Source organism: Prionailurus viverrinus, chromosome D2 (genome assembly GCF_022837055.1).
Source record: "Prionailurus viverrinus isolate Anna chromosome D2, UM_Priviv_1.0, whole genome shotgun sequence".
NCBI classification, from domain to species: domain Eukaryota; kingdom Metazoa; phylum Chordata; class Mammalia; order Carnivora; family Felidae; genus Prionailurus; species Prionailurus viverrinus.
In genome coordinates, this window is record NC_062571.1 from 75,424,177 (window position 1) to 75,496,265 (window position 72,089).

At 41.2% G+C, this 72,089-nt stretch overlaps 1 protein-coding gene across 3 annotated transcripts; it reads right to left on the reverse strand.

The window, feature by feature from the left end:
- Positions 1–13,050: 13,050 nt before the first annotated feature.
- FAM204A (family with sequence similarity 204 member A) lies at positions 13,051–44,250 on the reverse strand. 3 transcript variants are annotated; one of them, XM_047825691.1, is made up of 8 exons: positions 44,178–44,250; positions 39,188–39,429; positions 38,556–38,643; positions 38,385–38,415; positions 38,124–38,223; positions 28,098–28,187; positions 13,574–13,680; positions 13,051–13,278 (listed from the first exon to the last, which is right to left on the reverse strand). In XM_047825691.1, exons 1-8 carry the CDS (start codon positions 44,248–44,250, stop codon positions 13,227–13,229), a joined length of 783 nt encoding a protein of 260 aa, XP_047681647.1. In that variant the 3' UTR covers positions 13,051–13,226. The 3 variants fall into 3 exon arrangements, with proteins under 3 accessions (XP_047681647.1, XP_047681648.1, XP_047681649.1); XM_047825692.1 differs by lacking the exon at positions 44,178–44,250 and adding an exon at positions 43,662–43,679; XM_047825693.1 differs by lacking the exons at positions 13,051–13,278; positions 13,574–13,680 and adding an exon at positions 14,394–21,667 and having other exon boundaries at positions 44,178–44,249.
- Positions 44,251–72,089: the final 27,839 nt, after the last annotated feature.

Consider the following 72,089-nt stretch of genomic DNA (forward strand, 5'->3'; position numbering starts at 1 on the left):
TAGCTTGGGGTAGGTCAAAAACTGGATCAATATAACAATTTTTGGTCTTCAGTTTTACAATGTTCTGAGATGATCATTATGTCTCCAGTGTTGCTATTTTGGCATCAGGAAACATGAGGTCAAACAGTGGAATTTGAGGGGAAAGAGCTTTCAGTCCACTGTCACTATCTTTAACATCTCACCCAAGAGTGATCTAATCTTTGCAAAGCCTTCACCTCAAAGGCACTTTTATTGTTAGGTCACACTGGTAATTCTCTATTGCATTACCTTTCTGTTTAAAAAATAAATTAAAACAATCTAAGAAGGCAGATGATGTTTAATGGAAAAGGGCAGCGATGGGCTAATGGTTGCCTAGCAACCACTAGACATTGTTTTGCTGCTTCACTCTAGAGAAGCCAAAATGGCGGCTATAATCCTTCTATAGCCCCCTGGACAGTGTATATGTGAGTGACAGTTCCCTCTGGGCCCAAATCATTTTCTTCTTTGTCTTGGGCAGCAGATCATTCCTTTTTTAGCTTCCAAATGGGGAAAACTCTCTGCCTAATTCTTGAATACGCTAATACCTATACTTTCATCTTCTCAGAAAATCTATGGCTGAACTTTTCAGGTTCTTCCTTTGGGCAGTTCTACTTAAGTGTTTTCATACATTCCCCATTTTCCCCTTTGAATTCCCCTGTCAATCAATTACCAACCCTGGTTAAGTATTTTTCTGAGGTCAAGCAAGGCACTTGACATGATTTAGTTTGAGAAAGTCTTGCCTTATCCTCCTTTCTGCTTCCAGAAGGGTCTTGACTGCTCAGTTCCCTAAGGGCCAAGAGAAGCTTGGTTATTCTTTGACCATTGGATGCAGAGAATCCACAACTGAGAATGCAGGGGGAGAAGAAATATGGTTATAGAAAGTATGTTTAGAATTTTCAGGATTATAAGCATGGTCAGTAAGACTGAATTACTTATTTTTAGAAAATAACATTTCCATTAGCTTAGCTCAAAAACCACAAGTCTATTGTAAGAAACCCAAATGACCTGAATCGCTTTAACTCTTTGCAACCCCTAAATCACAAGTAGATTGGAAGTCAGTCTTCTGTGGCCTTGACAAGAGAGAGGAAATGGCCACTGTGATGTACACTGTCCATGATAGCTTGCTGATTTGGGACAGGATGTGATTTCATAGCCACCTTAGTGGGCTGGGTACCCTAGCACAGGAGTGTTTAAGCAGGGTCCTCTAGATGGGAAGAGTTTAAGAGGGCCGTGAACCATTGGAACCATGTCAAAATGCAGTGTGTATGTTTACATGTATATCCGTTCAGAGAGAGGGTCTGTCTATAAGTCTAGAAGGTTAAAAACCAGCGGCAGAGGAGAAAATGAGAGAATAAGGAGATTTGTCAAGAATCCTGTGGTTTCAGACAAATATAGCGATGGCCCATTAAAGAAGAAATGTTTCCAAAGGAGATAAAAGAAAATAATAATTTGTTAACTCGTTAGTAGTTTTGCTCATGAATTCAGTCAACAAATATTTATCGAACACCTGCTGTGTACCTGGCGTTGTGAAAGGTCCTAGGGATACAGTCATGAAAGGAGAACAGTCCATTAAAGCATGGTGTTGAGGCCTAGGGGACTAACATTAGTTGAACACGTATTATGTGCTAAGAGATTTTTGCACATTAACATAATCTTCACAACCAACCATACAAACTTCAAATTATTATATTATCATATTAAGTCTTAAATTATAAATACAAACTGAGAGTCTTTTGACTCCAAAGCCAGTTCTTTGTCCAACTCACCTATAGGAACTTAGCTTTGGGGATTTCTTTGGACAGAATCCAGAGATACACCGAGTTGGGGTTTGGTTAGTTCCACATAAAGCAGCTTCTGCCTGCATTACAGAACAGAATAGGGGTCTTATCTCCCTAAAGATCCAGGGAAAGCACAGAAAATGCCCTGATCGTATTCTATCCACAAAATAAATACAGTAGTACCAGCTAATGGTGTTTACTGCATGCCAGGTCTTCTGCTAAATTCTCTACATGCATGATCTTAGTGTCCCTAGCTTCACAAGGTAAGCATTCTGATTAACATCACCTTCCAAATAAGATATCGAGGCTTAGAGAGTTCCCATATCTAGTCAGAATCCAGAGCCTACATTCAAACCCAAGCTTCACTGTCCTTCATGTCAACTTTATGTAAATATTTAAATTAAAAAAAATTTTTTTAATGTTTATTCATATTTTAGAGACCGAGAGAGACAGAGCATGAGCAGGGGAGGGGCAGAGAGTGGGAGGCACAGAATCCAAAGCAGGCTGCAGGCTCCGAGCTGTCAGCACAGAGCCCGACGTGGGGCTCGAACTCACGAACTGAAATCATGACCTGAGCCGGAGTCGGACGCTCAACCGACTGAGCCACCCAGGCGCCCCTAGGTAAATATTTAACCTCTTTGGGTCACTGGGAAACTCTTTGAAGTCTGGAGTCACCAGTCACATTTCTATTTCTTCCAGAAAATTGGCACACAGTGGGGAGTAATAACAGTAAGAGCAACACACACTTACAGAAGCCTGGACACAACATCATCAAGAACTGTGTGGGAGCAGAGATTTCACCCTCCTTCAAGGTAGCAAGTTAGCCTGACACTGTTTTGTGGCTGTTGGTGGGAGACATTACATTCCTGGACATTAGAAGTGGCTAGATTCAGAGACAAAGGGACAATTTGTTTCTCACGAGCAGCAGCCATGGTCTCAGCATTGTTTGTCCCGCTTTCCACAATGTGATGCGGAGAGGCCCAAATGCCACCTGCTCGCCGCATGCCTCTCATTAAAGGAGAGGAACTCTGAGCTCAGGCAACTGACTCTCTTACAATGGGAGTAAGCATGGCTGCCTTAGCTCCAGAGGGAGATGTTTGCTTTATTATACTGGACAGTAAACACGGCTGCTCTTTGCCCCAGAGGGAGGCACTATCTCAATCTTCCAAGGCTGTTTATATACAAACACCCTTGCAAAGATAGTTTGGAACAAAGGGCAGCCCACTGCCTTGCTTGCAAGATGTGCAGAAATGCAAGAGACCCTGGAGAACTGTCCCCCCACATGGCTATGATTTGCCACGTGTCGGGATCTCGGTACTTTCATATTCATTAATTCCTTTAATCCTCGCTGCCCTATCAGATGGGTACTATTATCTCCATTTTTCAGAAGGAGAACCCAAGATGCAGAGAGATTAAGTAAGCCGCTTGAGGTTACACAATTCATCGTGGCAGAACTGGAATGTGAATCTGGGTTGCTCCAGAGCCCAGTGTAGGACCCCTTCACTCTTTGAACATTTGCGGGGATCAGCGTGACCCTCTCTGGACGCTCTTTTATGGACGCTCTCCATAGCTTCTCACCATTTGAGAGCACAGAGGCTCTCAGATGTGAGTGTGCATCAGAATCACCTGGAGGGTTTGTTAAAACAGTTTCTGGCTCGGGTCTGACCTGGGATTTGAGAACTTGCCATTTCTACATTTCCCAGGTGCTCCTGGTCAGGGACCCCACTCTGGGGACCATTGTGATGTTATACAATTAAATTACTATCTGCCCTTCCCTCTAGAATGTGAGATCCATGAACTTCAGAATTGTTTGTTTGTGTGTTTGTTTGTTTCAGGGCCATAGCCTCAGAGCTTACGTTAGTGCCTGGAACATCCCAAGTCCTCAATACATATTTATTGGAAGAATCGGGAAAGAAAATGGGGGGGAGGGGCATCTATTTCTTCCAGGTTCTGTTACATGCCCTTAACTTTGGAGAACACTCTAGTGCCAGCAGCCCTGAGTGGTCCTTACAGCCACGAGGCTAGAGGTAAGGAACCAGGACACTGAATCCAGATGAAGGCAGCTTGTTCCTGATGGAGCTGCCCAATTTGCACAGCTTTCGACCTCAAGAATTGTTGGAGCCACTTCTGGTAATTTGTGGATTTCATAAAAATGCCTTCCAAGGTGCAGAGAAACATCTGAGGACTTTAATTAAGCCCTCCACCATGGGGAATGGAACTTTTATGTTCAGGGACTTTGGATTTTCGTTTTCTTTTTTATTTTTGAGCATTGTTGGCAAGGAGGCAAGTACCAAGCAAGGATTCCAATTGAGTTCTTTGACACGGAACCTTTTCTTCCAGTACCTTTTTTTTTTTTTTTTTTTTTTTTTAAATGAAAGTGGTTTACTGAGTAGAGCCAGCCAAGTGGGGGGATATGGCCACTTATATTAATGGAATTAGACTCAGTATTTAAACTACATAGTACACCTCCCCTCCCTACGGTTTGTGATAAGGCGTGTGCAAGTTTCAGTGGCTTGTTTTCCTTTCCCGTTCCTGCTTCCCTGTGGAGCAAGGAGGTGCTACTCCAAGACGATGATCCTTCAGTGTTAGTATGCATTAATCACAGGCAGCTTATTAAAATGCAGCATCCCAGGCCCCAACTCCAGAGCAGGACCTTGGAATTTGCATGTTTAACAAGCGATGCTTCTGCCTGCAGATGGTGCATGGCTCACACTTTGAGAAACACTGGAAGAGGGAGACAGAGCAAAGGCCTGGCCTGGGTCTCATCCTGACCTTTTTTTATGCTGCCGGTATGGTTTTAGTGTTCTCTCTTAAAGCTCCCGGCATCTCAATTTCCTTGTCTATAACACAAGTATAATGTGTGTTTGGTTTCCAACAGCACTGTATGTAATGAGAACATGTTAGCTTCTCAACCTGCTAGACTTGCCTGTGATATATGATTAAGGCATTTCTCTAAGGCAGAGCAATACAACCCTGCATTCTCAAAGAGTTTTTAAAAACAGTCAGTAGATGAGTTCCTTGGAACAACGGTTCCAAGGTTTATGTTCTCAATCAGTCATGAATATTTAAGGAGACAGGATTTCGAATGGTTCAACTGGAAGGACGAGGTATGTAATATTCACCCAACCACCCATCCTTTCATCCACATAAAATGTTGGCCTGCAGTCCTGTACCCAGCTAGCTGCATGAGAATCACCTGAGAGCTTTAAAACAAAAGATCCAAACCACACGCTCATTCGGTAGGTCTGGATTGGACTCAGAAATCTACACGAGGGTTCCAAGGATGTGATTTCCATGCCTTGGAGGGAGATGTCAAGGAAAACTTGGGAGTATGAGAATTTAAGGTGAGCCTCAAATAAAGGATGGGTCCTACTAGATGGGGACAGGAGTTCAGTACAAACACAGAATGGAAAATACAGCCTCTTCCCAAAGTTTCCAGAGCAAGAGACCTGTGGGTCTAAAATGTTACTATTCCATAGTTATTGTACAGTTAGAGTATGTTTCCCAGAGTGTTGCAACTAAATATGTGAATTGTTAACAAATGGTAACTGACAAAAAAAAAAAAAATCCGTATTTTAAAACAAATTTAATAAGCATTGTGATAAGAGCCTTTGATATGCTGATGATGGGCGCTTTCAGGGTCACAGTGATAGCATGCAAAGTTTCCCAAACATATTTGACCACAGAAACCCCTATTGGACCACAGAAACCTGTTTTTTTAATCGGTTGAGGTTCCAGAGAACTTGTTTTGGAAGTTACTCCTCTCTCGGTTTATATATTTATTTATCTATCTGTAGTTATCGATTTATCTACACATTTAAGCACATATAGTAGGTGGTTTCCATTTTTACTCCTCTTCCACTGTCCAAACCCCTGCTCTATGCACGGTTGTGGGTGATCATGAGGTGGTGGTGTTTTTTTTTTTTTTTTTAATCTTTAAACAGCTCACTAATTTACATAGTATCTCAGAGACGGTTATTAAAGGGTTTAACTTATTCTTGGAATCAATACTCCCAACACTTAGTGCTACATGGAAGCCTGCTGGATTTGAAATCCTATCAGTCCTATCAGCACCATCAATTCTCATTTACTCAGGTCAAGGGCAAGGTGTGGATTATTAACATCCTCTGACCTCAAGTCCAACACCCCACACTGCTTGTCCAAGGAGTCTCCCTTGGACAGACCTGGGCCGAAAGCCCCGCCCACGATGGTCTGTGCACATACCCACACACATATTCACATTCCTCGTATCTCCCCTTTACTGGGTCAGTGTGTCCATCCCCAGCTGCTGTTTCGGCTGCTAACAGGTCCCCCTTTCTGGAGAATTGCCCACCACTGAGGGAGGCCACCTAGCCCCGGGAAGTAATGCCCTCTGCCCCATAGAGCCTGATTGACCGACATGAGGGCAGGAGAGGCCAGCTCCTTTGCTGCAAGGGCGGGGTGGGGGTGGTTCACAGAGCCAAGGCTCTACTGGCTCTTTCCCTTCCATGCCAATGTCACTCCCTCCCTTATAGTTTTTTTCCAGAAGCACACACCTTTAAAAAGAACTTCCATAAGACATAGGAGACATCACTGCTAGGAAAACTGGAACAAAGTCACCGTCTATTGTGATCATGCCTTGATCTTGGATTTGGCCACGATACCCGGGGCCCTCTGATGTTGACTCTAACAGCCCGCCCCGCACTGGGTCCTTGCTGATGGCTCAGAGGTATCCACAGGCACCCCGACACAGTGAAATTCCACCATCTACGCCGCTGAAGGTGACTTACTACCAGATGTCAGATTTGGCAAGACTAAATGGGAGTAAGTTGCTAAAAATGACCTACATTACTTCCTCACGCCACACGGCCATCCAGAGGCACCCACCCCTCCCCACGCCCCGCCCACCCCACGTGGTCACCCTGTCTTATCAAGTCTGCTGCCCGAACACCTCCGGGACTCACGCTGTCCATTCCCACAGCCCTGGGTTAGGTTCTCATCTCTTCCCCGGGCTACAGAGACCACCTAACCGGCCTACCTTGTTTGACCTTCCAACCCACCATTTCCTCATAGGTGAGTTGGCCTATTTCTCGCTCGCTTAGTACGTGTGCGTGTCCCCTCGCTCCTGAGACTCAGTCCAAACTTTCTAGCGTGTCTCACAAGCTGGGCAAGCGCGTTCCAGCCACCCTCTCTAGTGTCGTCACACAGCTGCTTGACCTCCAAACTCCACGCTACCCGCTACTCCCCACCCCCTGCTCAACTCCCCGGGGAGCCTCCGGTGTGCCTCGCAGCTCCTCCTGCCCGGGGTGCTCACGCTTCAACGGTATCTCCCGGGTACGGTCCCAGGTACCCTTTACGACTTCCGCTGCACATCGCCTCGGCCACGAAGCCTCGACTGACTCTCCGCAGGTGGCAACATCCTCGTGTGAGCCTCGCCGAGCACATAATTCTACTCCAGCACTTCTACATCATGGTCCATCCTTGGGACCTCTGCCACGCACATCACCTGGTAGCTGACTGGCTATTTTGATCAGCTCTGTCAACACATCCAAGTGAAAATGCCTACCTGGAATCACAAAGAGCAGTTGGTGCTAGTCAATGTCACGCCTCGGCGGAACTTAGTTACCACGCCAAGTCAGGGTCATCTGTGACTGAGGCAACGTGGCAGACGCTGCTGAGTATTTACTAAAAGAGGTTTCCTCTTCTCGTGAAACGGCGGTCTGCATGTCACTGCCTCCCTTGCAGTTGGGCGTGGTGGCTTAAGGAAGCTGCAGCCAGTGCAGACTGAGAAGTGACGTGTTCCGCTTCCAGGCCAGGCCCCAAACTCCCCGCGAGTGCCCACTCTCCCCCACTCGTTTCCCTTCCAGCTTGAGACGGGGACACCAGGGTTACTAGGCTGAGAAGGTGGCAGAGCTGCCGTCAGCCTGGCTCTCTCAAGGCCTACGTGGGCCAGAGGCCTCCTTTGTCCCGCGAGCAAGAAATAAACCTCTACTGTGCTGAGTCATCTTATTTGGGGGGCGTATTCGTTGCAGTAGTTGACGTCGCCCTAACGCGGGCAGACACTAGGGCGCAGCCATTCTAACGTAAAGGACGTGTTGATGCGATTTCAGAAAAACATAAAGCTTAAAATTACCAAGTACTGGGCAAAAACAGTTGCACGCGTTCCCGAGCCTGACTCCGTCGATGACCCTCACCTTTGTAGCGAGTCTAGGAAGCCGTGAAACTCAGGGGTCAACACCACTCGCCGTGAGGTGGGCACGTGTGGATCAGTCACTAGGCTGGCGAGAGAGCCCTAGCTAGCTGCCCTCCAGGAAACTCCTTCCTAGAGGCAAAGCGTGCCCACCCATGGGACCAAACTTCTAAGTTCAGGTTACGTATCACATGTAGATCATTCCTTTGCATTTGGCAAAGAAAAGGCCACAGACAGGTAAAAGTCAAGTTGTCTAAAACATGGGTTACAAATACTTCCCATCAGACTGTGCTTATTCCTCTTTGCAGCCACAAGAGGTAGCGTGCTATCTGGCATACGGTAGGTATTCAGTAAATGTTTCTTAGATATTATGTAGGGAGGAATTCACAGCAATGGAAGGCTTCATTGTTTCACTACTCCTGTGACATTCATAATTACTTCTTCTAGTATTACCACGTTACAAATGAAAACTTTGTATTCTGGGCAGTCATAATTATACACTATCCGTCAAACCATAAAATGTTTATAGCTGAGGCACATTCAGCCTGAAGATGAAGTGATATATTAACTTCTTGATCAGATGCCAGGGCTTACAGATGAATATGAAACAGACATCAATAATTACAGCTTGTACTGGAGCTGTTGGTTTCCAAACCTTTCAGTTCAATGAACAAGTAATAACTGGACAGACACACCCTTCAGAAATTAGAGGTGGGAAAAGATTACCTCATTCCATACCTGTCACACAGCAGGCCCCCTGCAGCAATTCAGCAAGAGGCAGCCCATGGCCCCTGGAGGAGGTTCGGGCCGGGGCTTCTAGAGCAATGCCAGGGAGTGGGCACCACGCAAACCGGGCCTAGGAGCACCCAGGAGCCAAGGTTTTTCTTGGGCACTACCCTCTGCTCTCCTTCCATCCCCTTTCATTCTGCACCTCCTTAAGAAACCTGTTCTGGGTATAAAAGGCAGGTACCTAAATTCAGTGTTTTAAAAACGTCATCTCAATAAGGAACATTTTTATACCTTTTCTAACAAATCTAAAAAGTGGCTACTAACACTAATAAAAAGAGAAGTACCCCTCAGCTAATTCTTCATTTTACAAGCACGTCTGAAAACACTGCAGACTGCGTGGCATTTAACGGAGAGTCTCCCCGAAGGCCTGTAGTTGTGTTCTGGGGATCAAGACCGCAGGGGCCGGTGTGGCAGGAAGCTACTCTGATGGCACCACTGTATTTGAAGAAACGCTAGCAAAACGAACACTTATCTCCTTCTACTCAGAAGGAGAAACTGTTGAAGAAGCAACACGCTTCGTTTTAACACTGGCGCACAATGGGTTGGGGGCTCCTTTCCCAGTCTCCCCATGGCCGTCTAGATTGGCTATATACTGACTGCCACGTTCTCGACGGGAGTCACAAATCCCTTTCACGCCGAGTCTCGATGCGGAGGACAGCTCGACACTGAGAGTGCGTGCGTGTGTGCGTGTTTCTTTCAAGGTGAGTAGTATGGAAGGAGGATAAAATAATAAAGACTAAAGAATGCAGTTCTGCTCATTTTATCAAAATCTATAGAGAACATCACAACCTCAAAAATGGAAAATGGGTCTTACTGTCTCAGTATGCTACAGAGGTCATGAACAGATACATGCTGATAAAGCAATCGTTTGATAGTTCGTTGAAATTTACTCTAACATATATTCCACTTTCTGGCAGAAAGCCTCTCACTAATTTAAATCTGAAAACCTAGCAAGATGCTCTGATTACTTCATAATAAAAATTAATTCCTTGAAATTCATTGCCCTGGGTTTCTAATGCTTTAGACTTTCAAAGTGCTTTCAGATCCATTACCATGTTAAAAGGCCCTGATGCCACAAATACCAATCTACATTTGGTTTTGGAAAAAGATTTTCGTGTACATATTTTGTCCAAATATTACTATTTGTTTCATGAAAGTCAGGACTAAGACTTTTAGTAGAGTGTAAATTTTAAGCCAATGAATAAACAGTTGGCTTGAAAAAATATTAAATTGACATGCAAAGCATTTGTTGCTCTGCCAGATACTAAAAATAAAAGCAACTTCTGCCAACATGGAAAAACTTGAATTGTTTCAGTTGGTTCTGAATTTGACTACTGGGTTTCACGAAGCTAATTTTCCAAAATGAGGTCTGACATAACATTACCTTGTTTCCCCCAAGCCTTATCTCATAAAAAAACACACACACAATTGGCATCTTACTCAAATATCAACCTCATACGGTACTTTTTATAGGTTAGCAGGACATAAGCATTTCTAAAACAGTGGTATCTTTACCTAACAAACAGAAATTTGGACATTTTGAAAATTAACTTTCATATTTTAAGAATTAAACTCAAACTTGTCTTAGCGTAAACAATAAGCTATGTTATTAAAATACTGAAAAGAGAGCATTTTAGACCAAAGGTCTCAGGGAAATCAGTAGATTTTAAATGTGAGGTTCTAGGCTGTTACTCAAAGTTCAGATAACATTTTATTCCCACCCCTGGCCTGCCCCTCCCATAGCTGTCTCTCTAAAAAAAAACAAAAAAAAAACAAAAAAAAACAAGTGTGCTTAAAATATGGAGTTTGAGATTTATGATCAGTTGCAGAAACCTGTTTAACTAGTGATTTACAGTTTTGGCCAAGGTATTTAACTCTGTCATCAGAACTAATTATAGCAAACCTGAGATTATACATCCAAACTCTCCTTTTGGTGAAAGAAATAGAATGTTCTGCTGAAAATCAGAAACATCCTGAGGGCTCCCAACCAACTTTACTTCTCAGAACCAGCGCTATAAAACTCAAAATTACTGTTCCTTAGTAAGTTGTTTTAGCCTGAAGTACTTAAACAGTAAATCATAGTTACGTTAATGCCATACCAACGACTTGAAACATATTAATCTCGGTTAACAATAACTGACGTTTACACCCCTCATCTAATTCAGGCACTCGAGCAGTAGTAAACGCACATGCTGAAGCTTCAGGAACTGAAGTTATTACTGATCCAAAAAGAATCCTCATTTCACTGTGGACAGATGGAGAAGACAAATGACTATGCTTTTTGGGCAACATGGGTGCTCTAAGAATAATGTTCCCATTTTATTGCTTTACTGAGCAAAATGTCTAATTCAAATTAAAGCTGGTAAAATAAAACCGGTCCCAAATGACATGTCAGCAGGGTCAATCAAAGACACCCAGCCCCTTCCTCTCCCCCGAACCCCTCTCTTACCCCCACTCCACCTGCTGTACCACATTTTAGAGCTTTTCACAAACCAGGTCCCCCCAGAAATGGAGACTTATGAGATGCGGCTCCCCTCATCGAATGAGTCCGCTGCTACATCCGATTCCACCAAGGCGCCTTCACCGGGTTCAAATGCTCCGTGTGTGTCCGAGCCCGCCCCGGGGCAGGGCGGGGCAGGGCAATTGTCAGCGAGGGACAGGCTGAAGAAGGGCTTCAATGGCTGGACTTCGGGCCACAGGCTCCCTGATCGGCCCCCAGAGAGGCCACTCTGGCAAGGCCTCAGCATGAGCAGAGGTAAAAACATGCCTGCAAGGGTCACTAAATGCTCTCAAGAAGGGGACACAGGAGAAGGAAAATGAGGCAGAGGCTGCAGGGAGGTGCTGTCTCCGGGCCCGGTGTGCCCAGACGTCTACGCCACCCGCCTGCCCAACAGCTTCTTCCTGTTTCAGACAAAACACCGAACCGTGTAACGGCACATCCCCCATGATGGATTTTTTTAGGGAAAAGATTCCCATACTGTCAGTCTGTATTCACCTATTAGGAGTTTGAAAGGTAATGTCGTGGGTAAATGCAACAGGAGATATTAAATCATAAAACGTGAGATCTTCCAGTATTTGGCCTGGACACCTTTTCGTGATGAATTCTGTAAGCAAAACACAACCTCCTAAAATCTTGCTTTTTCCATACTGGCTTTTCTCACCGAAGCGGAAGCAAGACAGGATTTTTATTCTCTTAAATACCAACTGGTTATTGACTTATTCCAGAACACAGAAAAAACATTAAACACGCTACCATAAGTTATGAAAATTTTGTTGCTACTGTAAGTCTAAAAATAACAAAGTAATAATATTGAAACGATCATCATGACTCATTTTCTGTGTTCCTGAATTTATATTCTCAACCCCGAGGAAGTTTACACCAGACAGCTAGAAACCCTCTGGCGGAGGCTGAGGAAGGCAGGTGAACGGCCGAAAGCTGTGATGGGCAATTCTTCCCTCTTCTAAGCACTGGGCAGGGAGGGGCCAAACCAGCCAACGTCCAGGCCTATTTGCCAGCTTCTTACGGGATTTCTCAAAGCCCCTCTAGGAAGGCCTATGAAACACACATCTAAGAACAACTACTTCCCCCGGCACCGATCCACCACACCCTCATTAACACATCGAACCTTTTAAGAAGGAACGGGGAAGAGGAGTAAAAGTAATCAAACTATGTTCCTGGAAGGTTCTAAGTTATACTGTCTGGAGGTAGTCGTAACTGGCTAGTACGGTTGTGCCATTTTCTCTAAGAGCCGTATCACAATTTAAGGAACAACAAGGCTGAGAGAGATATTTAGGAGGACATTTCCAGGCCGAGCTAAAGTTAAATCCTCCTCCAAATACTACTTTCTGCCCTTCTTAAAATTATGGTATTTTATCTCAAGGTATACAAAAATTAATCAATTGCTTTCATCATTTGATTGGGAAATATCAACTCTATTCCCTCCAATAAAGAACCAATAATTACTTTTATGACATTAAGATAATTCAAGTCATCTGTAAAAGTATCGGTTGAGACGTTCTCGCACTTACGACTAATCCTTCGTAAACAAACACCAATCTTACAAACACAACTGCAGACGAAGTACAGGTACGCTGGGGACAGATAAGGAAGTACGAGGAGCTCACTGACTATGCTACACCGAACAGACGAAAAGTAAAATTGACTTCATGCTGGAGGGTTACATAAATAAATAATTAACAAAATCCTATCTTTCTTCCTGGTACGTATACTTCGATCTCGTGCACAAATAACAGAATGCTCCACTTCATTCGTGTCAACAGAATGAACTCTCTAGAAAAAGACTAAAAAGGTTTAATAACCAAACCCCACATTTTACGCTTATGTTTCTGGCTTCTGGCAGTTCCCTGACACAGTTAACATCGGCAGGAGTATCTTCTCAGTCAACTGAGCAGCTGAAGACTCAAAGAAAAGCCCAAGTGAAGACTCAAATGCCTTGAGGAACGCTGGCACGCTACATATATCCCATGTTGCTCTTGGTTTCCCATCTCTTCTTTGCTTCAAACCTAAAATAGAAAACATAAAAATCTCAATTTATTTCTAAACACTTTCCTAAACACGCTCACTCGGTGCCAAAGTAAAATAAACCGAAACATTTTTGCATACTCCACTGATGACAAACTAAATATGAAAAGGGATGAAGAAATGCCCCCGTGTTTATAATCTGATAAACGTGCAGCAAAGACACAAGGACTAAAATGAGTGAACAATCACACACAAACCGGATTCACACAACGGATCCCGGGATTTCTGTAATTCCTATGAAGTTATTAGAATTGCTAGTAAAAATCTTAAACTCACCCCCATGCAAGCTTCTTCTTTTTTCGAGCAACCTGTGAATTTTCAGCATCCCGTTTGGCTTTTACAAAGTTGTGGCAGGCAACCGCTTTAGCAATTTTCACACCAAGCTAAGAATTACAAAGGAGAAAACCAAACAAACAAAAAGGTGAAAATAAATATTCCAGCTGATACAAGAATTACAGTAATACAAACACTTGAGAACTTGCGGCTAAGCCAGCCATACCTGCAAATCAGAAATTCTTATGCTCAGGCCCCCGTGAACAAGCAAAGTAAACAAATGCACTCCGTGTGGCCCATACTTCCCTCACCTCCCACAGGCCCCAGACCCCGGTTGTGCCAGTCTCCTGGATGGAAATCCTTCCCAAACAGAGCCCCTCGAGGGTCCACAAGCATATGATGAAGATCTTCAAGCTATTCCAGCATTTCAGTAGGCCAAACAGGAATTTACCCCTGATAAGGCTGCGCAGACTGACAGAGACATCAAGTTTCTTTGCTCTGGGCTAGAATTACAGCAACTCAGTATGGTCACATCAGCTATCTCCTGCTGATCAGAAGCTCTGATTGGCAGTCATAGATGTGATTAATAAAACATGGGAAAGCTAATTACTGCTTCATAAACGCACTTTGCATGATGGGCAACAGCTTTTAATTCACCAAGAGAGAAGAGAATATAAGGGGTGCTAAGAGGTGAAAAGGCTGGGCACGTGGACCACAGTACCTAAGTGCTTCCTCTGCAGGCCCCTCTACTCCTGCTCCACCTGACGCCTATCTGCCCCGGGCCGGTAAGGTCAATGAAAACCAAGCCTCCTACCCACCCCACCCCACCCCACCTCTACCTCCTAAGTTTTCTCTAAGCCAGCCTAAAACAGTCTCTGTGTCTGTATTTCTCCGGCCCTTCAGCCTCTACGCCATCATCTTCGGTTCCCACACACGGGCCTACACACGGCTCTCTGGCTGCAGAACTGTTCCTCAGAGAGTATCTCCAGGACAGGATGGCCATCTTCTAGTTCTAGCGGCTCTGATGTTAAAAACACCTGCCTATATGAACAGCTCAGAGATATCTGTGAAGAACCCAGGTTGAACAACAAAGGCTAAATACACATCTCCTTCTGGGGTCTCTTTCCCTTTCTTTCCCTGGAGTCACCCTAATGAACGTTACCGGACAACAGACTTGCGGAAGAGAAGGAAGGACCTGGAAGCCGCTGTCGAATCAACGCGTTAAAGCCCGAGTTTTAGGGATCTGCTGGCCAACGGTGAGGCATCATGGGTGGCTAAGACCACACGCATGAGAAGTTGATTTAGGAAAATGAGGCTTCACATGCTTGACATTTCTTTCAGCTCGTTTCGGAGAAGAGTTTCCTTTAGGATGAAACGAACATGCAGGAATCAAGCACTGCTCGGGGCTTATAAATGAGGGCATAGAGTGGTTTGAGTTTCCAGTCCAGGTAAGAATACGCACCAAGAATGGAAGCAACCCAACAATCAAGCCAGAGGGCTGAACTGGTCAACACCAACAGCACAGGCACCGATGAAAGAATGATCAGCTGTGACTCGAGGGCCCACCTGGGGAGGCAGACCAACCTCAGAGTCTCAAAATTCGTACCAACGCGAGCAGCACTTATCTTTTTCACAGGACAGTATTCACTCAACAAATATCAGGAGGGCGCAAACGCATGGCTTTGCCAGGCACTGTTCTAGGCACCGGAGACACAGCACTGAACAAAACCAGGCTTCTTTTCACACTGGGGGCTGGGAAGAAGGGGTCGCCACTTGCACTGCTTCAAAACTGGCCTTCTCTTGGTTGTCTCTTGGTTTCCGGTTGTTCATCACAGAAAAGTTCAGATACGTCAGCTAAGAAAGGGCTAAGAATCAAAGGGCTACAGCATCATCATCTCCAGGGAAAATGAAACGGGACGGGAGCCAAGTGGCCTATTTATCATTAAGATGGATTCCCCCGAAAACCTTCCCATCTGCCATAAACGTGAAAATCAGGTCAGCACCTGTCGCGTGAGGCCAGCCGCAAGTACACTTATCAGACAAATCCCCGAATCCCACTGGCTGCCCTTGGACTTTTTGTTCCGCTTCTGGTCGGCTGTGGCATGGCTGGGCTCTCTTCCGTCTCGTGGTGCCGGCCTCTCAGCGTGTGACTTTCGGGTTCGCGGCGGCAGAGGAAGGGGGCGGCCGGAGGGTCTCACACTGGCTCTCAAACGCTTTGGCACGGAAGTGACACACGTCATGTCTGCGCACTGCCCTCTGGTCGCGACTACCCACGCAGTTCCCCCTGAAGCCGGGCAGCCGGGGACGTCGGGTGCTGCGGGCGAGCAGGGGAACAGCGAGTGCACCTATTGAACGGCCTACTGTCGTAAAACCCAGCTGGCTACCTGTGCACGTAGAACATTCAGTATCTTCCCTGCCCCTCACCCTCCAAAAGGTAAAACGTGGAACTCTGCGTTTTCTACTTCACCATATTCCTATGTGTTACGTATCAAATGCCAACTTGGTACGGGAGAGTTTTGCCAAGCCCACCTCCCAACAGAAGTCCCAGTCGCCTAGTTCATCTCCTATTGAAACCGAGCCTGTGCAAGGAGGATAAAACAAAAATGGTCCAAACCATATCCGCCATGTACCGTCAACCACGTGAAAACATTATTTCCTAAAACCGCTGTAAATTAAGAGGTAGTTTACATGTTTAACTTACTGAGATTTTCCAACGTGGGTTTTCTGGATTGGGGATTGATAAACCAAAGAGTATCTCAGCGTGTTCGACTTAAATGGGACTCTTCATCTCAACGCGGTCATGCGCTCTAAGAACGTAAACGCTTTTCATTTTCTGGCAACGTTCAGGCCAAGCCAGCGCACTCAGCACCGCAGTAAGGATTTAGAGCATACATTCCACAAGACATGGTATGAATCTGTTAACAGTAATTCATTAAAGTGCATGAAACATGTATTTACATGAGAGGGCTCCAGCATTTCTGTGGACTAAGTACATATAATAAATGACTGGGTACGTAGGCAATACTTTCAAACAGACCTCTTCGGGTACAAAGTGTATTTTCTAACTGTATTTTGCCTTGGGTTAGGTTAAATGGAATGTTCTTCGACTGATAAACATTCAACAAGCCTGGTCTATGTATTTACAGAAAGAATCTTTTAGCTTGTAATGATGATGAAAAGTCATATCAATTTTGTGTCCTTCACACGCTTAAAATGTGTCTCACTTATTCCTGTGGGGAAAGAAAAAAAGAACGGAAGTATTTGGAAATATGAAAGGATAATAAGATCTTCTATGGAAGAGACAGTTGAGAAGAAACTCATTTTCCCAGGCAAGATGACGAAGCCAAGTTCCCGGAGATAAAAGAATATCGTGCTATGTTTCAGTATTACAAATAACACAGGCCAACGAGAATCCTTTCACTCCTGTAAGAAGAAAAATGCATCCTCATGCCCAAAGTAAACATCACAAAAGCTTGGCCGATGGTTTTTATATTAAAAAAAAAAAAAAAATGTTTTGGGTCATCAGATAACTATAGCAACACAATGTGGCAAGAAAAATTTTTAAATGAATAAAAATATATACAGAATTTCTTGTATGTGTAGCCAAAGTATCAGCATTTTCCATATAGAACATCCAATATTTTGCTGCATTTTAATTAAGGTGTCTAAACATTATCACAAAGAACTGCAAATTGGTCAGAGCAAGCGGTAAGGAAAATTAAGCTCTAAAGGCTTTTTATCACCATATTTCAGGAACCAAGGGTGTAAAATGTTCTAATTTGGGATATATTAAAAGCCATAAAAGGTCTTTCAAAAAGATTAATGGTACTTTGCTTGGATTTAAGATAAGGGCTTTAGCTGGTTGGAAAAGCAGGGCCCTGGCTGGACCCTTGGGGCATTCATCTTTACAGACACTTGGAAGATTTGTAAAAGCGTCTGCATAACCTCAAGCAAGTGCACGGCGACATTTTTTTAATTCCTTTCAATTTTACAGGTTTCGCATGTGTAAATCATATTGGGTTGTAAAAGAGATATAATGGCGCATCTTGTAACACGGTAGAGATTTTTAAAAGACAAACTTTCAAAATAAAGTTGGTTTTTCTTGCTAAGCCTTTGCCATTCTGAAGTTTGCTGATAATCATCTGAAGCATCTGATTCAAACAGCTTAATCTAGCATAACTGTAAACTTCTTATCCATTTCATAAAATATTTTACTCATCTCAAAATTACTAGCTTGTAGCAGATTTATGAAGTTTTCCTCCCTTTTGAACACTTTCAAGGCACTTATTTAAAAATACCAATTATCATACTTTAACTTTTTATGGAATAATAGGTCTCTATGAAAAATATTTATGCCATTCTCTTTTGTTCTTTAATTAAATGAAAACAGATGTTTTCTGAAGTAAAGCGGAACCATTACTGGAGTACTTAAAGTGTTAAGGTCTTTAATTTTTATATCAGTTTGGTCGACAATTCCTGATTGTCTTTACTCAAGCTCAACATTAATGTCAAGCGAGTTACCTAGGAGACGAAAGAGATCAAAGAGACAAAAACCCCTCCAATGTCTGATTAATCAAGCCTGCAAACAGCTTATTTCTTTTAGCCTGCATGCAAGTATGAAAATGAGATTCTGGGAGCCGAACATTGTGCAGATTTGTTCATTCTTATCAGAACAAAGCCAGCGGCAGCTTATTTCATGGATCATTGGCACTGTCATCAGTGCTACACAGAACGGGTGACAGCTCCTCATTTTGAGGCTTGAACAAAATTAGCAAAAAGTCGGCACAAATTAGCCTCTCATCTTTTTGGTAATATGACATTATTCATTTACTTTTTATCCAATTTTTAATTTTTTCCTCGTCAGCTATCCCCTTCTAGTGTCTCTTGCATGGCATCATAAAACGCCTTCTTAAAAACAAGCAAAGAAATAGCCAAAGTTGAAATAACATGGGAAGTTCAAAAAGCAAATAAGAAAAAGCTCTTCCAGGAACTGATAATGCTTTGTGTTTTCTACAACTTTCAGAACTTTGCACTCATATGGATAAATAGCTCAGGACACCGTGCAGTTCAGGAGTTTCGTGGAATCTGTAGCATATTTCGATACAGAGTATGATGTGGCTAATGTGTTTCACTCAAACCACAATTCAGTGTGGTGTGTGCTATAAAGTACACTCGGGGCGTCTGCGTTTGGACCGGTACCCCTCCGCGGCCCCACCTGAGATGCCAAGGCTGTGACGGCTGCAAACAGGCTATGCTCCGCCCAATCATTTAAACTCCGACCTGACTTCCAGTCGTCCTCTCTCTGTTACAGTCAACGGCCTAACCTCACTCACTGTCATCTCCAAAAGCACACGCACACACTTACACATCTGTGTGATGGTACAAGCACCTATCATTTATTTTATACCTACAACTGCCTATCAGTTAAAGCCAGGTAGTTTTTACTTTCAAAGCATAACCCAACAAGTTCTGTTTTAAAAAACACGTAAGTGTATGTGTGTGTGTGTGTGTGTGTGTGTGTGTGTGTGTGTGTGTGTGTGTGTATATACACACACACATGCGCGCGTGTGTATATACATATACATATATATACGTATATATTATTAACCCTGCAATTTATAAAAGTAGTATGTATTCGGTCTGTAAAGTGTAAGAAGATATACTTTGATTCATATACTCAACTTTGATTTCATAGTGAAATAGTTTATATAACACCTGTTTTAATGATGACTATTAAGGCTTCAAATTATATGTAGATTACTGTATTCCAAAGGAGGGTGAAAAGACGTTATACTGTTGAAATTACTCCTGGATATAGATGATTTATATTCAAGCAACTTATCCCATTCATAAGGGAAAAAAAAGCATTAAAAAATTAACCATAAGCTGTTAGATGCTTTACACAGTCCCCATAAGAAAGACAGTTTTTTTTTTTAAAGAACTGTAGTACTGTTTTCAGCAATTTCTTTATCTCTGTTCTTCTAAGTAAGAAAGCTTATTAACAAGCTTTGAACTTAAAATCACATTTACAATAATGTGCCATCAACAGTTTTATAAGCTAATTAGAAAAAGATTAATTAATGACTGGCTGCTAATAAAATGGCAATCATGAAGAAAGAAACCAAGGGTGCTAAGCTTCAACTACCACCAATTAAGAGCTAATTACAAACAAATTATATATGTGTTTTGCTGTGGGCTTTAATTTACTAAAATGGTTTTAATTAAAAGAGAAAACATGCTGATTAATTGAACTGCAGAAAAAATCTACAGTATAAACTGTGCTTTGTCTGTCTCTTTAATTAGACTTGTAACATCTGAAATCTTTTCTTAAGGTTTGTTAAAAGCACAGATAAACATAATTAAAAGAGAGCATAAGGAACACCATTCTAGGTGATCACCCAATCATACCCCAAAGGTTAAAAGAAAATATCCTCAATGCAAGGAGATAGGAGTAAGCACCCCTAAAAACCGGAGAGAAAAACCCATCACTCAGTACCATTTTTATTTTTCCCATATTAAAATGCTCTGACTTCAAGCCTATACACAATTTTTATGAGGATGAATAGATCTTTAGCCTCAATGTAAAGGAATTCGAACAGCTGGACCTTCCCTTACCTGGACAGGCAGGGCTTATTTTCCATACATTGTGCTAACTGTTCATCTGTATGAGACTACTGAAATTACTTCTAAGGACTGAGGAGAACAAGGCTTCAAAGAATTAAAATCACCATTTAAAAGTCCCCTGGACTACGTTCAGACTACAAAATGACACACAGAAGAACATTTAAATTACAAAACCACTGAGAAATGACCAAAGTTAATGAAAGTAAGTCAGTTCTAGATGAGCCTTAGCAGACACACGTCGCCCCGCCACAGCAGAGAACACCCAACCTCCCCAGGTGGCTGAGCACGCTGTGACAGCAGTAGGCTGCCCTGGGAGGGCTTTTCCCTCCCCAGTGTCCTAGGTTCCTTTCCACTGCCAAGCAGAGAAATATACCACAAAGAAAACGGTCCTAAACTCTCCTGACTGGAAAGAGGAAAAAATAAAAAATAAAAATAAAAAAAACAAAAAAGAAGGAAGAAAAAATAAGGGACAGAAGGCAGAGCAGTAAAATTTCAAAGACAGACATAAAATACACTTTGCCAGAGAGTTCGCAGGCATTAGATGACTTGTATGTAATAACGTATCCTTCATACACACCTCCTGGTCCTAGCAACAAAAATAATAACCCTGCTGTAAAAATGAAATGTTGAAATGAAGATATTTTAGAGTCTATATATTTGTAATACTTAATGCACTTTACTTTGTTTACCCGATCTTCAGTGGCAAGAGATCACAGTAATTAAGAAAATACAAAGTACCTGCCATCCTTCTTAGGGTCACATATCCCAGTGGTGAATTCTTGTAACAGCTAAAGGGAAAATACATTCAGCCTCGTATCTGAAGGAACCGTTTTACCTTTGGAAACACGGTTGTTAAGATATTTCTACCCAAGAAAAGTATCCACAAAAATGAAAAGAAAATAATTTTGCCCTCCAGATTATAAAATAAACGAGCTTAGAACGACAAGATTTGCTTCACTGTAATAGGTCTTTCAATTCAGCTTTTATTTATTTATTTTTTGGTATGTAATGCAAACACATTGGCTTTGAAAACAGCACTGCTCAAGAGTAACTTTAAGCTTCCCAAGTTTGACAGAATCTCTATTTCAAAAATTTAAACAAATATTTCAATTCTGAATTCTATATAAGATAATGTTCCAGGTATTCTGATAGGTAAATCTGACAAAATTGTATTATCTGGGGAGGGTGGGGTCATTGAAGCTCTTATTCCATTAAGATGACAGTGCATGTACGTCAACAGAAAACTAAAAACCAAAATGAAGAGACTGAATTGTAGCCAGAGTCCCCTCTGAGAAACCAAAGCCTAACGATGAAGCGCACCGGAAAAATTCTGAATGCCAGAGCAAGTGCCGTAGCACCCGAGCATTTCTGAGAAAGGACGTCTTAGATGTGAACATAAAATGCAGAAACTATCTCAAATGTATATATACCCTTCTTCAATGAGAATGCCTTCAGAGTTTTGAGGAAATTGCTCTAGAAATAAAGCATAGGCGACAAATTAATAATCTCCCCAAATTAAGAGAGCATTTATTTAACTAGGAAAGAACACAACCCCATCAATTCAAACATCAGGTTTTTCAAAAGGCCATTCCTACCTTTATTTAAATATTAACAAACTATCTATATTTCAGCATTATTAACTTTACCTATGTTTCGGAATCCAAAACTTTAAGTAGCCTTAATTTAACAAAGTTAAAATTTAATTCTCAGTTTAATTCATACTGCCAATGTAATATCCTTTCTAGGTTACACAAAATAATTACAATCTTACAACACGAAGCACTGACGTTTTCAAAGAATTGAGTTTAGTTGTTGCTGTCAAAGGCCGTCCTATTGGGAGTCATTTACAGAAAAAGTATTCTTTCAGGGTGTAAGCTATACAAAGTTCAAACGAAATTCACAGGCAACCTCTACTCCCCATTCATTCCTACTCGGACACTGCACACTTGTAACTGAAACCAACCTGAGCTATGTATCCAGTTCATGCAGATGTCATTCATTCCCTGGTAGGAACCCACTGGTGCCAAACCAAGGGGCTTTTATTTATCTGTGTCAGGCTAACAGGAAGATGCCTAGAGAAAAATCCCCTTTCCAAAATGTGACATCCAACCTAAGCGCTGCCTACTTAAGTAAACCGAGGCTTTAGCATTTAATCTTAGCCTGTTTGTTTCTACTGATTTCTATAAAATTTGGTATCATTTGGATTGTAAAAAAGATAACGTGTCAGAAAAGACCAGTACCAAAAGATGGAATTTGTTCAGGATCACTATTGATGAATGAATGGAATGTACTTCCAATTCAGGCCTGAGGTTAACAAGTCACAAATATGCTCAAATACTTTGTGTGTATGTGTAAATGATACTTTTTGTAAAAAAACTTTTTTTTTTCAAATTAGAACAGTTTCATCAGTATGACACAAACCCAAGTATATTTCTCCTCTCTATCTCCTCCAAGATTGTTAATGGAAAACAAGTATTTAATCAACAGGAGGGACAGTCCCAAAGCAACTACATTACAACATGGCAAAACCAAAGATGTTAGCACAGTCAAGACTTCAAACATGTGAATTTGAGCCTTCCCCTAAAACCAGATAATATATATCTTTGATGTCATCATAAATTTAAGGGAATATGATTCTGGGAAAAGTATGCATTTGCTTTGTCACAAGGACAGCGCATGGACAACTGGCAGACCGTTGTTTCGTTTTGTTGTTGGGGAACTATGTTCAAGGCCCATTCTCAGGCATGGTTCTACTTTGGGCTTCATTTTTTTTTCAATACTCATGCTGCCCTATTAGTTTCACAGGCTTATAAATGTTAAACATCAAAAATTAGTTTCACTTATTATGGTTGGAAAAGGCTTTAAGAACTCTGGGGTCTGTGCCTCTGAGCAAAGGCTTTATCAGTAGGTCCCAGTCACTGCTTCTTGAAAAAAGAAAACGGGACTGATTAAAAACCAATATACCTGATTTCCAAAAGGACACCTACCATGCACGTATACATTTAATTCATAAAGGGTTTCTGCCCCAAACTCACAATTACTTATTTCTCAAAATCCCATCTCTCATATCCATGGTGATTAGCACCAAGGGGATAAATATGAAAAATTAAATCCCAAACTAAACTATTTATTCAAGAATTCCATCTTGATTACTTTAGTCATTCTTCACGGGTGTTTAATTAACACGACATCAGTATCTTTCCAATGTCTGTGCCTGAACAGCAAACACTTTCCAGATGTTTTGCCACTCACTTATACAAGGAAAATAAGAGAATTTTATTTTTTCTTGTAATCAGAATTCTGTAACACCACACTAAATAAGTTAATTTATTTTACTAAAACAAGGCATTATATTTATATGGAAGCAAGAAAAGAAAAAAAAAACACTTGAGGAAAACATTTCATCCTTACAAGTGATGAAAATATCCTGTATTTCTGAAGCAATCTCACTTGTCATAAAGGTAACAGGAAATCACACCCTTAAAATGGAAAATACCTAGTCAGTGCCATGCAATTCCCATTTCTAAAACAGCAGCATAACAACACAAAGCACAAAAAAAAGAAACCTAATATCCTCAAAGAAAACACACGTCTCTGCAGCTGGGAAGGCACATCTTCCGTGCTTTCTGACATGCGCCTTCAAACGGCAGAGAAAGGGAAGCTCACAAGCGATCACTGCTAGCGGGGAAGGCATCCCTCCCAAGTGCGTCATTTAAAAAAACTATATCCAATTCTCGACTGTCCAGGTTTTTCTGCGAGATTCAACATATACATAGAAGATTACATAATCCACTATCTCATTCAAGACAAATTTTGGGTTTAGTTTGCCAGGTAAAGATGAAAAGTTCAATCACATAATGTTTTAAAGATCTGGTTTGGCAACCACCATAATAATAACCGTCCCAAAGATGAAAAGAATTAGCAGTAGATGCTAAACCTACTGGGTAAAGTATAATGAGAAATAGAATATTTACATAGTCTCAAATTCTCTCCCATCTCTCCATGAGATATGTATTAATTACATAAGGGACAACAGTCACGTTACAATAATGTGGAGAAACCTGGTGACACCACCTTAACCAAAAACTCAAAGTGACATCAAAAATTGGGACAGACAGATATCATGTGCCTCCTGATATCTTGCATTGAGAAGAACACAGAATCATTTCTGCAACACCCCTGCCAAAAATGCATGAGGAAACATCAGACAAACCAAAATTGAAGGACATCCTAGAAAATAACTGGCCTCTACTCTTCAAAAATGCTAATGTCCTAAGAAATACAGACTGAGGAACTTTCCAGATTAAAGAAGAATAAAGAGACATGACAACAAAATGCAATGTCCTAGACCAGGAAAAAGAAACTGTTCTTTTAGCTATAAAGGAAATCTGTGAGACATTTGGCAAATCTAAATGAGGTATATAAATTAGAATGAATGGCAAAGCAAATGTTAAACGTTAACATCTTGGGTATCTGGGTGAAGGTAAATAGAAAATCTTTTCATAAACTTCGCAACTTTCTGAAAGTCTAAAATTATTTCAAAATAAAACTTTTTTTTAAAAAAAATCAAATGTATTCAACTCTTAAAATTTTAGCATTACTAACTTTACCTATGAAAAACATAGAGCCTGCAGTAAAGTGAATGCTTCTCTCCGAATCACCCTTGCCTCAGGTGGGGGTGCTAATGAACTGAAAAAGCCAAAAACCAGAAAAACAGCCAGCCACGGATGGGTCACGTGGAGCCCACATTTTAATGCTGTAGACGAGGCCTTGCATTCTTCTTTCTTCTGTTAATAAGCAAGGACCTGAGAAAACCTACTGACCTGGGGCCACTGGATGAGTCACAGCCAACTTGTTATTTGGTAGAGATCACAAAATAAACAACTCCTGGGTCTTCCGAAAGGAAGAATGGACAAGCACCAACCAGGGTACACCAGTCCGTCCCATGATCTTTGGGACAGACGTAAAGATAAAGAAGTCTACAGCGTTTCTGAAAACAATCAGGAAGCCACACCCTAAGGCCCTGCTTGTTTTTATTAGGCTTCTATCCTTGGCTTTACTGGAACTATACAGTCATCTCGGCGATCAGCCACACGCTGATGGTATAGCATTCGCTGGAGAGCAAACAGGAACAAACACCCACAATTTTTAAAGGGCTTCAAGAGACACGTGCTCAAGCACGTGTCACAAAATGCACTTTAGTGGTATATGTTAAGTACCGGTTCTCTAGGGAGCCTTGCTTCTGACCCAAATGAGAGATTCAGAAAAAGCTGCCAAAAGCTTCCATACCTACCTATTTACAGGTGACCAAGACCAGTGATTGGTGTTGCCGCCCTAAACACCTGCAGTCTCTGAAAGTCTCTGCCACTTATGTCTTCAGCCACTCCTCCCTACCTCCATCATGTGTCCCTACCTCCTACTGTGTCCACCCCTCCCTACCCTTACAGCCATACTACTTTACTCTCTTCCAGCCCCATATGCATGTCCCTCCCCACCCTCCTCTGACATTTCATGGTGGACTCCCCCAAATTTGGAGATGATATAAACTACTGATATAATTTGCTACATTGTGTATATTTGCAGGCTACCCAAGACGCTTACCTACTACTTCTGACAACAGCTCTATGGAAAACTAAGTGCCAAGTGCCAAAACAGAACCAACAAACACTAAGTGCTCTCCTGCTGAACAGAATTTTAAAGATGGGTCTTTTGACACACAGCTGATTGTAGAGATAAGTGCCAAGTACCTATCAAATTGAAGAAGCCACTCTACTAACTGCCAGCTAACACTTAAGTCCAACTGAGGTTGCAGGACCATTCAACACACTATCAAATTCATTTCGTTAAAAGGTTATCCCTGAATCTTTCTATTTGAAAACAGAGTGATAAAATGCTATTCTATCCAATGAAGGCTATAATCAATAAAATCAAAACACGGCTACTCTAAAGATGAAAGAGAGCAAATGTCAAACTTACAGCACAAGAAACATAAGCTGGGAAGGGAAGAATGAATTTTAACAGAAAAAAAGGAAACTGATTTTTTTTAAATGTCGCTTTTTTTTCCCTAAAGTTTTTCTTTCTTTCTTTCTTTCTTCCTTTCTTCTTTCCTTCCTTCCTTCCTTTCTTTTTTTAATGTTTGTTTATTTTTGAGATCAGGACCTGGGCCAAAGCTGGCCATTCAATCGACTGAGCCACCCAGATGCCCCAAAATGTCACTTTTTGAAAGGCTGCATAACTGCCATTTATGCTGCTTCTTACCTATGTCCCAAACTCAAGCTCAGAACTTCATAATTTCCTTTAGATTAGCCGTTAATAAATACACAGACACATTATAAACAGAACTATTTAACGTGACAACTGATTTTAAAGGCCTATGAGAAAAAAAGGTAACTTCTGAATCCCTGAGCCTCACTTCTGAACTTGTTCATTTCCCTACATAAAAACCCCAGATACTTATGGCCTGTAGCCAAGAACAGAAAACAAACCAGCAAACAGCCATCAACAGATTGTCTGACACTGGAAGACAGAAGGGTGAGATGGTGTTTCCACAGAAGAATTTACCGAAATAGTAATTCCATCGTTAATCTCAGTGTAGAACAAATGTTCACCTGCAGGCAAGTAAGAAAGAATAGCACATGTGGCCAACAGTTTACACAGATGACCTATGATGCTGCCTATGTAATTAAACACCAGGGAGTAGAGTTTAAGAATAAGGTGAAGTTGGGACGCCTGGGCAACTCAGTCAGCTAAGTATCCAATTCTTTCAACGTTTATTTATTTTTGGGACAGAGAGAGACAGAGCATGAACGGGGGAGGGGCAGAGAGAGAAGGAGACACAGAATCGGAAACAGGCTCCAGGCTCTGAGCCATCAGCCCAGAGCCCGACGCGGGGCTCGAACTCACGGACTGCGAGATCGTGACCCGGCTGAAGTCGGACGCTTAACCGACTGCGCCACCCAGGCGCCCCTAAGTATCCAATTCTTGATTTCAGCTCAGGTCGTGATCTCATGGTTTGTCTGATCGAGCCCTGAGTCGGGTTCTGTGCTGAGCGTCGAACCTACTTGAGAGTCTCTCTCTCCCTCTTCCCCTCCCCTGCTCATGCGCTCGCTCTCTCAAAATAAATAAACCCTAAAATTAAAAAAAAAAAAAAAAAAAAAAAAAAAGGCAAAAGCAAAGAAAAACAAAAAGAAGTAAGTAGGCAGCTTACCCAAAATGGGAAAGCTATGGTCGATCTTTTTTCCCAAAGAGGACAAAAAAGAACCACAAAACAACACTAACAACAATAAAACATACGCCAGTATGAGCTCTTAGCTCTTGCTTAGTGACACCTGACAGCAATTCCCAATTGGAGAAATATTCCCCCCAAAAGGTGCAGGCCGGAATCTTCTGGAAGCCTTGTGTACTTGGAAAAAGAATATGCGATATATCTACTAGTTTTATACTATAGACTATAAGTTTTAAAAAGCTGAAAATTATTTAGGGCTGAGGGAGAAATTCAGAAATGCAGTAAGAAAGCGTGTGGGGGAGCGAGGGCCAGGAGAACGTTGAGAGATGTGGCACACAGCTGCCCTCAGGGAGAGTTAAACTGAATTAAAGATGCAAATGGAAAAAGAAAGCCAGTCTTTTCATCATAACTGGCAAAAAGCTCTCTGAAACCTAGGTGAAATCTAGGGTTGAATATCAATCATGGATTATTTCCACCACAAGTTTCAAACCAGAATGACTTAAAAACATTAAAGACAAAAGTAAAAGCCAGCATTTCAGCATAAGTGGCAGAATAAGAGGGAAGAAAATGGGCGGAAAAGAAAATCTAAGATCAAATATTTGAATACTGAACTTACTCATGATCACAAAAAGAATGCACATTTATTTTAGAAAATCTGCAAATACCAGTTTGACTCACCTCTCGCGTGGCCAGCTGGTTGCTGAGTTCCTCTGCCTTCTCGATGTCCCACTCTTCCACAGCCTGGTCGATGCTCTTTTCAAGGCCGGACTAGAAAGTAAAGAAACCTAAAACTTAAAGGCAGGAATGAAAGGCAAACATTTGCCAGCAAAGACTATGTCACAGGATTACGCCGAACACGTTGCATACTTAGGTCATTTAATTTTCACAATGAGCCCTGTGGCAGTCTGTACCATTCCCATTTACTGAGGAGAAGGCCACGCAGAGAGATCATAGGGCTTTTTCGAGGTCCGATAACTTCTTGAACTAAGAAAGAGGAGATGCCAATCCAGACTTCTGTGACTTCAAGGACTACTCTTTCCCTTACTAACCATACAATGTTAATGATAATAATGGTTAAATCGATGGCATGCTTATTATTATTACTGGCTTAGTACTATAAGAAAGCTCATTTACCCTCATAACAACTCCACAAAACAACACTGCTATCCTGTTTTGAACACGAGGAAACAGAGAGGCCTCAGACTAAGTAGGCCAAGGTCACAGAGTCTGTAAGTAGTAAGGCTATCACTTGAACCTGGGTGTGCCCAGAGCCTGTGTTCTCAACCACCCCTTTCCTCTGCCTCTTTTCTCTACTGCCCCCTCCTGTAGCCTAAGGCCCTCCTTCAACAGCCCGTCTAGTCTCTGACTAGAGGGATTAAGCTGGATATTAAATACAGGAGGAAAGTTACATACCAGAATGATTTTACTTTCCTATGGAAACGTATTTATTTACCAGCTGAAGATGCTTTAGGAAACGATAATTAAAATTTTCATGGGATTACCAAACAGACAAGGTAGGATTCATCACACATTTATGGAAAGACGCTTAGACTTACATAATTGAGTTTTAGCTCGTGGAAATAGTTACTACGGAAAATTAAAAAATTTTTAAATGGTCTAAGACGTTTCTCACAAGAACGTTTTGCCCTAACAATGGCTTAGCGCATGTGTCTTCCACATTTTCAGTTCCCGACTTCTCCCTCATCTCATAAAGGGGACCCAGGAATGCCTCCTCCCGTCAGCCAACTGCTTGATTATACCCATCAACGAGGAGAAATTTCGTTCCTGTGCAGCCTCTGCTGAAACAAGACTTAAAAATGCCCACACATAATCTGCGTAAAAAGATTACAGAACACAGACCCGGGAGGTTATCACCAGGGTCCCTGCTGAGTGAGGATCGTTCTTCCACACAATCCCTCATCCCACCTAAGGAAGGACCTGAGAGGATGACAGCCTTTTCTCTTCCTTGCTCCCAACTGCAGCCCGAGACCATCATTCAATAGCCCTAGTCCCTGAACCCAGGCCAGGTGGCTCTCCTGTCCTTTTCCCATGAGGGTCCTACGATCACTGATCGGTCACCAGCTACTCTTTTTTGTATTTCTGCAGAAACAGTCTCCCATAGTCCTTCTCCTCATAGTCCAAAAAACATGCTGGACTCATTTTTCCAACGTCCTTCATCCTCAGGGACCTCTAACTAATGTCCCACCCCAGAGTCCATACTCTAGGCCGGGGACACTTCAAGTGTGGTCTGTGCACCAGTTCAGGTCTGTGAATGGTGCCAGTCCATGAACTGAGCTTGTGCCAGGATGCAAATCAACTACATGCCTATACAGTTCTGACTTTTTTTTTTTTTTTTTTTTTTTTTTTTAGGGGAAAGGGGTAAGGGAGGAGGACAGCAGGACTTTCTCAAAAAAGAAAGCAGTACACGGAGTTATATTCAGACACAAGCTCTGTATCTCCTGGAAGACCAATACTCTGAATAGGTTTGCTCTGGGCCACGTACTACACATCACCTGAAAGCTCCAGTTCCAAAGCTTTACAATCTGGAATTCTCTCTGAACTCAAGATTCTGTCCTTCCACTTATCCCAAGTCTTTGCAGCCAGTGAACCTGCCTTGTCTTCGTTTGTAACCCTAATCCTGGCACCACTGTATTTATTCCCGCCGTCCTCCAGCCCCTTTCTGGATTCTCCTATCCTCCCTCTCTGACCTACAACCCATGATTAACCTTTTCAAACTCTAAGCCAGCGGTTGTCAAAGTCTAAGTCTGGACCAACAGCATCAGTATTACCCAGGAACCTGTTAGAAATACAAATGCTCTGAATCAGAAACTGGGATCGGGACCCAGAAGTCCACTGATGCTAACTAGGCCCAAGTTTGAGAACCACCGACCTAAGCAATATTTTTCATTTCCTCCAACATCTTACTTTGTTTTGGCCATTCCCAAGCACTTGTTTCTACCACTTTAACACCTAGGTGTCTCAGCAGTGGCAGAGAAAACCCAGTAACTCAATTCACTGGCTTCCACTAAAAGTTGTTTTTCAAACTTAGCTGAGTGGCCGCTGAATTCTGCCCTTGAGAATTCCCACATTCCTCTAAGAAATTGTTACTTTTTTTATTTTTTTAAATCCCCTCAACCCTACCTCCTTCCTTCTCAGATTACAACCCCACCCTCTGCTTCATGGGAGGCTGAGGCAAGGAGAGAAGGGGAAGAGAAGAACCAAAGGTACTGGATGTTCTGTGTCCTTTCTACAACCTTCCCCTCATCCAACCTCACAAGGTGAATCTTCACCCGCACTGTCCCTCTGCCCCTATGGCCTCCGAGAAAGAATCATCTCTTTCCAAAACTAACCCCACCACCTGCGCTCATCACAGTCCTACCTGCTTACCTGTCATGCAGAAGCCTGTGTTTACATGTTCTCCTCTCTCTTTTGTTCATCTTTCTCACCCTACAAACACACCTGTCCACCCCATTCTGGACCTGGGGGTGGACGGCATGACACAGCTTGCTTTCCTTAAACTGATTTCTTCTTAGGCTGGTACTTCATTTCTCTCTTGTAAAACAATGTATCGGTTGCCTCATGTCACCCCCCCCCCCCACAAATTCCATCCTCCATTCGTCTGGTCCACATCCTTCCCTGAAACTTGCTCCCTCTACAGTCACAAATGGCATTTTGTCCTCCTCCTATTTGATCATCTACTGTGTCAACTATACCCTTATTCTTAAAATATCTCCCCAAATACCGACCTTCAATTTCCTTGGAGGCCCTTCATCTTCTCTTGTTGAATTATAACTCTAATTATAACGGTCCTCAAGGTTCTGCGATTGGCCCCCTTTTCTTCTTACTCTTCCCTCTTCTCAGTAACGTACTCAGTCCCAGGGCTTCAATTACTTCTTATAAGCTGCTCTCTGTATCTCTATGTAACTCAAACCATCTGAGCTCTCAGCTATACCAAGATCTACACCTCCAGCTACTTCCTAGTTACCTTCATATTGAAGCCTTGCAAAGGTAGGGTCTCCAACTTTTTGTTATGCCTAAAACCAAGTTCATCACTTCCTTCCCTGCTTCCCCCTTAGAGGTGACCACCCACTGAGTCACCCCTACTAGAATCCTCACTAGTCTTCAGTGCCTCCAATCCTTCCCTTATTTTAACTCTTTTTGTAGGGTATCTCATGCCACCTTCCTGGGCTTCTTCAGGGCCTCGTCATCTCCTGTTTGGAAGATGAGAACCCTCTCCAATCTAGTCTTCTATTTTTCTAAAGTAGAGATACCATGTCATTAGTCAGCTTGAAAACATGATCACTTCTTTATTCCTCTTTATTGCACTGAAATCCCTTCACAATAGGGTCCCCAAATGCTTTCTTAACCCCATCTCAGGCAATGCTATACTTCCCAATCTCTGGTCACATTTACTATTCTTATATGTCCCCTGTGCCTCTGATGTGTTTCTACTGGAAAAATCTTAACCGTCCTTGTACAGCTCATGGCGAATGTTATCGTCTCCACCTTTGCAGGTTCCCTCACCAGTACACACCCACCGATTCTGCTTCACTCTGCCCCGTGGCCAGTACCTAACTGCCTTCCACACTGCTCTCGCCACTCTCTTCAGCACTTGTGGGTCCAACACACTACAGTGAGTTGTGGGTCTGTCTCTCCAGCTGGGTTCCAGGCTGACTAAGGACAGACATGTGTGTCACTGGCGTGGTGTGTCCCAGCACCCGGCCTGGTCTTCTTACATGTTACTGGGTTAGTGATCACAGTGCAATAATCCACGGTTGCATTAATACTGAAAGGACGCCCACCCAAGGGAGGAACATTTATCCACCACTTGGACAAGAAAATTCCACAACAGTAATATTGGGGTATTAATACCCCAATGGTTTAAAAAAGAGTCATATTTTATTGTACTTATTTATATATAAATCTTTCCATTACTAGAATATTCGTTCCTTTAGGGCGTGGAGAATACCTTCTCCATCTTGGACTCCCAGAGCTTAGCACAGTACCTGCCTCTGGACCTTTTTGTTAACTATTTTTACAGTATAAGTAAAGCATTTTATTTAAGAAATGCTAACACAATGGCCTAATGGGCACTCCTTCCTGAACAGAATATTAAGTATCTCCTCAAACAAGTAAGAAAAGAAAATACTAACAGCAAACTCCAGTTTTCCCTGTTCCACAAATTCTGGGGGAGCCAGTGATCTCAACCTTTTATTTCAACAACCTGGTCACTAATAGCATCCATTCTTGGGCCTGTCTGGCTTATTCCACTTATTAGCTCTATGTATTTCCCTCCAATTCCGTAGGCTTCCTAAGATTAGGTAAGTCCTGGCTGCTGCACTCTTTTCCTCCAGAACCTGAGTAACCATACATCCGTGAATAAAAAGGAACCCATTCTACTTCTTACCACCAATACCTTGAATAAACCAATGATCCGCTTGTCAAGTCATTTCGCTGCATCAACTTGCTAACTTAAGTCCTTTGGTTTTTACAGAACCACCATTTCCAGTTAACATCACAAGGGCAGAAAACAAGGATATTCCACTCCTCTAGAAACTTACATCAACCGCTGAGCTTGTAAGTATAATTTTCACTTAAAAATAAGTCAGCTGAAATTACAAATCTATCGCTTCGCCATCAACCCACTCCCATTTCCCCAGCCATTCCCAGCACTGATGTAATACAGTAGACAGAGACTGGAACAGAAGCCAGGAGAGGTGGCCACGGCTCCGGGCAAATGAGATTTCCCTAAAGGAAGGGCAAAGCCTTGGTTTCCTTAAAGAAAAAGAGACGACTGGCTTGATAACCCAAATTGTCTCCTAGAAATAAAATTCCACTTACATGTTCAACTTTGTTTTTAGCTCTTTTAAGTTTTTTTTTTTTTTATTCAACATATTTCACTAGACAGAACTGGGATTTTTTTCTTCCCTTTTCTTTTTTCCTTTTTCTTTCTTTTCTTTTTGACAGTTTATTTAAATAAAATATAATAGTGCCATTTGGCTCTGAAAAATCTCTGATTCTGTATGCACACCCAAACTTTCTGCTTCTATAAGAAGACATTAACATTCCAAATACGCTCGAAATGCTTCACTTGTGGAAAAGCATCCTAAGGTAAAATGTTTCCACTATGTTAAGACCGTAAGTTAATAATGGTTTACAAAGAACATGGCTGGTGAGGTCAGACCCAGAGTTCAAATTTGAGCTCCTCTACTTAGAGCCAAGAAACTCTGGGTGATTCCTAAACCTCTACAGGTTACAGTCACCTCACCCTCACAAAAAAAGTGATACCAGAGTCGCCACAAGTTTATGGTAAGGGTCAAAGAAAATATATGTAAAATACCTAGCAAAAATTTTAGAATGTAGCATCATTCGATAAAGAAGTTGGTCATATTATTTTATCTAAATCAGGGTACCATTATTAAAACCAACATAAGGCTTAGCTCTGTATGGCTACAGACCTCATCACAAATCATCAAGGGCTCAGCTCCAAGCATAAGACCCAAGAATTCAACGTAGAGTCAGTCGGTAGTCTCATGAAGTAAGATTTGAGTATTAAGGCTTTTACAGTCTTAAGTTGGACCCGAGAGTACCTTTCCTGGAATCGTCCATGATGTCTCTCACACCACAGAAGGTGCGAGGAGGCACAGAAGCACTGATGACTCAGCAGGGCCTAGGTGTGCTTCTAAGATGCCTTCCAGCGGGAATCAGAATTTAGCTGAAGCTATCTATACCTCAGTACAGACCAGTTAGGGTGCCAATTTGGCCACAGATGGAAAATCATCGAAGGCCGGTATCTAACAGGTCCCCAACGAGGCAATAAGTAACCTCTAACTAACAGTTTTGCTGCAGATGCCAAGAAGGCAGGACGACAAACATCAAAGAAACTTCTGGGTACTAGGTTTAACATTAAGGACCAATCCTCCATATGTGCATATGCACAATCTCTTTAACATGTGATTAAGGCTCCTTCAGTCAAACTGCACAATATATTTCTATAGAAATGTTACTGTTAAATATTCATTTATTTAGATAATATATTCAATTTTTAAAGCTGAATATAAATGCATTGTCTGCTACAGTTTGCTGTACTCTAATTAGACCCAAATATCTAAGGGAAAAAAAATAGGTGATCTCTCCAAAAAGAAGTGGGGGGGGGGGGGGGGGTTAAGGCAGAACTAAGAATTAGTGGTATTACCTTTATGTATAAATCATACCTACTTAAATTATTTAAATCAGATAAATAAAAACAAAGTTGGGCTATTACTTAGGAAACATCTAGATGTGAGACCAAATGACTTTGGTTAAAGTCTCATTTCACTTCTTACCTGCTGTTTGTTTTCTTACAGAAAATCATGCTAGGCCTTAGTCAATCTACATTATGAGAATACTGGCCCCACCTACACACCCCCACAGGGATCACCTGGGGATCAAAAGATAATGCTCTGTAATTAATGCCAGTGGAACAGTCGCGCGTGGCGCCTCTACACCTCTCCCCTCCACTGCTACCACTTCTGCCCCCTCCACACTACTACCCTTCTTCCTCCCTCCCTCCCACTCCCTCAGGGCAGCTGGCTTTTTATATGATTTGTGTATTGGAGTTCCATGTAAGATTCTGATTGGGAAAAGCATTCTGCTAAAAATAAATAAATAAATAAATTTGAAAAAAGATACACTATACAGGAACTGTTTCCTCTCATAAACTAAAAAAAAAAAAAATCAGCCATTGTGCAATTATTCTTAAAATTATTAAAATTTAACGGATTTTCATGCCAAAAATGGTTGGGGGGGCGGGTGCGGAGAAGGATTGCACAGTAGACACAAGATTAAGAAGTCTGTTCTGTTTTACATTCTTGAGGATGGACTGAATACAGAATAAAAGGGCTCTCTCACATATGGCAAAAGATCAGCCTCTGCTCCAGAGAAATAAAATAATGGACTAGAAATTCATGCTAGTTTTCTCCAAACTGCATCACAGATTTTCATGAGCCTCTCTAGATTTCTAGCCTTACATTTCTTCTTAGCTTTTATCTTGGTGCCTCCAGCGTGGACATTCTTCAGTGTCTATTTCTTCTGTTGGATTCACAGTAGACTTTAGCATGAGCAAAAGGGGTGCATGTAAAACAGTGAAACAGGATCCCAAACCAAAGTGCAAACCTGCTGGCATGCAATGATGCTAAACTACCAAGAGAATACGAAATCTGGCCTCACTAAATCTTTTCCTTTTATGCTTACATTTATTTATAGAATATTGAGTGCTGGCAAAATCCTGGCCAGATGCAAGTCTGGCCAGCACCAGTTTCCTTGTTTAGAAAACGCCATAACTTTCTTAGTCAGATGTCACTCATATAGAGGATGTCTACCATTAACAAAACCCAAACTCATAAAATAGATCACTGTTTTTAAAATGATGCTTGACTTAAAACTTCTTTTCCTAGAACACATCTAATGTATAATGTGAAAGAGAAGACTAGTTCATAAAACTGAGTCGTTTAAAAGATTTTGCACAAGGAATCCTAGTATTCATAAGGCTCCTCCACACAAACCTCAAATTTCTGACAATGAATGACAGCCGTATCTGGCCCATATCAAGAAGGGACAATTTCGTATATAAGGTAATAATAACAATCTGATACAGAGAGACTTTAAAAAAAAAAAATCTCTCAAATTTTCTACTCTTCAGAACAGTTAAAAATTTAAATTTAAAATTTAACTTCAGAGCCCTAACTTCAACTATGAAACTCGTTTAGACACTCTAAAGTCAACAGTTATGAAAAAACATAACAAGTGCTATAATTAATTGAAGATCAAAGACCACCTAATTCAGGAGTAAAACTTCAAAACAATTTCCTATGAGAAGCAATACTGAACCATTCCTTCCCTCGAAAGAACAACCAGCGGTGGGGACTCTGCAGGTCGGCCAGAGCCCGGCCCACCACCACAGCATGACCCTCCTCCCTCGTGCTGTAAAACAAGCTTATGCAGTCGACAGCATCCTTCTCACAAAACCAGTCCTCCCAGCCCACCACAATCACAGGGGTCCAGAACAGGACAACGACACTTTAAAGTGCTGACCAGAGCTTCTGCGGTGAAGCCAGAGGACTGAGAATGGGGTCATAAAGCCTGGGTTTTCATGTGATCTTTCTTTGTAAGCATCTAAGCACTTCTGCACCTGCTTGAACATTTGTGAAAAAGAGATTGCTCAGAAGCAGCAATGATGTAGGAGAAAGTGATCCTAGTTTCAAGTCCCCAGTGCTCTAGAACTTGACGACAAGAATTCTTAGCAAAGCTGGAATCAAAAGGTTTACATGCAAAGTTCTGCTGTCAGTTCCTTAATGCACGTGCCCTCAATGATGCAATACTCCCCAATGATGGGTTTACAGTCTGAGGTCTATTTCACTAGAAATATTGATTAATCAGTAAATTGTAATGGTCTCTGTGTACACACAGTGATCTACAGAAATGATTCACGAAGGAGGAATCTGTCTACACAGGCACGATACAATATACCTGGGCTTCAACCAGGCAGGCCCCTGAGCCTCTAGCCCTACCATTCAGTGCTCAGTTTTCATGCTCCGGGAGTCCAGGATGTGAATATGTAAGTTACTCACTCATTCAAGACTCTAATAAGGATTCACATCATCTATACACTGAGGACGTCCAACTGTGTATCTCCAGCTCAGATTGTCCTGAGTTCTTGCCTCATTTTACCAACCGTCTCTCTATTGCTGCCTGCTCATACCACCCACGCCCTGAACTGAACTTTGGACAGAGGCCACCCTAAATCTTCTCCCCTCCCCAGCCTTCCCACGTTCGTAACTAGCATCACTGTTCATACCACTGCTGAAGGTAACACTTGAATGGCTCTCTTTCCCTCCTCACGCCCCAAATCCTCTCTATCACTTCACAAGCATCAGAGGCAAAAAACAAATACTGCCAACTCTCCTTCTACAGTAGACCTCAAATCTGTCCACTCTTCTCCATCTTCTGTAGCACCATTCTTGTTCAAGTCACCGTCCTCTTGTGCCTAGAAGAGACTCTTACCTGTTCTCTTCTTGCCTACCTTTGCTGATCCACAGTCTATTCTCCACACAAGAGCAATCTTTTTAAACACAACTTCGATCATATCACTCTCTTAACTTAAAACCCTTGAATGACTCTCAACTGCACTGTAACTAAAACCCAATTCCTTACCAGGGCCCTTAAGGTGCTTCATGCTTTGGTTCCTGGCTGCCTGCCTCTCCAATCCTATCCTGGGCCACTCTCCTCCTCACTGACTCCATTCCAGCCAGGCTGACCTTCTTACAGTTACTCACATGTCCCATGATGACTCTTTCTTCCCCAGGACCTTTACGCAGGTTATTACTTCTTCACGAGCGTTCTGTGTATGGATGGTTCCTTCCTATCCTTCAGGTCTCAATGGAATGGCATCTTCCAAGAAAGGCCCTCCCTGACCACCTAAAGTGGGGTATCCATTTTAAATTTCTTTACAACAATCCTGTTTACTTCCTTCTTAACAGCCTTTTTTTTTTTTTTTTAATTATTTATAACTACATATTTACATGTTTACCTAGCATCTTGTTTGGCACACAGGAAGTGTTTTAACTTTTTCACTGAATTCATTACAAACATTTTCAAATTACAAGCATTACAATTTTCAAACATTTTCTACTGACTAATGTAAGAGGCCATAAAAAAATATCTTACCTTGTCAATTTTTTTCTTTTTAACAGGGGGGTCAAACCTATCATTGATTCCAAAATACTGAGTAAGCTCCTTCCACTGGGCTTCACTTGAGGTCTGGGCACTGAAAGAAGAGACAAGAACTCATTTTTACTGTTTTTAATTGGTCACCACAGTTACGAACTACAGAAACTAGTTCCTATGTTTCAGAGGTAAGTAGTTCAACTATTGCTATAAGTTTTACAATACTGTCCAGAATAGGCGAACATTTTAAATTCTACCCACCTTTGAGACTCTTCTTCATTCTTCAATTTACCTGAAAAGAATTCACAAAGTGTCAATACCTGAGTATCCATTTGTTATTTCAAAATTATGTTTATTAAAAACTGTTGAGCTCAATTAGTCACAACTTAACATTAGCACTACTGACAACTAACTTGAATTAAAACAAAGCACCTTTCCTGGAGCGTTTTCTTTTCCTTCTTCTGAATCCTGATGCTGAGCTTTTCTGTTCAGAATGTTTTTTATGCAATTCTTGAAATTTCTATATAAAAGTTAAAAAAGAAAAACAAGAAACAAATACATTTTGAAGCAAGGCACATATTCAAAAAATTACAAACATGTTACGGATTAAAAATATATTCTAGCATTTATAAAAATACAAATTTAACAAAAGGAGTTCAGTTCTTCTTGAGATACTCTATTCTCTAAGACTCCTTCACAATCTGAGTTTTTATCTTCATTTATTTCTACCTAAGTCAATCTGATTATCTGAGAGTAAAATTCAATGACTCATACAGATGACAAAGAGATCAAATTAGGATAGAAACTCATGTATTATGTTAGGCAAAGTAGCTAATCCTACCAGTTTTTTTCTTCCTCTTTTTATAAAAAACAAAATAAAAATGAAAGCAAGTACCTGAGTGGCCAACGGGTTGACCGCAGACCCACAGAGTACTCTGAGTCAATCTTCCCTACCTCTCATCTCCCCAGAACACAGGCGTTGTGACCACGGCAGAAACACACACAGGAGCATGCACAAACACACAGGCACTGGCTTCAATAAGAACACATCACAGAGAACCTACATTCCACATATTGAAGGGAACTCCAGAGGGGCACTCTTCATAGGCATTTACATTTGCCTCCACGTCGGGTTTTGGTCCATCTGTAGGGAAATCTGAGATCTCTGTTTTTGTAATGGCCCCATCTTCATTATCTTCCTGTAAGTTAAGTCCAGAGTTCTTTAATGGGGCTTCATCTTCAGAATTCAACTCAATATCACTTTCATTTAGGCCAGGAGGTAGCAGCCCACTCCACATCTTTTCTTCTAAAGGGAAAAAGATGAACGTAGACGTACAAAGTAGAAATGGAAAGAAATTTAAAACCCCAAGAGTCTAGCAATTATCCCAATGGTTTGGGAACAGTCCACATATGCTTTCCTTCTTTGAATCTAAAATGGGATGGGATGTACCTTCCATATTAAAATAATTGAAATCTTTGCTTGGATAAATTTTTTTTGGTCTTGTTTAAATCTGTTATAAGACACACCTACAGATGAATGACTTAAAGAAAATAGGACCTGGATCTCTAATATATGGATAATTTTGTCTAAAAAAAAAATAAATTCAGTAAAAGCATTCATCGTTCAAGAATGTTAAGGGTCTAAAAACATACACTCACACAATTTAAGATTTATAATATTGTATTTCAAGCTAACACAATTAAAGAAAGAAACTAAAGTCGGATTTTCACCAGTATTTGAAATTGGAACTTTCGGGGGACTTATTGTCTAAGGAGTAGAAGAACAATTTTCAAAGGAAAAATTTTAGGCTGTGCAGGTAGTTTGAGGAAAGCATGGTGGTAAAAAGAATGTCCTAGTTTTTATTTTTACACTGTTTGCTAAAATAATACCAAATGGAGTATAATCCTAACCATTTAATAAAAACATATAGCTTTTTTGAATAAAAATACTGTATTTAGGAAACTAGGGTGAAAGTTCAGGATAATATTTATCATTAGCTCTATGGCCCATTGGTAGAGAGAATATTAACCGCTGTTAAGTTTATCAAAAGTGATTTTTAAAAATTGGAGTTACAAGCATTTGCTAAAATTACGATAATTGAGTACATTTTCACTACTCATCTCCTGGCACAGTCTATTCTAGCATACATATTCAGTCAAAGCCACTTGGTTCAAAAGATGCCTTAAAAAAGAGAAGTTGGTTGTACTGCTCATGATTTACTATCAACTTCAAAGAATAAATAAAATGCAAGGATCGAAATATTTTTTGCTGAGTTTTCTGCCTCCTATTGTGATCAACCTAATGAGAAAACCATCACCATTGTCTCTGAGACAAAAAAAAAAAAGCATTACGGATTTCGCATTAATCTGAATAACGGATTCTTGATAACCTTTAAGGACCTCCTCCCAGGTCAAAAGGTATTTCTGGCAGTTTGGGTGCAGCCTCATCAGTTGCTAGCCCTCTGAAATAGCCTCACCAAAATACTCTTTGGGCTTTTTAAGAAGGGCTCTGATAGCTAACTGCTCCAATTGTAATCCTCACCCCACCACACACCAGCAAATCATTTTCACCACCTTTGACCCGCAGTTTTTTTCTTCTGTGATACGAGGATAATTATATTGGGTACAGGGTTATTCTGAGAATTAAATGAGATAAGCTATGAAAACGCTCACCACAGTTTGGGAGGTTCTAGGGGCTGGATCAATGCTAAGCTCTTCTTGCTATTAGTATTCCTGTGACCACACATTACATTTTTATAATTTCTATTGTGGGTGGCGACATTCACAAGGTAGGTAGTTTTGAGGTTTCTAAGGTGGAGGTGCATTCGCTGCATTGATACCAGTCATTTACTTCCCGGATTTCCACGATCTAACAGAAATTTCTATAAAAAATACTGGTGTCTGGTTTCCTGAATGGAACAATAAAACCAGAAGCAGGAAGATAATGGAGCCCAAGTTTCAAGGCTCCTCTTTTGCACAGGTCGTTCGTTCCAAAGCATTATACCTAATTTTCTACTTAGAATCTGTATTCCTTTTCTTAAGGAGGAGACCCAAAATTACATAAGCTCCAAGCCCCGTAAGGCCTGGATCCATCCTAAACCTGACCTGGGGGTTTTAATAGTTGGAATGGGTAATAGATGCTTTGGTAGCACAAAAGACATCACGTGAAATATGCCACTATTGAAAAATGGACGTTATGCTATCAATAAAAATATTTCTAGCGTTCTGAGGAGCAGACGGAGGGGGGGAATGATAAAAAGCACCAACGTGACTTTGCCGCTGACCTGTAATATACCTTTAGGCTCATTATCCATTTCAGAACTTAAGGACAGTAACAAATTTCAGATTTAGCTTTCTTAGCACAACTGGGGCTCTATGTTTGAAGCCACTGTTTCTCTCCCCTGTCCACAACGTCTTGGGCATGGCCACTGTGTGCCGGGCACTCTTTAACACACGGGGACAGCAGTGGACAAAACGGGCAAAAATACGTAACTTCGTGGAGCTGACACTCTACACACACAGCAAGCCTCTGTCCGTCAGCAGCCAAGTACGACTTGGCCCACGCCGTCAGCTGTGGCTGCTAAGGAAAGACAGGTGCCTCTCTGACGGGCACAGTTTTCCCACTAGAGCACTACTTCAGCGTCCCTACAGGGTGGGTCTACGCCTTGGGCATCCAAACATGCCTCACGCTGGGGAGCACTGTCAGTTGCCCTGGAGTGGCCTTTCCCCGCCGGCTCTCCAGCATTTTTTGATCACTTTTAGGCTTCCTCACAATCATCTGTTTTTAGCGCTTGTTGATGTGGCATTAAGGGTTGTCTTCAGGAGGACACTGGCTGGTGTGATAATTCCTTGTGTGTGTCCACAGAGAAAAAAAGAAAAATCAAAATAAACTTTAAATACCAGATTCGACATCCAAATCCATAAAATGAGACAAAATTCAAATAACGCACGTTTCTGAACTCGATTCCTGAACATCTTTAAAGGGATGTGCCTGGGCCATTCTCCTGTGACTGTTTAAAACATTAAAAAAAAAAAAAAAATAGAGGGACAGACAAAGGCAACTCGACGACCACCGACAAGCACAGATAAGTCACTGAGGAGCCTGCAAGGTTGAGCTGTCCACGTGAGCAGCAGCCGAAGTGTAAATCAGCCAATATGGAGGGGCTGCTTCGCGACTTGCTTTGGGTTCACGTTTGAAAACAGTCTTTAAACTCATAGCATCTATATGTCATTCACACGCTTCCAATTGTACTACATTCGGCCTCCTGTTACCCCTGTTTTGGCTGCTCAGAAAAGTGACTCTCTAGTTCGTTGAAGCGTCCCTCACCCCGTGCCTTATTTTAAAGCAAGTCATTCCAAATTACCCTTTCAATGTGAAAACTACTCAGCCATTCTCAAGAGACGTGATATACGAGAGTCAGAGGCAACACTGATTAAACCCCAATACCCCAGTAGATAAGGTTTCTCTCTTCAACCCAGCCACCATAGCCAAGATTTCTAGTTTTCAGTAAGACTGCGTGTCAGACAAAACACCTGAAAGATGCTCTGGAGAAAGCAAAAGGGACTCCAGTTACAACACAAGAAACAACTAGAAAGAAAAACAAATCAAGTCAATGCATATAAACAATGTGACAGAAACTCTTTTCCCGTTAATCCCTACAGCAACCGTTCCACTAGGAATTACTATCTAAATCTCTTTTAAGGTGAAGTAACTGACTTGCCTGATGCATTGTGACCTGTTTGTTTTAGAAAAACAGAACTGGATGGCTTCAACTCAAAAGCTTTTAGAGGGCAGAGTTTGAGCAGTAATATATTCTTGGAGACAAAGATTTGAGAGTGGATATGAAGAATGACCTTAGCCTGTAATTCTGTTATCATTTGATCAAGAAACAATTTTTTCTCACTCTTTAAGTGCAGAAAGTTATCTAAGATGCTATACTAACTTGTATACATAAAACTCACAGTCAGAGGTGTGGGTAATAATGTCAAATTTTCTGGAAGATCAGGCAATTGCCTGTCACCAAAACCTAATCTGAGCAGTTTAATGGGTAAAGGTCTCCCGTCTCTGATATTCCAGAATTTCAATTCCACTGTCACTATATGAAGCTGTCTTATTTCCCGTATTTTATATTCAATTAGACATAACCACAGAAATCTGAATTTTGTCTGATCTGAATCTAATCTTGACTTTTGTGTAACACTCATAAACCACCATCCACCATCAATGTTAAAACCATTTGCACGATAATCGGATTCTGTGACTTGGAATTAGTTACTTAACAACAACACTTTTAAGTATGCATCAACATTCAGGTTCAACTGAATCAGAGGCCTGACTTCCAATTTAAGGTCCCAATCCGATTACCCAAACTATTTAGCAGGACTTTGGACGTATGCGTATGTTTCAATGCGAGGCGGTATTTGTTTAATCCAGACCTGGAAAACACGTCCCAAGACCCTGCATGGAAAAGACTGACAGTTCACCAATAACATTTGGCGGCTCGTTTTTAAGTCGGATGCCGCCGTGAGAATACTTACTGCAAGAGGGTGGCTCTAGAAAGGTACACCTCTTCCTGCAGGGCGGCACCACCCCGAGCTCGGCAGGCTCTCCGGCGGCAGGGCCACGCTCGGATCCCCAAACGGGAAGAATCCCATCCCGGGCACAGAACCAAGCGCCGCACAATCGGGGGCAGGACGTCTAGCGTGCTGACACTGGCACTAACAGCAGTTCTTCCCCCGGGATACAGCAGTTGTAAACAGGAGCCTGCTTCCCCGAAGGAAAGCCTCTTCCCCCACCCTCTCACTTTGGGGTGGGACGGAGAACCCCTCTGCCACCAACAATCGCGGGAAGGCGCTGCGACGCCCCTTCCGAGCCAAGCAGAGGCCAGCCCCACCAACGCTCCCGTGGGCCCCGGCGGGGGCTTTGCTGGCTCGGCCGTGAGGCTGTGAGGCCGCCCATACTGGCTCGCCCGCTCCCCGCACCCGGCCCTCCCGGACCCGTCTCGTCGGAGCCCCGGCCGGCGGAAAGGCGGCCCGGCGATCAGCGGTACTCACCCGTCAGGAGCCGGCCGCCCGGCAGCCATCTTATGACCCCGCCAACACCGCGCCTTCTCATTGGCTCCGGCATCTCGGCCAATGGGCTGGGGCCGTTCTGGCCTCGGGGTCGTCATGGCAACCGGCCGCGCTTAGCTCCGTTTCGAAATCTATTTGCAGCAATGGATTCGTCTCTTTCTACTTCTTTTCTCTTACCGTTTCCCCCCTTTCTTCTAACCGTTTTTAAAGGCTTTTTTTTTTCTTCCCCATTCCCTGATGCTCACTGATGTTGGGGGTGAGGAAAGTATTGGCTTAGACTTTGAACTGAGTTCATTCCCCAAGGAGGGAGGTGCTCTCTAGGCTCTCCTGGGAACGTTTCCATTCATTCCTCCTTTTACCCCTCGCTCCCTCTTTCTTCCCTCCCTTCCTTTTTTTTTCCTTCTGTACGTATTTATTGAGCAGGCACCGTGCCAGCCTTGTTTAGCGGAAAACAGTCCCGACTCCTGCTCTCCTGGTGCTTACCATCTGCTTCACTGACCAGATGTGTGACATTGGCTAAAACCTTGAGCCCCTTTTCCGTGACCGCCACTGGTTCGGGCCCCAGGGAGGGGCTTGGGGTAGCGTAGAAACTAAGAAAAAAGAAACCCAAAAAAGCGCTATGAAGAATATAAAGCAGTATAATGTGACAGTGATGGGAGGGCTCGCTATTTTAGAAATGCTTCCGTTTTTTGAAATAGTGTTCTGTAATAAGACTATTTTCCTATTTTCCAGTGTCGTGAGGATGATAAAAGAAAATACGCATAGTCCATAACACATTGCCTGGCCCACAGTAATATTAAGTCTTAGCTACCTGTTGTCACTGTTGGTAACATGATCAATAAGGCTTTTCTTTGAAACATTCTAAAAATGTGTAAGAATTTTTCATCGCACTCTAATATATCATGATTTAGTATAAACAGATGTTTAAGCTTATTAGTTAGCTACCCATTACCTCACCCTCAGGTCCCAGAAGGATATGCCAGGTTTATGGAGTTTTCTGTAACCCCAGAATCATAGTAAAACCTGAATTGACAAGCTCAGGTCCCTAAAGTCCTTTCTCATGCTGACCTCTGAATCTAGAACGGAAGCAGGTCTGAGTGATTTCAGGATCTGTGTGAAACTCTCCTGGTCAATTGTGCCCAGCTTCCCAATAGCATTTCCCCCCAATCCAAATCTTTAACAAGTCAGGCAAAGAACTGATATGTATGAAAACGTTGCTGTAGCTGTTGCGTTTGAGCCTCTTAATGGTGGGTCTTAGTCTGCTCAGGCTACCATAACAAAATACCACGAGGTGGTGGGGGGCTTAAACAACAAAAATTAATTTCTCATAAGGGCTAGGAAGTCTACGATCAAGGTGCCGGCAGGCAGATTTCATTTGGAAGCCTCTTCTCTTGGCTTGTGGGCAGCAGCCATCTTGCGGCGTGCTCAAGGTTTGGTGTTTGTAGAGAGAAACAACACGTGTGTGCAGGTAAAAGCTAACTGGTGTGTCTTCTTACAAGGACACTAATCCTAGGGGATCAGGGCGTCGCCCTTATGACCTCATTTAACCTTAATTCCTTTGAGGGCCCCATGTCCAAACGTAGCCATCCTGGGGGTTAGAGTTTTAACACAGGAATTTGCAGGTACATAAACATTCAGTTCATAGCCAATGCTGTTGGTGGAAATGTGACCAGCATGGAGAAAGAGAGCACAGAGGGCGAAGAACTGAGACACAGGGTAGGCGGCAAGTGATGTTGACCTGTTCAAGAACTATCTGGATTGCTTCTATATATATTCCATCAAAGAGTCCTCATTATTCAGTGCATATAAATGTGCAAAGGGTAAAGGAGGAATATAATTATTCTAAAAGCCTACAAACAGCAGACCTCATATGAAAATATTTAGACAGTTGTGGTGCCTGGGTGGCTCAGTCAGTTAAGCATCCAACTTTGGCTCGGGGCGTGATCTCATGGTCCATGAGTTCGAGCCCCGTTTCGGGCTCTGTGCTGACAGCTCAGAGCCTGGAGCCTGCTTTGGATTCTCTGTGTGTGTCTCCCTCTCTGCCCCTCCCGCACTCGTGCTCTGTCTCTCTGCCTCTCTCAAAAATAAATAAACATTAAAACAAAAAAAGACTCAGAGAGTCCTACTCCAAAAAAAATGTATTTTAAAATTTAAAATTTGAGAATTCTCAATCATCTGTTTATCACATTATTGGATTCCTATAATAAATGTAAATAGCTCAGACTTTTCTTCTGGCTCTGGTTGTAAGACTTCCAGTCTATGAATATCATTGTTTTGCCAGTTTTCTGGGGGAAATGTCAGTCATTTGATTTATTTTAATCAATAAATTTACCTTGCCTCCAGCAAATTCCTGCCCTGGAAACCTGCCAAACCATGCATTTTGTGAATGAAATACTTGTATTTGTGAGATTTCTATGAAACATAGAATCGTTGAATACCTTTTACTAAATCATAGTGATGTGATGCAGCCAGTGAATTGGGCTTGAATTGGGCTGCATCTGGCACTAATTTCAAACATGTACATTTCATTTAAATTCTCAAACATATCTTTAAAATCATAAAGCAGTTTTTCTTTGCCAAGAAATATTATAGTTTATGAAGGGTTTCCCCTATATTTAGTTATTTTCTTTTTCTTAGTGTGGAGATTACAAGTCACACTCATGTTATAAAAGATTAATTGTGGAGGTCTTTTTTGGTAGCTGTTAAATCTCTGATTGATGAAAATTTCCCCAAATATAATGAAATCCCTTAAATATTTCTCAGTTTGGAAAACTGAATATGACTTTGTTGAACATAGAATAAATGTCCTTCTTGCTGAAACTGAGAAAGAGAATAGTTAATTTCCGTCTGTACAAAATGCTTCATTTTCTGCACCGAAGAAAAAGTAGTCTAGTGACTTACGCAAAAAAGTAGAAACAAGGGAGTTCTGAATTCTAGGAAATGTGTGACAATCTCTCTATGTGGATTTGTTGGCAAACTGAAGCATCCATAAACAAGGTTAGCCTTCCAAGAATATGTCGACCAGCTAACACCATGACATCAGCAAGAGTCGACATTTGAGGGAGCAAAATGTCTGTAATAAAGAATGTTGCCAAAGAAAAGCACTTTTGCTTTATTGGTCATGTCTGGTACTTTCAAACTCTTCAGTTCCAATAGATTGTACATAGGAAGGGAGGGATGGCAGGAGAGGAAGGCTTACAGAGCATTTCTGTATGCTAGATATTATGCAACTAATATACAATTTTATGAGGTAGTTCCTATTGAATCCATTTCACAGACAAGGAAATTAAGGCTTCAAGGGTTTAAGAAACTTCCTTAATGTGACACAGCTAGTAACATGGAAAACCAGGGTTTCACTGGACTCTGAAGCTCATGCTTTCTTCATTGTCACACACTCCCCCTTTTAAGGTGAAGTCCCTGAAGAATTCCAGCTTAGTACAGTCAGTAGCAAATCATAGACATCACTGCTACCAGGTGGGATGGGAAGCTCCCATCCTTTTCATGGGAGCTTATGAAAAGAGGGGCTTCAGGAGCGAAATGTGTCTTCTCTTTCCATTCCCCTTGGTACATAGTGACTGATTAAATGCCATTAGAGGCATCTTCTTCGATCATTCTGGGTTTGCTACATTGAGGTCTATATTAGTCTCCCTTTTCCTAAGTCCTTCATCCTCCAAAATAGCCCGCTGCCTGGTTAATCTCTCTACAAGAAGGAACACGTGCAAATCTTTTAACACAGAACCTAGCATGCAGTCAGTGGTCAGTAAGCATTAGTTTCCTTCCTTTATACATAAAAACTAAGGGGTGTGTGTGTGTGTGTGTGTGTGCGCGCGTGCGCGCGTTGGAGGGAGGAGGACTGGACAGGCAGAACACAGGGGATTTTTAGGGCAATTAAAATATGCTATATGATGCCATAATAATAGACACATGTCACTATACATTTGCCCAAACTCACAGAGTATACAACACCAAGAGTGAGCTCTAATGTAAAATGCAGACTTTAAGTGATTATGATGTGTCAATGTGGGTTTAGCAATTGTAACAAATGTACCACTCAGTGGGGAAAATGGACTGTAGGGGAGGCTATGCATGTGTGGGGACAATGAATATGTGGAATATTCTCTGTACTTTCCCTTCGATTTTGCTGTGTACCTAAAACTGTTCTAAAATATTAAGTCTTTGAAATATCAAAAGAAGAACAATAATTCATTACTTGTGAAAATTTTATGAAATCCAAATTTTAGTGTCCTAAATAAAGTTCTGGTGGGACACAGGCACGAACAAATGAGTACACAAACACTGACAGATTATTGGATTAATCTGTCAACATCTCTGTCGTCCTAACTATGTGCCCAATGATCAGCGCTTTGCTAAGGTTTAAGGAGAATACAAACAGAGTATATGAACTGGCTTGTCAAGAAGTTTGTTGAGATGGCTAATGTGCTTATAATTTTAGGGGCACCTGGGTGGCTCAGTCAGTTAAGCATCCGACTTCAGCTCAGGTCATGATCTCACGGTCCGTGAGTTCGAGCCCCGCATCGGGCTCTGTGCTGCCACCTCGGAGCCTGGAGCCTGCTTCGGATTCTGTGTCTCCCTCTCTCTCTGCCCCTCCCCTGCTCATGCTCTGTTTCTGTCTGTCTCAAAATAAATAAAAACATTAAGACATTTTTTGAAAATTAATCATTTTACACCATAAGTACTGAAATTGTGAGGTCCATGATGTAAGTAGAAACTATAGTAGTTCTAAGAACAGAAAAGTGAGGTGTAATTAGGCACATGCTATTTCCTTTGCCTCAAATACCTTTCTCTTTTATACCTGCTGACCTTCTTTTCATCCTTCAAAACCTAGATCAAATATTACCTTCTAAGTTAAACCTTCTCTGACTTATGCAGTTCATGCCTCCATAGTCCTAGGCCTTCATAATACTTGAAAAATAGCACAACTAGGGCTTTATTCCATTGAGAAACAATTAGTTGTCATAGGTCAGTCTACCTGAATAGATTGTGAACCCATTTGAAGGCACAGTCCTTGCCATATAGTGTTCAGCAAATGTTTGTGGAGAGGATGGATGAGTGACAAAAGAGAAGATGTCAATGCAAGGAATGAAGAGAAAAGGGGAAGGTGACACAGGAACATCACGTGAACAATCGCAGAGAGGCAAGAATGCTGTGGTTTAGGCTGAAATGTAAGAAAACACATTGGGTCAGACTATGGGATCCTTTCCTCAGGCAAATAGACAAGTTCCGCCTGGATTCAGTGAGGGAATTAGAGAATTCTGATCAAGGGAGCGATGATGCAGATTTTCAAGGGAAATTAACGTTACAGTCTTGTGAATATGAAAGATGGATATGGAGGTAGTTGAGCCAACATGAAAAGCACATGGCTGGCAGACCATGATGGCATGAGTGGTCAGCATCTGGACAAAAGCAGTGGTCATGGAGGATGGAGGCAAATCGAGCAGCAAGTCTAATATTTTCCTCATTCATTCATTCATTTCCTTTCATTCTTGCTTGCATGCCTTTGACCTATTTTTGCTCCCTGCTTCCATCAATTCATATTTTGCATTCCAGTTTTATAAATTCAACCCAACCTTCAGGGATGCTTCCTTTGCCATGAACTCTGAACTCCCATAAAACATTTTCAGTTAAATCTGAAATACCAACCCCCCCACCCTGCACACACACACACACACACACACACACACACACACACACACGTAGCCTGTCACGCCACCTGACCTCCTTTCCACCTTCAGTGCCACATATACTCCATTGACTCCGAAGAATAACAAAGCTCTTCCAGGAGAGTACTGGTGATAGGTAGTCTCCTCCTGGTCTGCTTCCAGAATGACCCAACATATTTTCCCCTTGGTGCAGAAAGAACATAAAAAGTGCTCTCTGCTTCTCCTTTGATTCTGAATGGTTTAGAGTATTGAAATTCCACATCAGCTAACCTCTTCCTCACAGATACAGGTACACCACCTAGAAACGTCTTTCCAGTTTTAGCCTAGTACCTTTGGTGTCTTGTTTTCCCTCATCTTTTTTTGTGACCTATAAAACACCACTACCCGCCACACTAATCCCGACTGCCAAGCACAAGATGATGATGCGCTTGCAAAGAAAAAGAAAGCTGTTAACTTTGAAGTGAAATAACTAATTAAAGAACTTGGCATCTCACCTGAATGTGTCCAGAAGAACTCTTTAGAATGTCTTCCAAAGCTTCCACCAATTAGAGTCGGGGAGAGTCATTTCTTATTCAGTATTATTATTTAATTATTTTGTCTTATTTTATTGCAATGTGGCATTATCTTCTATGGCCTGGGAATCTAATCGGCATTTAGGATACTGTCTCCGGTGAAATGATTCTGAATTTCCTGCAACTCTTTGGAAGTAAATACTTGAAACAGTGTATTTGCTAAACTGAGGGCATCCTGAATGATCTGCCCCTCACAATCTTACCCTTGCAAGGTTCTGTCTTGGAAATCGTCTTGAGTTGCTTTCTATTTTTAAACTTTGGCTAAGTTACCTATTTTATTTGAGTTAAGAAAAGCACATTCCACTCTGTGGTCTTGAATTGTAGACATGTTCTCAGTGGATCCGAGTGCATCTAGTACTCAGCCACACAGACCTTGTCACACTGCCCTCCCAGCCTTGCCTGTCCCTAGAGCAATGTCTTCCCTCCCCCCAAGCTCACTTCCTACATCCCTTCTAGAATGTCATTTTAATTTATATATTGGCTTTTTACATTTACCTCTTTGTCTTATATTTTAGTGATCACTATGAGGATTACCATTTGCATCTTTAATATTTCACAGACTACTTAAGGTTGATATTTTAACAGTTCTTATAACATGTAGAAACCTGGAAACCATACAGGCCCATATACTGTTCTTGACCCATCTTTGATGTTGTCATATGCATTAAATCTACATATATTATAAATCCCAAATACAGTGTTGTGTTTTGCTTTAAAGCTTGTATGTATTTTAAGGGAATAAAGAGGGAAAAAATGGTCTTCACATATTTACTATTTCCAGTGCTCTTCATCTCATTCTGTGGACCTGAGTTTAATCTGGTTTCGTTTGCCTTTATTCTAAAGAATTTCCTTCAATATGCCTTGTAGTACAGTTTTGCTGGCACTGGATTTTCTTAGTTTTCTTTTATCTGAAAATAACTTTGTTTTGCCTTCATTCTTTTTTCCAGGTCAGGTTCACTGAAGTCGCATTTACCTACAATAAGATTCACCCATACGGTGCACAATATATAAGATTATCTAAGATGCATATAATCTGCCACAGTCAATATACAGAATATTGCCATCACCCAAGTTCCTCTATGCCCCTTTGCAGTGAACCATCCTCCCACTCGCAGTCCTGAAAAACACTGAGATGTTTTCTGTCCTCACAGTTTTGCCTTTTCCAGAGCGAAGCCACGTAAGTGAAATCAAATAGCATGTAGCCCTTTGAGCATGGCCCGTTTCACATACCATCACGCATTTGAGGATCATTCATTTTGAATGTATCAGCAGTTTGTTCCTTTTTGCTTTTAATGTTTGCTTATTTATTCTGAGAGAGAGTGTGTGTGTCTGCGCAAGTGGGGGAGGGGTGGGGAGAGAGAGAGAGAGAGAGAGGGAGAGAGAGAGAAAATATCCCACTGATAGGGCAGAGCTGAATGCAGGGCTCGAGCTCACAAGCCATGAGATCATGACCTGAGCTGAAATCAAGAGTCAGGAGCTTAACCGACTGAGCCACCTAGGTGCCCCAGTTTGTTCCTTTTCATTGTTGGGTAGTATTCCATTTAGGAGCTATAACAGTTTATTCATTCACCCGTTGGGGGTTCTTTGATTATTTTCCGTATTTAGCAATTATAAATTATAAACAAAGATGCTAAAATACTCTCATGTAGGTTCCTGTGTGAGGAAAGGGTTTCATTTTTCTTGAGCCCAGACTGAGGAGGGGGATTGCTGGGTTGCATGGTAAGTTTAACTACATAAGAAACTGCCAATTGTGTTTCCAAAGTGGTTATGCCATTGTTCATTCCCATCAGCAATGTATGGAAGTCCCAATTGCTCCACATTCTTGTCAGGGACAATAAAAACATGTAGCCACTCTAACAGGTGTATAGCGATATCTCATTGTGGTATTAATTTTAATTTTCCTAATGACTAGTGATGTCTGTGACTTGTCTTTTGATTTTCTTAACAGTGTCTTTTAAAGAGCAAAAGTTTTCAATTTTAATATAGTTTACTTCATTGATTACATAAAGGAATTACGTTTCTTTAAAAACAAAAAGCTTGTGCTTTTTTTGTGTTGTGTCTAAGAAATATTGGCCTTACCCAAGGTCGCAAAGATATTTTTCCTCTATTCTATTCTAGATACGTTTACAGTTTTAGACTTTATATCTGTGATCCAGTTTAAGTTAGTTATGCATATGGTCCAAAATATAAATCAAGGTTTATATTTTGGCACTTTGTTGAAACTATTTCATCCACTGAATTGCCTCTGTACTTTTTCTGAAAATCAAATTGATCGTATTTATGTACTGTACTCAATTCTGTCCCATTGGTCTACACATACATACTTTCTCTAATAACACACTGTCTTAATAACAGTGGCTTTACAGTGAGTTTTGAAACTGGGTAATGCAAGTCTCCCAACCATATTCTTTTTTTTCCCCAAAATTGTTTTGGCTATCTAGTTGTTCACTTTTTCATACAAATTTTAGAATTAGTTTTTTAACTTCTATAAGATATGTGTATATACTGCTGAGGATTTGATTGAGAATGCATTGAATCCATAGATCAGTTTGGAGGGAACGGACTCCCTAATGTTATTGAGTCTTCGAACCCGTGAGCAATTTATCTCCTGATTTATTTAGGTTTTCTTTAACATCTCTCATGAATATTTTGTGGTTTTCAGCCTGTAAGTCATGTACATATTATAGATTTTGCCCAAGTATTTCATGGTTTTTCTGCTATATTGTACATGGGACTGTTTCCAATTTCAATTTCCAACTGTTCATTTCTATTAAACAGAAATGCAGTTTAAAAATTTTGATCACGCAGGGTGCCTGGGGGGGTTAGTCAGGTAAGTGTCTGACTTTGGCTCAGGTCATGATCTCACAGCTGATGAGTTCAAGTCCTGCATCAGGCTCTGTGCTGACAGTTCAGAGCCTGGAGACTACTTCAGATTCTCTGTCTCCTCTCTCTCTGTCCCTCCCCCACTCACACTCTATGTCACTCTCTGTCTCTCTTAAAAATAAATAAACATTAAAAACATTTTTTTTTAATTTTGATCACACACTTGAGAAGAATGTGGATTTTTCTGTTGTGTGAAGTGTCCCATAAGTGTCAATTAAATCAAGTTGGTGGATACTGTTTACGTTTTCTACTTCCTTATTGATTTTCTACTTGTTCAATTAATTATTGAAGAGGAAAGCTGAAATCTCCAACTGTTATTGTGGATATGTCTATTTTTCCTTTCATTTATACCAGTTTGCTTCTGGTATTTGAAGCTAGTTTTAGGTGCATATATATCTGAGTTTTTAAGACTTCTTTATGACCTCTTTGTCATTATGTAACAGCTCTCTTTATTCTCAGCAAAACTCTTCATCATAAAGTCCACTTTGCTTGACATTTATATAGCCACTCTAGTTTTTTTTTTATAGTAGTATTCTCAAGGCATCTTTTACCATTATTTTATTCTTAAAACACTGATGCATTTACATTTAAAGTGTGTTTCTTATAGACAAGCTATACTTGGGTCTTTCTTCTTTATCCTATCAATCTCTGTCTTTTAATCATAATCGGAATGTTTACATTTAATGTAATAGTCACATGGTCAGATGTAAACCTGCTATCTTTCTAGTTATGTTCTCTTTGTTCCACATTTTCTTTGTTCCTTCTGTGCTTTTCTCTGTTCTTTTTTCAGGCGAGCCCGTGATTCCATTTCATGTCTCCCTAATGCCTCTGTCATTCCTTTGACCTCCAGCTACTTGTTTGCCTGAAAACTTAGTCTTCGGAGCACTTTCTTATTTTTTAGAGTAGAAATGATGTTCTTTCCAGTTGCTACAATCTGGGTGGAAGTAGAATCCACTTTCATTTTTAAAGGATATTTTTTGCTAGATTTTTTCTTTCATCATTTTAAAGCTGTGCCTCTGCTGCTGTTAGTTTCTGTTGTTTCTGATGAGATGTTAGAGGTCCATCAAATTATTGTGTCCCAGTATGAAATGTGTCACTTTTCTCAGCTGCTTGAAAGATTGCCTCTTTATCTTTAGTTTTCAACAGTTTGACATTAATGTTTCTAAACGTGCAGTTTATATTTTGCATATTTTGCTTGGAGCTGGCTGAACTTCTTGAACTAGAAAAATCATGTCTTTAATCAAATTTGGAGAGTTTTTAGCCATTATTTCTTCAAATACTTTTTTATCACCCATCCTCTCATTCCACTCCTCATTTTGTTATTGTCCTGCAGGACCCTGAGGTTCTGATCATTTATTATAATTTTTCCCTCTATTCTTCAGATTATATCATTTTTAATGGTGTATCTTTAGGTTGTCTGATGTTCTTTTAAGTCATACCCATGCTGTTGTTAAGCCATGCAGCAAAATTTTTATTTTATGTATTTTATTTTACAGTTCCAAAATTTGTATTTAGTTCTTTTTTAGAGTTTGTATCTCCTGACTGATGTATCCCATGTTTTCATTTGCTGTATTTTCCTTTCAGCCCTTAAGTATAACTATTTTAAAATTCTTATTTCTTTATTCCAACATGGGTCATCTCAGGATTAGTTTCCACTGAGTTTCCTTGCTCTTGAAATGGCTCGTGCTTTCCTGTTTCTCTATATAATAAGAAATTTTGGATTTCATCCTGGAAATTGTGAATGATATGTTGTAGAAACTCCAGATCCTATTCTGTGCCCCCAAAGAACACAATTTTCTTAAAGCAGGCAGTTAATTGGCTGAGCCCAGAGTACAAGCTCTGTCTCCCCAAGGTAGGTGGAAGCCCAAATATAAGCTCAGTTATTTTAGCCTTGGGCTGCTTGGAGTCCGTCCTTCACCGGAGCAGTTCAAGGGTCATCCAGAGATTTGGGCATAGTTTAAATGTAGAATTTAGGCTCACCCTCTCTATCACTCTTGTTTTCAAGATTCCCTTTTGTTTTCTCGCAGCTATGATTGACCTAAACCGTTTCCCCAGTAAGACCAGATTTCTGTCCAATATCTACCTTTTCTACACTGTGCTAACTATGGCCTTTCCTCAGAATCAGAGCAGTAAAACAATGCTAAACTCATCCCTTGAAATGTTTTTCTGCCAAGTAACCAACCTCTCCAGTATCTGACTGCTTTCATTCACTCTCTAGGGCCTTCAAGAAGTTATCTTGCTTCTTCCAGAGTCTAGAGGTATTATCGGTGGAAAGATTGGTCAGACAGAGCTTGCTTGGCTATGACTGGGAGTGGAAGCGTTTCTAATTCAGATAGGTACATATGTTCTTAAACATCCTTGTTTTTCCGTGGAATCTTACTGTTGTTAGACTTTATTCATTTTAGGTTATACTCGTTAAGATCAAGGGCTGATACTTTTTACTTGGCATGGCTTCAACAGCTGCATTGCCCTAAGGTGGTATACAGTGGGCCCTTCGTAAACATTGAAATGATGAATAATGAGTAAATATAGCATACATTTTCCCTTACCTATACAGAATACATTCAGAATGTATACAAAATATATTCTTGTTGAGAAAAATTATTTCACACAGGAACATTTAGTTAATAATTGCTATTTTACAATTCGCCTTTGGAAAATTGCCTTTGGAACTGAAAAAAAAATGCTGAAATTTCTTTCAAAAACACAGAGCCCCACTTTCTTCTATTTTAAACTGGAGTTTTAATTTAATTTATCCAACACTGATTTAATATCTGTTAGATGCAAAGCACTGTGGGAAATACTGACTGTTTTAGGATGAAAGGGAAGGATAATTGCATAAGACAGATAAGACATGGTCCCTGCCATCCAAGAATCCCAAAGCTAGTGGGGAGACGGACAGATGTAAATAACCTTAATACGAAGCAGACAATGGTAAGTGCTATTTTGAGATTAGAACAAAGTGTTTTGAGTACAATAAGTAGGGGGCAACGAAATCACATAGGGACTGCAGGACAGTTTCTTGGTAAAGGAAGGCAATAGGCTGGCCTTGGGAGGGTGTAAAGAACTTAATAGGTATATCTGGTAGGGAAATTCATTTTAGGGAAATTTGGGAAATTTAGGTCACGCTTAGGAAAGAGTAATATGGTTTAACTGTAAGACTTTGGACTTTGCAGTCACAAGGATACACGTGATGATGTTCAACTTCCTAACTTCCTAAACCTGAACCTCAGTTTCATCATCAGAAAAAAATGGGAAAGTTAGGCGATCAAACCGTGGAGGGCCTTAAAGACGGGTTGATGGAACTGAGCAGGCTGGCACAGGGACGCGGGTGACCAGGCTGCACAGTGACCCATGTGACAGGTACTTGCAATAGCACTAGATGCGAAAACAAACAAACAAACAAACAAAAAACTGTGTTTTCTGTTTCAGCTATAGGCTCCAGAAAAATAGAAAAAGAGGTTATAAACATACAGGATTTGGCCCCAGATTTTATGTAAGAAAGGAAGAAGTGAAACCCAGGGAGTTTCATAGAAACAGCTAGAAACAGATTATAGAGGACAGTTATTATGTGAGTTTGGTTTATGCTTTCGGTTCTGTTTTGCCTACATAAAGGCAATGAGCTGACATATTATATTTTAATATAATCATAAATGGTAATGGAGCTTTAAAGATGCTGAGAGAAAAAACAATTTTCAGAGTTTTCTAATTTCCCCCCCAAGATTTTATTTATTTATTTGTTTACTTATTTACTTGCTTGCTTACTTATTTATCTGTAGTCCCAATATTATTCTTATGTATGTGGGAATCAGTAGGAGTGGGAAGACTTGGGGTTTATAGATTTTTCCATGAAAGCACGCAGTTCTAAACTGGTCATTTTCATTCCAGAACTTTTCCCTCTTTTCACTTACACTAGATGCTCAAGAGAGGGGCCCTTCATTCCTTTCCACTGTTTTATTCCAATCCTGTCGCTACTTTCGTATTCTTCTCCTTGTACTGGAATTATACATAGCTTTGCGAAAACCTGTCGTATAAAATTAAAATTGCTTTTCCTTTGAATATAGTAGTTGCAGCATCCCTTTGACTGGTTGAAGAATGCGTCCTGAGAGGCAGGAAAAGTCTTGCATGGTAAGTTACAAAAGGCAGGACTTCCCTCCCAGAAAAAGTGGCAAGAGTTTCCTTGGCCAGGGCTTTAGCAAGTGGTGTCAGAAGCTTAGAAGTGACCATGGGGCTCAACATTTTCAAATTTTTTAGTTAAAAAGAAGCTCAAGGAACTTTCTCCATAATTTTGCTTAAAACACAGAATTTCTATACTTTGTTTCTGCTTTTTTTGGTCACTGAATTCTTATAAACGTATACTTCTTCCTTACCCATATTGTAAAGTTTCTTTATGGGAACATCCTACTCACTAGCACCTCCTTGGTCCTTCATTGGAATGCTTTTCCCAAATGACACTCTTGTGGTTTTTTGTTGTTTGTTTGTTTTGGATAGTGGGGAAATATTCACATAAAGGAGTTGGTATTTATGGTCCATAAGCCTAGAAACTGTTAAGGGCAAACAGGCTGACATCATGTTAGGAGACTGTAAGAGGCAGGGCGCCTGGGTGGCTCAGTCAATCGGGCATCTGGCTCTTGATTTTGGCTCAGGTCATGATCTCACAGTTGGTGAGATCAAGCCCCTCATAGGGCTCAGTAGGGTCAGTAGTAGTGCTGACAGCCTGGAGCCTGCTGGGATTCTCTCTCTCCCTCCCTCTCTGCCCTTCTCCCGTGTGTTCTCTCTCTCTCTCTCTCTCTCTCTCTCTCTCTCTCTCAAAAATAAATAAATAAACTTTAAAAAAGAGAGAGACTGTAAGAGGTAATTTAATATTTTAAAACTGTGCTATTGACTTCAAATATTTGTGTGTCTTTTGCCTTTATTAGCATCAACAGCAATAATTTCTTAATGCAAAACACCTTGTTAAGCACAATGTATGCATTCTTTCACTTAGTATAACAAGATGAGATACTTGATTATCCCTATTTTATACTAAAGGAAATTAAAGTCCAGAAAGGCCAGGTGCCCACCACCACATAGCAGAATCCAGATCCGAGCTCAGGATCACCTGATTTCCCACCTAGAGCGTTTTCTTCTATGCCATGGTTACCTCCTCCAGGAAGAGGAGGAGGAGAAAGAGGAAGGGAACACGAATATCTTAAAAATTAACAACATACTTGCTAAATGCCAGCACCATTCCAACTACTTTTTACACACAGTGACTAATGGAATCATCACAGCAAACCTGCGAGAGAGATTTCTTTGTTACCCTCATTGTGTATATGAGTAAACTATTCCAAAAAAAGAGAGAGAGACGAGAGAGAGAGAGAGAGAGAGAGAGAGAGAGAGAGAGAGAGAATAAGTCATCATATGGACCAGAAAAGGAACCAGATCTTCCACAGGTCATCCAACAATTCTACAAGTAAAGTATCCCTAATAACCAAGAACTTGGATCTAAGTCACAGTATTTGATAGTCACTGGGAACATCGACCTGACCTCTAAATATTTTTGCCTGGAATTTCTGCCACTCAAGATAAAGGTAATCGTGGGAATAAAAACACAGGAAGCTTTATTAGTTAATAGCACTGTTTTGTGACTGAAGGACCAGCTGGTGTCAGGACAGGGGGCTTTAACAGGAGAAGGAGGACTAGCAGACCACAGGGCTCCCAGGAGGAAGGGGCATTGCCAAGGGGAGGAGGGTGTGAGGGGACACTCCTGGGGAAGGTTGAGGCACAGGACACCAAACTCGCCTCCTTCACGTTTTCCTGGGCTTGGTCTCCCTAAAGCCAAACTCATATTTGTGATGCATAAATGAGATGAGACAATTAGGTGCATACCCCGTGTTCCAGAGAAGATGCTGAATTAAAGTACATTTGGTTTTTACTAACGAAAGAACATATTACACTTTGTGTGAGATTAGATGTTAGGAGCTGTACATCCAGCTCTGCCAAATATTAACTCACGTTAACCACGGGCTGCCCAACCTATCATTCACGTGACAACTTCAGAGTTTTAAATGACGCAATAAATTGTTCCTCTCGGTTGATGCTCCTCCCACACTGAATGTCACAGGTGACATGCCATCCTACCTGCGTGGGTGTGTAATGCTGTGAGCGACCCCGTGGCAAAAAGAGAAGAGCAAACAGAGTGAGGCAGGGTTCGGATTGAGTCCGGATCATGCTACATCCGGGTGTGATACTGAATTAAGTTAATCCGTGAGTACTTTCCTAACTGTGGACTGAAACATCTCATTCTCAAGAAGTGGTTTTGACTTTTAAGCAGAGGATACTATAAAAAGTAGACTCTTACACGCTCTCCTGAAGCAAAACACTGTATTTGCTTTAAGTAAATAGCCTTCTCAAGGTAATAAATAATTAAGGCACCTCAAAATAAAATAACATATGAAGCTCTGAATTTCTAACCAAAAAGACTTCCCAAGATCTACCTTTGGATGAGGATGAAAGGATCACAACTACATGCAAAAAGCATTACATTCGGGGCGCCTGGCTGGCTCAGCTGGTTAAGCGTCCAACTTCAGCTCAGGTCATGATCTCACGGTCCGTGAGTTCGAGCCCCGCGGCGGGCTCTGTGCTGACAGCTCAGAGCCTGGAGCTGGCTTCGGATTCTGTGTCTCCCTCTATCTCTGCCCTTCCCCCGCTCATGCTCTGTCTCTCTGTCAAAAAATATATAAACATCAAAAAAAAATTTTTTTTTAAAAAGGGGGGGACCACTCTGCTCTAGGTGTCACATGGACCCGAGCACTAATTATTTTCTTAGATTCACCGTCTCGGTTAGACCTTAGACGTTCTCACCTCTGAAATAGGCACCTGCTCCGCCTGCTTCCTTGTAAGGCTCAAGTGCGGAGGCAGCAATGAACGTGGAGTGGCACCCATACCAATGGGACACTACTCGTGTCCTACAAATCAGGACACAGTTCTACCTAGTATACAAAGTACACACAGCAGTGCCACACTGTGCAGTCTGGCACAAGCCCCAGCCTCAGACTGTGCCTGATGCCACTCTCGGGCCTTGCGGTGCTGTTCGGGAAAGGTTATTTTGGAAGGTGGAAATCACCAAGAGCACCTTAGAGCTAAAGCAGGATGAGAACTTGCTTCAATGTCCTGTCGAGGAGAAAGGGCTGGAAGGAGCGGGGCGTTCAGCAACCTGAAATTCTGGGAACGACTCAACTTTACAGGAAGACAGCAAATAACATTCTTAAAATGGGTTAAGTCAGAGACCGGGGCAAATGGGGCAGGCGCCTGTCCCGGAACCTCTGTTGGAATGGGTTGAAGAGGAATGGGATGAGACTAGTGATTCTGTTGCCCTCTAGAGGGTATGGAAGTCCTCAAGTCTGTGAAAAACAAACACTAGGCACTGGCTGTGGCTGTACCTGGATGGTGGGACTATCGGCGGGCATGTGTGTGATTTTTACTCTCTGGTTTAGACTCTCTAATTCTTCCCTAATGAAAAATGTGTTATTTCTGCAAAAAAAAAAAAAAAAAAAAAAAAAAAAAAAAAAAAAAAAAAAAGATGTTGTTTATATAAACCGGAAATACAGAAAATATAGATCTAAAATTCCATATTATATGCTTAAAAAAACGAGATGTTTTCCCACTTCCCAGGCACATTGTTTTACAGGTCTCATCTGTGAAGACAGAAGAAAACGTGCTTCCTGACCATCAGCCACTGTTCCCGGTAGGTAACCAGTCCTTCGACTCCCTTCCGGGAGTTAGAGCGGCCTACAACTTGGCTTGGGGCACGCTCCGCTAAGAAGGGATTGGTTGTGTGAAGGGGTGTGGCACAAAGAACCCTCAGGAATATAGGCCACAGAGCTAATGAAGTGCCCCAAGGAAAGAAAGTCTTACCTATCAGCCATGAATTCTCTCCCCCCACACGGGAGACCTGAGGGCACGTGACCTAGGAATGTGCATCCCAAGATAATACTACCTTCAGAGAACTCTACTTATAGGTAAGTAACTCTCCTTTATAGGAGGTATCTTTGTGTGGCACACTGTTTATGGGAGCAATTTGAATTGAACTTTAAATGAAAAAGGCATATCTCTGTAAGTGGTAATAATTTTAGTCATCTCGCTGTGGCTAGGGGTTGTGGAATTCATTAGCACAGATTAACATATAAAGTGGGTGAGATATCTAATAGCAAACGGAGAGGTTTAGGGGCCTTAATTCATCACTGAATGAACAGCGTGTACAGTATTAGGGACTATGAAATTTTTAATTTACACAAAGTGTCCAAGAATATAGGGAATAAATTTAAACCCAAAACAGATAATGGAGCTATGCCCTGCCTGGCTGGCAAGTTGAATTGTTTTTACACTGAGTGAAGAAAGCTAATTATCCCAAGCACAAGGAGACTGCTAAAAATAATAAGATTATAAGGAATAATTTGCTGATATAATTACAACAAAATTGGGTACACACAATCGTCAGATACATGTATTGCTTGACCTGGGTGAGAAAGTGAAATAAATCCTTCTTCTATAGCCTTCGTAAATTTGTTTTTATCATCTCCAAGTGCTGTTTGCACAGGCAGCACAATTTGCATGTGTAATGTGGCTGTACAAATTGACAACAAGTAAATTATTCAAGGAAATAGGCTGGTCGCGGGTCTGAACTATCTCGCAAAGCCTATTCATTTTGAAGAATCACTGAGACGTGAAACTCATACATCAACCGTTTTCTGACAATCCTCAGACTTATTGTCTCCTAAAATGTCATTATGGCTATTATTTATGAAGCTAATTCATTTATTAATATATATTTAACTCTGACTTGTCATGCACCTTAGCAGACATTCTGTGCACTGCATATTTTTGTACAGATGAGAGACTTTTGCATGCTTTAATGATTACTGTAAGCTGCTATAGATTTATAGAATGCAGCTTTATTATCTACTCGCGTTAATACCTTTTTATAACTTTTTTTCTTTTTGCTTCAGGCCGTCAGATATAAATGGCAAATGACACATCCAAAGATTGTATAGGAATGAGATTTTCCAAGAGTTTGTTGAATTTTAGAACAAAATGGGCAATCTGTCAGCGAAGGCCTAATTCACCTAAAAAGATGGGTATACCCCAATTATGTTGAATTTTGCTGACACACGTAAGGCTGCAGTTTTTCAAGAAAAAAGGAGAAGATGCACGATTCATTGAGCTCTCTCCTTCTGAGAAGACAGCCCACGCTTTCATGTGCTGAGTTTGGGCAACGCTCCCCAAGAAAGCTGAATCTTAGGTGTTCGTTATTACTTTGGGCCTTGCACTCTGCCCTTTACATTGTCTTTGATCCATAAATAGGTGTTGCAAGAATGAGCGAATAGATGAATGACCTCTAGGTTTTCTGATAATGCCATGAATAAAATCAGTAGAAACCGGCTTTGACCTAGAATACTCTTCTATGCATTTCTGCTTTCTGCATTAGCACTTCTAACCTCTAGAGAATGTTCTGTGACTCCCACTATGATTTAGAAACGAACCAGATGTATATGTAATCAACATACACAACACTTGCTATTTTTATAGCATGCATAAGAATATATCAATACTTGATGTGCGTGGCTACTTGTGGCTGTCCCTGCATACAGTCACTAGCGTCTTCCACCGTATGTGACCATGGCTACTCGTGTGTGTGTGTGTGTGTGTGTGTGTGTGTGTGTTGAGAAGGAACTGGAGAATGAAAAGGAAGAAAAATACAGTAGTTTGAGATATTCTTCTCTGAGCGCTTCATGCTAACCATTTAAGTATTTGTCATTTTTTTTTCACTTATTTTTTTAATGTTTATTTATTCTTGAGAGAGAAAGAGAGAGACAGAGTGTGAGCAAGGGAGGGGCAGAGAGAGAGGGAGACACAGAATCCGAAGCAGGCTCCAGGCTTTGAGCCATCAGCACAGAGCCCGACATGGGGATCAAACCCACAAATTATGAGATCATGACCTGAGCTGAAGTCAGACGTGTAACCGACTGAGCCACCCAGGCGCCCCAGTATTCACCATTTTTCTAACTTAGCATTCCTACACTGGTGTAGGTATAGATCTAGAACTTGTGTAGTACCAACCAAGAAGGGCAGCACAGGTAAACACAATACTACCAACCGATCTGAAATATTGCAAACCAGATAGATGCTTTGTTTCAAAGATGAAATTGATAAGAAAATAAAGAAAAACTACCATTAGCTGAGGATTGTATTGAATGCATTGGCTTTAATAATGTCTTAAAATCACCAAAATTTTTAGATAATTAAAAGTTGTTAAAAAATAAAATACCACAGGGGTGCCTGGGTTGCTCAGTCGGATAAGCGTCTGACTTCAGCTCAGGTATGATCTCATGGTTTGTGAGTTCAAGCCCCATGTTGGGCTCTGTGCTGACAGCTCACGGCCTGGAACCTGCTTCGGGTTCTGTGTCTCCCTCTCTCTCTGCCACTCCCCTATTCCCACTCTGTCTCCCTCTCTCTCAAAAATTAACATTAGAATTTTTTTTAATTATTTTAAAAAATACCACATAATCTATGGAGACAAAAAATAGATTAATGGTTGCCTAGGGCTCCCATGGGGTGGAGAAAACAAGGAGTGACTGCCAGTGAACACAGGATTTCTTTGGGGGGTAATGAAAATGTTTTAAAATTAGACCGTGGTAACGGTTGCACAAGTCTGTGAATTGACTAAAAGCCCCTGGGTCGTGCATTTTAAATGGGCAGACTGTGTGCTGTGTAAATCAAATCTCACTAGAAGTGTTTAAAACCTACTGTTTGACATATGCCAGAATTAAATATTTTACTGCATATAACCAACACCATGAACTATAAGTAAGAGGAAATAACTACTCAGGACAGTGGCTTATGAATGAAACTAAGTTGAAATGTAAATAAGTAATGTATCCACAGGAGTGGAGGAAGGAGAGCTGCTTTACAGAACTGCAGCCTTCCACAAGAATAGTAGCCATGTCAAGTCTCCTGACAGGAGAGAAAGAATCCTGGCATCTCAGATACTGACTATAAGCCACCAAATGAAGTCAAGAAAAATCTTTAGTAAATGCATAGGGAGGTGCTATATTTCATTTAGAATTACTGTAGAAGACCAACAAAGCATCAAGAATCTACTTTTAAAAACAATTTTCTTATCTTAAGCCTTCCCTTAAAATATCCTTTTCGACACAGAAAGCAAACCACAGGCATATATACGAAATGTCTTTCTAACTGTGTGACCCTAGCAGGGAAGGTTGACGACATTTTTATTAGTCATATTAATCACATACTTAAAAGAAAAAAAGTCTCACTTTTCTAGGAACCGTAATATTTACCTATTTATACCTTTTAAAATTTCAGTAACTCCAAGTTAGGACCCTTAACCCCCATAACCTTCAAAAATCAAGTAAAATGAAAATTAATAAATGTTCCCTAGTGTGCTATGAACCATTAATTGTACAGACTGAAAAGCTTTAGCCTAATGAGAAACATGCCTTCAGCATAAATGTGAAAGTCATCTGTGATGCTCATGATTTAATGATAAAAATGTGCAGTCAATTTTCAATGAAGCGAAGACCTATAACCCAAGAATATTTTCACTCACAAATCCTCGCAGATACCTGAGGAACTTTTGAAAGGTGAACAACCTGAATTAAATAATTCATCTCTGAAGTGGTCTGGAGATAGAGGCAATAGAATTTCCAGCAATAACAGATGATCAGAGATGAATTTGGCCCATGCTCCAAGAAAGCAAGGCATTTCATTAATCTAGTGATAAAACGATTTTATTAGTAAATTTTTAAAGAAGAAGTATTATAATATGAGGGGTAAAGACATGTTAATAACACCATTGACCATAAATCTCACCTAAGTTTGGAAAATCATCTCTCGGTTTAGCTATAAAAGTCCGAAGCATAGGAGTCATCATTCAAATAAATATTTACTTAGTTCTTATTACGAATCAAGCCTGGGGTCGGTAGGCATTCCAAAAGATTGTCAGGGTATATAAAGATAACTAAAACATAGTCCTTGTCCCTAAGGAACTTGAAGTCAGACGAGGATTTGTAACATGCTTGCCAAAATTTTGCCATTATTGTTTCAGTTGTTTACAATGAGCAAGGTCTTATTTTTGTAATCATTTAAATGTTACTGAGTGAGGTACAAAGTTTCATTGGTGTTCATAAGAGGGGTCCCCACCAAGGAAAATTTTCAAGGAAGGGTTAAAATGCAAGCTGGGCTCAGAAGGATGGCCAACGTCATGGCAGACTCAGTTGGAAAAGGCAACCCAGGTGGAAAAGATTGTGTGGGGTAAAGCTGGAAATAAAAGCAATATAAAGTAATGCGTTCTGACTTCAGATTAGGGTGCGTGTAGAGCAGAGAAAACAGAACCTTATGTCGGGGCTGCATCATGGGAAGCCTACCCCATCACGCTTGGGAATTCAGATTCAGTTTGTGAGGTCACGGGTGTAAGGTACTTAGCTCACAGTACCAGGTGCATTGTAAGTGTTCAGTATATATGAGTTCTTATTATTGCCCAAGGTCTCCAAAGGAGCTGGGGCCAAGCAAGGGCTGACAGTCGCCTGGGGAGCCCGTTTAAGTGCCTTTCTTTCCATCCTATAGGTAGACTCTAGATGAATGCTCCTCAAGGGTAGGTCCCTATTGGGGTGCAACCCACTCTCGGATGGCCCCTGACCCATCTCTACCCAGCACTCCTCATATCCTTCAGAGGCATGCAGGGACTGGTCAGAAAGTTCCTTTAGGCGAAGGCCATGTTGTCTTTCCTTTCTCTGTTCCCCAGGCCTTAGCATATGTCGGGTGTTCAAGAAATGCTTGTCGAACCAACTTTCCTCCCCCGTTGGGTGTGCACTCCCACATAAGTTAATAAATTGACACTCTGGCCTATACATCAGAGAAAAGGGCTGATTAGTGTAGTAGCTGACTTCATCATTGCTGGACATACTAACGATATCTTGTTTCTGGACCTGTCAGGTTCCCAGATCAGGTATTGTCGTGAAAGGCCCTCGCCCGTCCCCATGTGGGTATTGGCATCCAGCCCCAGAGTACCAACGCACCCGCACAGAGGAAATGTGCGTGAAATAAGCTGTGACAAGTGCCCAGCATTGCCCCTGCTGCAAACTAACTTTCAGAGCGCCCTAAACATCAGAATTGCTGACTTACCCACCCATCGGCTGCAGGTGGCTCTATCCACCCCTCGTAGCTGAGCTCCATTCTTGAAAACCCGGAATTATAGGTTTCAGGGTTGCACCGTCTGCCAAAGTTTGCTGTTTCTACAAGGAACTAAGGAATTGAGGCCCAGAGGAGTCAGGTGACATGCCTTTGACGAACACTGTTGTGATGCAGGAAAAAGGAGGAACTTCAGTTTTCGACCGAATCTTTGCCGTCACAAAGGCAGTGGAACCTGGTGGTTAAGATTAAGGACAGGTGAGCTCTGGCCCAGAAGCCAAATCCTGCCCACCAGCTACTTTCACCAAGTTTTTATCAGAAGAGAGCCATACCCATTTGTTTGTACGTCGTCTCTAACTGCTTTCACACAACAAGAGCGGAGTTGAGCAGTTGCGAGATTATATGGCCCACAGAGCCTAAAATATTTACTATGTGGCCCTTTTCAGAAAGCGTTTGCGGGGCGCCTGGGTGGCGCAGTCGGTTGAGCGTCCGACTTCAGCCAGGTCACGATCTCGCGGTCCGGGAGTTCGAGCCCCTCGTCGGGCTCTGGGCTGATGGCTCGGAGCCTGGAGCCTGTTTCCGATTCTGTGTCTCCCTCTCTCTCTGCCCTTCCCCCGTTCATGCTCTGTCTCTCTCTGTCCCAAAAATAAATAAACGTTGAAAAAAAAAAATTAAAAAAAAAAAAAAAGAAAGCGTTTGCTACTTCTGGTTAAAAATAACGGCTTTGTCAGTCAAAACTGACAAAAATCCTAGTTCCGACTTAGGGAAGTTAACCTCTCTACACCTCAGTTTCCTCATCTAGAAAATGGGAGTAATGGTAGTGTCTCCTTCATAGGGTGATTGTGAGTATTACGTACCCCAAAGTATTAGCACAGAACCTAAAACATGGTAAGATAGCTAAATATGAGCAATGATGAGGATGATGGTGAATATATGGGCAAAATCACCATCCACAAAGCACCATCCCTCAAAAAGAGTTAAAAACTGGCTTGGGGCTCCTGGGTGGCTCAGTCGGTTGAGTGTCCGACTTCGGCTCAGGTCACGATCTCACGGTTTGTGGGTTCGAGCCCCGCGTTGGGCTCTGGGCTGACAGCTCAGAGCCTGGAGCCTGCTTCGGATTCTGTGTCTCCCTCTCTGTCTCTGCCCCTCCCCTGCTCATGCTCTGTCTCTCTCTGCGTCTCAAAAATAAAGAAACGTAATAAAAAAAAATTTTTTTAACTGGCTTATTGAAGGCTCACAACATAATACAATGTAATACATATATTGTATATTACAAATATATATAATAAATATATATATAATAAATACATATATATAATAAATACATATATTTAATATATATTAATAAATATATATAATAAATACATATATATGTGTATATATACATATATAATATATATAATAAATACACATATAATATATATAATAAATACATATATAATATATACACATATATAATATATATAATATTATATATATAATATATATAATAAATACACATATAATAAATACGAAACACATATTTAAACACATAATAAATATGAAAAAGATACATATATAGGTACTAATGCAAGGAGAATATGCATGCACGTATACACACACATATATAATATAGGTCAAAAAAATGAAAAAATCGGTATTCATGAAAATAAAATATATATTCATAAACACACACACATGTAAAATCCTGTGCCAAAAAAAAAAAATCTTTCTCAGTTTCTAGGCACCAAACAACCACGTGGTGATGAAACTGCTCTACCTGATTGTGTGACCTTCGCACTAAAGGTAAAAGGGCAGTCACATGGAGAGTGAGATTCGGGTGAACTTAGCAATAACTGAACAACAGGCTTCCCTTTGCCTTCCATGCCTCCGCAATCACTCTCCAGCTCCTTTCCTTTTTTCCCACCCAGTGGTGAAATGGAGTCACTACAGGAGCTAAAGGAGTACTCAGGGATCACCGCCTAATTCTTAGTTCGGGGAAAACAACTCAAAAAGGCGGTAAAGTTGAGGGAAATGAAGATGTTGAAATGATTGTGATTCCCAAAAGACAAAACTGCTTTGGGGGAGAGAACTAGGGTGGCCAATTACCACCTTCTAACGTACCATCCTGCTTATTTATTATGTCTACGTCTATGGTCTGTGTCCCTGTTCATAATGTTACTCCCCCAAGGGTAGGGATTCTTTGGCTGTTTTGTTTATCAATGTATCCAAAAGGCCAAAAGCAGAGCCTGGCACCTTATAGACACTCAGTAAATATTTGCAGAGTTCAATAAGCAGCTTCAGGTCTACAGATTATGCTGCTCTAAAGAAAATGCTAAAGTGTGGTCTAAGACAAGGTCATTGATAGCTTATCCTTATCCCTTATGGCCCCCTGGATTTGCTTTGAGCCTCTGGAACTAGAAAGATGAGGCCTGTTGGAACTATTTCAGAAAAGACTCTGATACTTTGGGCACCTGAAGAGCTACCCTGGGGCCCAGGTGGGGGGAAAGTGATAAATAATAAAGAAGAAAAAACGACCCATGAGATACAAGCAAACTCAAAGAAATGGAACAGGTTTCTGGCTTCTGGTAATCCTCCTGCACATAACAGCTATAAATCTGGACAAAATATAAAAAGCAGCTGTCCAAAGGCACTAGAGAGCAGCCAAGCAGGCAAACACAGGAGTGGAGTCTGCATTTGGAAGAAGGCAGCAACAATGGGCAAGTTTCCCATTGGTACTGGTTTTTACCAGAAAGAAAGATTCAATCATGCCAAATAGGAGTGACTGAAACTTGGAAAGAAAACATGTAGTCTTACGGGCAGGAAGAGCCAGGACATAGAGAGTCAAGGTGATTATAGTAACCGGAAAGTGAGAGAGAACCACGCAAAGAATAGAGCCACAGAGGGGAAGCAATGAGCTCTGTGTATAAACTCTGCACAAATCATTGCTGGCACCCCAACCATGCACGCAAGCAGCCCCACTAAGGCTAAAGGAACTAGGTAGAGATTTCTGTTGCTGCTAACTACAAGGGAGGTGGTTTAGAGGGGGAGCTCAGCTAAGATAGCTGACTCCTTTTAAAAAATCAGTACTCTTTGGAGGAACACAACAGACTCCAGAAGCTCTACAACGTATCATTCACACATTCTTGGATGTCATCCAAAATACTAAGCACATGAAGGAAAAAAGAAAATGTGAGACAAAAGGCAATCAGTGGAGACTGGCAATGAGATAAGTTGGTGGCTGGAATGAACAAAGAAGGATTTTAAATCAGCTACTATAGCTGCACTTATGAATGTAAAGGGAAACATGCTTGTAAAGAATGAACAAATATGAAATCTCAATGGCAAACTATAATAAAGAACCAAGTGGACCTTCAAAAGCCAAATGATACAATATCTGAAATAAATTTCATTGTATCCGCTTGGCAAAAATGGAGATGGCTGAAGAGTCAGAGAGCTCGAAGGAAGATCAATAGAAATAATCCTACGTAGAGGATATTTAGAAAAAAAATATATTGGGAAAAAAAATGAGCAGAGCCTCAAGAACATATGGAACAATATGATCTAATGTACATATAATTAGAAGATGTGGAAGACACAATGAGAGAGAAAAACACTGAGGAAATTTGGTATATGTAGATGTGTAAGATACATGGCAAATGCCATGGGGAGATGGGTATATTCTAAAATGTGGTTTTAGATTTCATATATATTACATATGAGTGTATATATTCAAATATAGATTACATATATATTAAATCAGGAAGACAATAATAGTCAATATATGTGTGTCTTAGAATCTCAAAATACATTTTTTAAAAAATTAACAAGTTAAAGGGGAAAATAGACAAATCCACAATCATTGTTAGAAATTTTAACTCTAGTTTCTCAATAAGTGATTTTTAAAAGCTAGACTAAAAAAATTAATGAAGATATAGGTGATTTAAATAACGTTATCAACCACCTGGACCTAGTTGATGGTTATAGAATGCTATCCTCAATATCAGCAGAATACACAATTTTTCAAGTACATATAGAAAATTCAGCAAAGCTGACCATATGCGGATCATACAAGTCCAAATATATATTTAAAAATTGAAGTGTATGTGCTCCAACCACAATGAAATTAAATTAGAACTCAATATCAAAAATACATCTAGATCCTTTCCTTCTGATATTTTAAAATTAACCAACACATTCTTTTTTTTTTTTTTTTTTTTTTTTTTCAACGTTTATTTATTTTTGGGACAGAGAGAGACAGAGCATGAACGGGGGAGGGGCAGAGAGAGAGGGAGACACAGAATCGGAAACAGGTTCCAGGCTCTGAGCCATCAGCCCAGAGCCTGACGCGGGGCTCGAACTCCCGGACCGCGAGATCGTGACCTGGCTGAAGTCGGACGCTTAACCGACTGCGCCACCCAGGCGCCCCAACACATTCTATGTAACTCATAGATTTAAAAAGAAAACATAAGAAGAATTAGAAAATATTTTAAAGTAAATGATGGTGAAAATATATCAAAATTTGTGTGTTGTAGCTAAAGCATTGTTTGCAAGGAAATTTGTAGCTTAAAATGCTTTTATTAGAAAAGAAGAATGAAATAAGATTAATGATCTACACTTTGGCCTATAAAAATAAGAGCTAAGTGGGGTGCCTGGGTGGCCCAGTTAAGCGTCTGACTTCAGCTCAGATCATGATCTCATGGTTTGTGCGTTCGAGCCCCACATCGGGCTCCGTGCTGACAGCTCAGAGCCTGGAGCCTGATTCAGATTCTCTGTCTCCCTCTCTGTCTGCTCCTCCCTGCTTGTACTCTGTCTCTCTCTCTCTCAAAAATAGATAAACATTAAAAAAATTTTTTTTAATAAATAAGAGTGAAGTAAGCCCAAATTAATTAGAAAAAAGGAAAAAAAAGAGCAAAAATTGGTTCCTTGAAAGGATTAACATACTTGCACACTTCACTGGCACCTTGCCTTTGCTATGCTGCCTTTTTGGTTTGTTTGTTTGTTTGTTCGTTTTTTAATCCTAAAGTATTTTTTTCTCCTATCTCACCTATTTACAGTCTCAGGGCAAATGTCAGTTTCTCCAACACATCTTCCAAAATTCTGCCACCTAGAAATAACCTCTCCCTTTCAAACAAATATTTCTATAGTTCTTTTAATGATATTTTGTGTGACAGGAATGAAGAACATCTGGTATCTTATCAAGCTCCTGAAATCCCAGCCTGACTCACAGAATGAGCAGGACAATGGTCAGGAATTAAAATTTTTGCATGTGAGGGGTGCCTGGGTGGCTCAGTCAGTTGAGCGTCTGACTTCAGCTCAGGTCATGATCTCGCGGTCTGTGAGTTTGAGCCCCGCATCGGGTTCTGTGCTGATGGCTTCGAGCCTGGAGCCTGCTTTGGATTCTGTGTCTCCTCCTCTCTCTGCCCCTCCCCCACTTGTGCTCTGCCTCTCTCTCTCTCTCTCTCTCTCTCTCTCTCTGTCTCTCAAAAATAAAAAAAACATTAAAAAAAATTTAGTCCTTACTTGTTTTTCTCAGCAGAACAAAAATATATGGATGTTAATCAAAATCTAAATGAAGGAAATTGATC

What these genes read in the sequence shown, in the direction of transcription:
- FAM204A (XM_047825691.1), bottom strand. Translation starts at nt 44,250, where the DNA reads ATGCCGGAGCCAATGAGAAGGCGCGGTGTTGGCGGGGTCATAAGATGG. An exon ending in AAGAAAACGCTCCAGGAAAG is followed by an intron (nt 38,416 to 38,555) that starts GTGCTTTGTTTT and finishes AATTCTTTTCAG; the next exon opens with GTAAATTGAAGAATGAAGAA. An exon ending in AATGAAGAAGAGTCTCAAAG is followed by an intron (nt 38,224 to 38,384) that starts GTGGGTAGAATT and finishes CTCTTCTTTCAG; the next exon opens with TGCCCAGACCTCAAGTGAAG.